This window comes from Ambystoma mexicanum, chromosome 3p (genome assembly GCF_040938575.1).
Source record: "Ambystoma mexicanum isolate Mex_15411 chromosome 3p, UKY_AmexF1_1, whole genome shotgun sequence".
Classification (NCBI taxonomy): domain Eukaryota; kingdom Metazoa; phylum Chordata; class Amphibia; order Caudata; family Ambystomatidae; genus Ambystoma; species Ambystoma mexicanum.
This window is the reverse complement of record NC_090925.1, coordinates 856,080,071-856,152,159: the sequence shown is the minus strand read 5'-3', so window position 1 is coordinate 856,152,159 and position 72,089 is coordinate 856,080,071.

Here is a 72,089-nt window from a genome sequence, read left to right as displayed (position 1 = left end):
GAGGGAGAAAGTGGAGTTGGTATTAGTAGTACCTTTATGGAAGTCACAGGTGTGGTTTCCAATGTAAATGGAACGGGTAACAGACATACCCAGAGTCCTTCCCGAAGAAGAGCGACTGCTCACGGGCTCAGCTGGGTCGTATCATCCTCTGAGAGTGAGAGGGACACTCCTGCTAGCCACGTGCAGGATATCAGGAGACGTTGGGCACTGCCAGGAATTTCGGCGCATGCTGCACAGCTCATCGCTGAATCCTGGGCTCCATCCACTAGGAGGAGCTATGACGCAGCTTGGGCAAAATGGACAGGCTGGTGCAAGAACAGAAGTGTTCATCCCGTTTCAACACCTGTGGTGGAAATACTGAATTTCCTAGCAAGCTTATTACAGAATGGGAGAGCTTTCCATACAATAGGTGTGTATAGGTCAGCGATATCAGCTGGACACTTGCCAATAGAAGGAGTTCCGGCAGGAGAACACCCCGCAGTAGTGAGACTCATCAGAGGTGCGAGATTCAGAGTTCCTCCAGAGCCCAGATATAATACAACGTGGGACGTGTCAGCAGTACTAAAATTATTGGCGGATTGGCCAACAGATAAGTACCTTTCCCTTAAACAGTTATCAGGGAAGCTGGCCATGTTGCTGTGTTTAATCTCATGCAAACGAGTGTCCGATGTTAGAGCCCTGGAGATTAACAGAAGATCCTTTGGGCCGGACGGAGTGACTTTCTCTATAGTCAAAAGGACCAAGACAGGGACTACTACAGTCAATTACCCGTACTTTCCGAGCAATACAAAATGGTGCGTAGCACGATGTATTAAAGAGTACGAGAGAAGGACGGCGGCGAATAGGGCAGTAAGTACTACACAGCTATTAATAGCACGCAGGAAGCCCTACAATGCGGTTACTACAGCTACCATCGCAAGATGGGTCAAAGAGATTATGCATGCAGCAGGTGTGAATGTGGACATGTATGGAGCGCATTCAGTGAGAGGAGCAATGGCTTCGACTGCTGCGAGAGCGGGTGTACCATTAAGTGAAATTATGCTAGCAGCAGACTGGACAAGTGATCGCACATTTAAAGAGTTTTATTTTAAGCCAGCTGAGAGTCTAGCTGGAACAGTGCTGGGGAAGCTTTGAACAAGCATAATGCTCGCCTCCAGTCTTGTCATAGAATGAAGATTACCCCTGCTAGCTGCGCAGGGAGTATTAATTCTATTAAAGACTAGGAGGCGAGCATTAAATTCCAACCCGAGTATTGTACTGACTATAATTGCATTGTGTTATGTTAGTAAGTACACTACATAGACTCCACCCTAATATTCTTCTATTGTATTGCCTCTTAGGGGAAGATCAGAAGAATAACTGAAGACAGAGCAATAGCAGAGTGATTCAGGAAGCCGGAAGTTCGCCAGCAGTTGAGTTCTCAAGTTAAAGAAATCTGTGCAGCGTTAGCGGAGATCAGTTATAGAAGTTATGCAAGTTATGGAAGTATGAAGTTTTCAGAGCAAGTAAAAGGAGAGGAGGCGTCCAAGCACAGGAAGTGGGTTGTGACTGGCTGAGAGGGCAGGGACTACAGAGTCTCATGGATTTTGTAGTTTTGAAAAGGAGAAACGTTTATGGGACACTTTTCAAAGGTTTTATATATGTTTTGTTGAACATCTGAAGAGTAGAAATAAAGGAAGTTGAAGCATAATGCTCGCCTCCTAGTCTTTAACAGAATTAATACTCCCTGCGCAGCTAGCAGGGGTAATCTTCATTGAAGAAGAAAACTACAGGCAGAAAGGACTGTGTCGGTCTAGTGCTCCCCTACGAGATGGTGTCCGCTTTGGCGTTGTGTTAAACAAGGAAGAGGTGTGAACCCGATGGGCGAGTCCAATGATCAGGGGAGAGCACAAGAATCCCAAACCTAGGGAGCCAGCTTGCACAAATGGCGGGATTCCCGATAAGCAAGAAGGGGTGCACAGGCAGCAAGAGCCTTGACAGTAATGCCTAGATCACTTAAAGGTAATCACCAGTAATCCTAGTCCTAGCCCTACTTGTCAACGTCCTTACAAGTTTAGATGAATCTAACTTCTTACAGGAGATCCTTTTAGGAAATGTTCTCCCACCCCCCACCCCCGCCCCTGCAGTGTCCGCTCCTAGACCCGGTTACTTGATAAAGGGAGCCCCCTTCCAGCTTTCCTCCTTTTATTTACAAACTGTATCCCCATTCCTAAATCCCTATGACCGCAGAGGGTAGACAGGTTGTAAGGACTGTGACAAGAAGATGTAGGACTTGGGATGATGGCGAGTGCCGGAAAGTTATCTTGGCATTTCCCGCGCGTCCATCCCACTCATCCTGCCCTTACTAGTTGAGGTACACTCAAGCTGATGGGCTTTGGGAGAAGACAGAGTTTTAGAGTGAGAGGACAGTGCAGAAGGTCAATGGCAATGGGAATTCCAGAAGGAAATCGTTACCACTTGCGACATAGGCAGGGCCACTGTATTTGCTGCTGCATTCATGTGTAAGCCCCTTGGGGTTGGAGCAGCAGCTGTGGAGAGTCGGAGGCAAAGGCAGAAGGTCATTGAAGCCGAGCTGGAGGAAGGAGGAGGCTGGAGAGAGGTGGCCAGAGAGAAGGAGTATTAGAGGGCAGAAAAGAGGTGCTGAGAGGCACCATCAGGAAAAGTTTTGGGGGCTGGAGGGAGGTTTGGTGAAATATAGGAAGGAGGGAGGAGTTCACAGGGGCTTAGAGGGTGACATCTAGAGAGCGAATGAGTGTTGTACTCAGACAGAGGTTGGAGGTGACATCAAGAGAGAAGAGATGTGGTGTATGCAGGAGGAGTTTAGAGGTGACATGAAGCGAGAGGAGCTCGAGGTTCTTTAGAAGAATGATGGAAGTGACATCAAGGGAGCAGAGCAGAACTGTGTTGAGGAGGAGCTCAGAAGAAGAGTTGAGGACAGCTCGCATGCAGTGGCATCGCTAGGGTGGGCCCCTCCTCTGAAATCCTGAGCCATCCTTTTAGCGCCCCTACCTGGGCTGCTCTCTCTGCAGTGCTACCTGCAGTGTTGCCAAGTGCGCTTATTATAAGCCACGTTGGGCTTGTTTTTTCCCAAAGTCTCTTATAATATGTTGAGCTCCCTTGTCGCCGTTTTTGTCCGCTTGTGTGATCAAAAGTGGGCTTGTGATTGGGCTTGTTGACAAAGCAGCCAAGCCCATTACACACGGCCACAGAGCATCCTGGAAAGGGCTGCTGGCAGCCCTGAACCGTCTGCAATTATTGAAGGTCGTTAAAGAGCTGCCTGCAGCGCAATTACTCCTTTGTTCCCAGTCCCAATCTGAGGGCTCTCTTCTTTTTGCAGATGTTTAGGCATTTAGCGCTGATGGGACCTTTACATAAGAAATACCCGTCACAGATGTGTACCTGTCCAAAAGGGACTCACATCGGTGTCAAATGCCCAAACATAAGCAAAAGAAGAGCAAGCCCCCTTTTAAAGTTGTCATGTCTGCGATTGACATGCAAACAAGGGACGCGCTTGCATAGATAGCAAATGTTCCTAACACGAACAGCAAGCTGGGAGTTTGTCACAAAGGTGATCTGTATCCACATTACATTACCACTCCTTTTCTTGGAGTGATTCTCAAAGGATTTAAAGAATAGCAGTGGTGTTTAAAAACAATTATTCCAGGTTACATTATTTTGCATGTGGATACCAAACCTAAAATGACATTATTTTGGCTGAACATGTTTCTCTAAGAATGTAAACATTGTAAGTTTTCTTTGTGTGTTTTGCAAGTAAACGATCAGAGCTGTCAAGTTTCCTGTTGCCATGCGTGAGATCACCCAGTCCTGTTTTTTCCCTTTGCATTCTGGAACTTGTAGTTTTCCTAAATTTCAAATGGGTAAGAAAAAACGGCAAGTATAAGAATTCCAAGCAAACACAGGACTGGATTCATGCATGGCCATGAGAAACTTTAGAGCGCTTTTCTACAAGATCTTATTGCAGGCCTTGATATCCAAAAGGTCAATATTTGGATCTGGTGCAGTTTTGAAGGTATGTGGTCAAGTGCCTAAACTGCAGAATGTGTTAAAATTCTGCATTCACTGTTTACCCAAAGTTTGGGATCTCAGTAAAATAATGTAATCTCTTCTAATACAGAAGACTTGCCTCAGCAGAGCCAATATTAATGTTCTTCCCATTTTGCTGCCATTTACCAAAGAGACCTGGACTGTCCAGAATACTGCCACACTGGAGAATTAGTGAAGCTCCTTCCCATGCCCCGTTATGCTATGTTATTCAGTCTGGCATAGCATAACGTCTACAATTTTCACACTTTGGAGTTTTAGGATCTGAAAGAGATGGGGAATGGGGCTAACTTAGGAGCAGGATAAGGTTATTTTGTTGCAAAGTTGATATGTGCATATCTCTGTATCTAGTTTTATATATTTTGTGAGTTGTCTGGAGCAGTGGTTAGTATGCACTCTACGTACATTGTTTCTGTGATTTTGGTGGCTGCCGGAGTGGTGTTTATGGACTGTGGAGAGTTATGTTGATGCATCTTTCATGGGCAATTTGGTATGGGCATTTGTGTTCAGGGTGGTGTGCATTTAATTTTGTAACCTTTGTTGTTCTGGGGTTGGAGGGGCTGTGAGTGTAGACCAGTGTGTTTATTTAAGGTTGAATGTAGAATGATTTCAGGCGGTATTACCAGATATTGCTCAACAGGCCACCTAATAACTGCGGACAACCTTTCTCCACTTGGAAACATCCGAGTTGGTATTTGCTTACATCACTGCAAAACTGCCTTTCTCCAGCTTTTATGCCTTGTATTGCCATTATATGTAATGTTAGAAACACTGTTAATCTAAGCGTTTCTAAATCACCGGCTGCCGATTGTTGACATTCAAATTGGGGTCTTGGCGGGTAGCTCGTCCCTGAAAAGGGTTTCCCGGACGAGCTCTCAGCTTTGCTGAGGGAAGCAGGGGCTCGGTGAGCTAATCAGCTGTCCTCTTTTCCCCAGCCGTCACTCGCGCGTTTTCAGGATCTTTGCTCAGCCTGTTTCTTTCTTCTGGCCTGAAAGTGACACAATGTCGTCTAGACATCAGAGTGGCTCCATCTCTGCAGAAGACACTGCTTTAAAGGGGATCCATGTGTTAATATCCCAGCAAAAAAATTGCAATACAAAAATATCACCATATTATTGCAGCGATGGACCCTGCGGGGGACACTCCTGCAACCCCCGCATTATTTTTAAATGTGCGGGGGACGCCCCCGCTCCCACAAATTTTCCCCCAAAAAATATCGCTTATGGCGAGACAAACAACCATATGTATGCCGATATTTTTAGTGGGGATAATATGTAGGGATACCTTTAAAAGATCATATCTTGTCGCTGGTTGACTGCTGTTATAGCGCGCACACTGACACACACTGTGCTCCTCTAGTTCACATTCCCGCTCTGAATATTCTAGGTCCTCTTGCTACATTTGCACACAAAGACACTGCTGAGAAATGAACACACAGCTCCAATTGCGATCTGCACAGATCTTCCAGAATAGCACTCGCAGCCAGATGCGAGATGCACAAAAAGGCATTGCGAACCGTGGGTATTAATCGCACACTTGTGAAAAGCCACCTACAGCAGATGCAATCGGGACATTATATGGACACTGTGTATAATTTCAAAGAGCATAAAACGGCAGGTGTGTATTACCAGCCAATGACAGCAGGCAGTACCTGAACAAATTGCCCATGAAGGCAGGGACGTCATTTAGGGTTTGCCAAGGGTCACAACTGCGACCCGTGAGGTCTCCCTTGCTACCCCAAAAGAAAAGACATTTTTTTATTTTTTTTATTTGAATGCAAGCTCCTGGGCAGTGATCCGAAATATGAAAGACTAGGAATACCAAATAATTTGTCTTTCTTGAATTCTATACAATAATTGCTAGACTCATTAAAGATTTATTTCAGGCACACTTCAGGGGGTGAGTCACTGATTTAGTCTGTTAATAAACACCTCAACTCAGCCTTTCATCCTTCTGAGGTTGATAAATGAGTACCAACACAAGTTGGGTGATAATGTATGTAGATTTGTTTTATATAAAGCGCTTAAGGGTGAGTGCTTTATAATAACACATAATTATCATTCGGCCATGGACGTCTGCTTGCATTCACAGTAATTTGGTAATATGGGCCTATACACACTGATCTTAAAGATGCATATGGGATCCATTCTTGTATGAAATATATATCACATTATAATGATATCATAACCATATTTTTCGTAGTGTACTTCGGAACAATGCTATGTGATGCAACTTCCTGTTTTGTTAAGAGGTGAAAGGTCGTGTTTCATCGCTTCCTGTGATATCACTTCGGGGTGGGGTCAAATGACATCACTTCCTGTGATGCCATGAGAGGTCAAGGGCTGTGCAATGTCACTTCCTGCACCCCCGGCATTTTGGTGAAATGACGTCCCTGCATGAAGGCCCGAAACCACAAGTGAACTTAACTGGTGCTGTGTGTGTGCTTTTAGAATAAAAATGTCCCTTTGCTTTTCTTAAAACAGAAACATTAAGAACGTCTTGTCCAAAAGAATAGTCTCTAAAAATGGGCCATCACTGGTAAATTGCCCCCACTTTAAATGTTCTGCCAGAAGAAAGAAAGTGATAAGCAGTCATTAAGGGCTCCCTCCCATTCCCCCAGCGCTGTCTGCCGCTGGGCGGGTTATTTGTCTTTAGAGTGTATGGGGTAGGGCAGGGCGCTATATGGAGTTTTGGAGATATATCTATATATATGTTTTCAATAACGATATAGGATGAGACAATATCGTTAACATCAAGATACATACATATATACAACAGAATTGCTTGCTGTATAAATGCATGATTTTTACCTCCCCAGGGCCGCTTTGGACTACTTTGCCCGCGTCAATTTGGGAAAAGCATACACATTGCCCTTTCATAGGCGGCCCCCCTATTTTTGTCTGTGGCCCCCACTGTGCCCCCTAAATTTGATTACTGGAGATGCCATGAAGGTGGTTGGAAGCCACTTTCATGGAGAGAGAGAGAGAGAGAGAGAGAGAGAGAGGAGTGTTATTAGGAGGAAGGCAAGAGAAGTAGTATAGACGAGGAGGGGAGGTCTAACAGAGAAGAGGGTGAAGGAGAAAGCTAAAAAAGAGGTGAGAGGGAGGTCTACTTCACTTTTCCCGAATGGCAACTTTGCTGAATTTGGTTGCGCCACATTTATTTCTGGATTGATTTTACCACAAACTGGCATGTGGTAAATTGGGGTAAAGTATATAATGGGGACAGGGGGGTGGAAAGTATGGTGCGGGGGTCCCCACACTGTTTGTGTTAAAATAAATCAGCAAAAGCTGTGAAAAAAAAGTGTGCGACGTTGCCATTCAGGAAAAAGAAAGCAGCAGTCATTCATAGAACCGAGAGGGAAGCACATACATCTTAGGACTGAAGGGTGTGACAGGAAGACGGTTGGGGTTGGTGGTATGAGCATGTGGCGAAACGAGGAGGTGGAAGTGAGAGTGAGAGAGAAGGGGAGAGTAGTAGACGCAGGAGAGGCTCACTAGACCATTGTGACTCACCAAGGTGGCATGGCAGACAAGATTGACCAGTTGGGAGCTGAAGCTAACATCCTCCCAGATCAGGCAATTGAAGAAGGCCCTCAGAACCAACCTGTAGAGAAGTTCACATGGCCAGCCTCTTGGTGGGGGCGCTGGGGCTCGTTTTGCCAAATGCTAGTCCACACTCACAGACCTAAGGTGGATGCCTGTGTAGGGCCCCAAGACCGAGTCAAGGGGTCTTGCCAAGAGATGAGGACGAGAAGCGACGCACCTGAACATTCAGGCCAAAGAGCCAAGAATGAAGTCTGGGCACACTCAAACACTGGGGAGTATGAGGGAATGAGATTTGCCAATGCTCCCAAAGGAAGGGGCGCTGGATTGAGAATTCCTAAAACTCCTAGGGTTGCTATTTCACCCCAAGCAGAAGTTGCCCTGCTGTAGTTTTGCATTTTCCTTAATTGCCCCACTTGTGTAACTATCCATAATAAACCAGTATCTTTTGAAATGCAAACGCATGCATCTTTCACAAAGTGGTCCTACTCGGCAACATGACAGAAAGTACACAGTCTAGGCGCATATATTGTGCTTCAACGCGGCCATTATAGTTTTCGCTCCCTGTGGGCTTTTAGCACAAAATAGATTAGATTTGTGGAATTTGTCATTCAACAGACAAGGCACACTGGATGTCATTGGGGGGATGGATGGGCAGGCATGATAGGTGGCTGTGACTGGGGCACTGGAGAGGCGCTCTACACCTCTCAGCTCTTAGTACTCATCCGGCATTCATGCCGTCTTCACAGTCTTTCTGTGCAGGGCTTGGGAGGTCTGCCTGTCCAAAGGAGGCCCCTTCTCAAGGGTAAAACTGCTGGCCTTATCAGTGCTTGTTTGGGGAGTAGATATAATGGGCACCATGGTTTCCTTTAAAAGAGGTAATAACTGTTATTGAAACATTTTCTGAAACCCTGAGATGTGTACCGAGCCCTCACCTGTCTCCTGTAACGGACATTGTGCAATTGAATAGTTTTTTTGTTTTTTTTGTCTCTTTTCTGTATCTTTCTCCTTGTCGCTGTCTTTTCACCTCCCCCTGATATAGGTACTGGTCCATGTTAATGAATTTTTTGATTTGATTGTTATATATTTGGGGTAGGCAATGAATTATGACCATCTATTATGTGGAAAACTACACAAGAATTCATTGTTTGTTACCGGCAGAGTATATTTAGATTTTCCTTATATGATGGTTACGTGTTCTCAAATTGGACTATTAACTGAGATGATCAAATTACTTGGAGGGGGCAGGTGGACTGTTGCTTAATGAACTTACAAAGTGCCTATTGGAGTGTTCCATTGCTGTCTGTTCTTTTTTAATACACAGAAAATTCAATAACATATTTAAAAGAAAAAAGAGGTAATAACGCCTCAGGGAGCAGTGAGAGATGACTGTCATTACAATCGTTATTATGTCTCCACAGTAGTTTTTCTAGCCATGGACAGGAACCAATTCCACCTTGTATTAGATGCTACAGGGACCTGCACAGGGTGCAGTAGCTCACCCAGCGGGAGGTAAAAGAGTTTGGATGCAATACTTTATTCTGCCCATCAGTCACCAGTACTATGCTCTGCAGAGACAAAGCTCTCTGCTGCTGGGAGCAAAACAGACGTCGGAATCATGCTCGCAGTTGCCCCTTGCAAATGAAATTCTGCAAACGTTTTGAGTTTTTCCGAGAGGATAGCTCACGAGTTAAGCACTAGCCTGAGACATGGGGTCCGCCTGCACTTCTCAAGGTCGAACCCCAGCATGACCTACTCATCCCTTTATTTTTCTCTGGGCAATTAAAAAAAGGACTTTTAGAACTGTATAATAAGAACAGCTATACTTACAGTGCTTAGAATGCGGTCAAACTCAGCATTAAGCTCTATATGAAATCAGAATGGTGGTTCAATTTACATTTAACAGGCAAACAAATGTTGATGGGATCACTCCCTATGTATCCCCCAAAAGTTATGCCTATGCTATTCACTGTGATAGGCATTGAGGTTCTACCCCACACCTAGCCTAAGAGGAGCACAATATTTCCAACCAACCCTTGCCCTCCCCACTCAGTACATTTACCCCCAATGCCTTAATGAAGGCGCATGGAGCGCTTGATCCTACAGCTGACGGGTGTGAACCTCACCAGGACCCTCCAGCCTCTGACTCTTTTATGGTAATTTGATTGTTATGGATTTGTTTTCTTTGCCTCCATCTTCGTCACAGCAAACACACGCATGGCATCCCTGCCTACACCATTTTGTTTTAACTAGCTGTTCCCGGTGTAACATACGCCGTTCTAGCATATCTTAAAGATCAATATTGGTTGGTAATTTATAGGGTCACTTCTGTCCCCCTTCTTAAATATCAGAATTACCACTGATCGCTTCCAGGAAGGGGGCGTAGGACTCCTGTGACTTATTAATGGTCATTGAAAAGGCAAAACGTATCAGATGGAAGGGGAGGTATGCGCCGTATAAGAACAGAATCTAAGATGACGGAACTTTCTGCCAAGCTCGAGAGTACAGACAAAAGGGTCTCGGAGGCGGAACAGAGATTGGGGGAGGTTGAGGATCGCTCCCAGGATCATTCCTCCACCTTAGCCGAGGTCCAACGTTCAATCATATTCCTGCAGGACAAATGCGACATTCTGGAATACAAACAGGAGGACCTGGAAAATAGGGCCCGGCACAACAACCTCTGTATCCAAGGGGTTCCTGCCTCGATTCCTGACAAGGGGTTGGCGGAATATGTGGGCCCCTTCTTTCAAACCCTCCTCCCCGACCTTGATGACTCGCAGCTGCTCCTTGACCGTACTCACAGGCTGAACCCTCGTCGCGTAGCGGAATCGGATGGCCCACCTGACGTTATCACCACGGTGCACTTCTTCACCACGAAGGAAGCCATCTCGGCGATCAGCCGTTCCAAGGATGACATCACCTTCCAGGGCACCCCCCCTCCAGATTTTTCAAGATCTATCCCCTCTCACGCTCCAGAGGAGGCGAGCCCTCCACCTGTTAACTACCTTTCTTCAAGCCCAAAAAGTCTGCTACAGATGGCTTCATCCCACTGCTTTGCAATTCTCCTACAAAGGCTCTGTAAGGAGAATTAGCCACTTGGAAGAAGCTAAAAACATCTTGAACCCGGACGCTTCCAGCCCCCCACCTTCACCCCCCATAGAGGCGTCAGCCGGCTCGGGCCCTGTGGCGGCTCCTAATCCCACACAAAACTCCTGGTCGAAGGTCCCGAGATTCCGGGAGAGGAAATAGGCTAGCGGGGTCCCGTGATGAGGACACCGGCCCTTACACTCCCAGTTCGCCAGTCCCGCATTCTGGACCCGAGCAGCACCCACAGGAACACAGATGAGCGCAATTCCTAACGCAGCGGGCACCACTCCACGGCTCATGCCCAGCTCCAAGGTACTTTCCACCAATGAGTCCTTGGAACGATCCACTAAGACTAATGATGATCTTGGCCACGTTGGCCTTTCAGTATTCGTTGGCCCTGTTGGCCAGGGGGGGCTTCCGACCCACAACCGGTCTGCCTCCCCTAGGTTAAACCACGGTCCTCCCGTTGGCGGTCCGAGCAAAATACCCCGAAGGCAAGGGAACCTATGGCTGCACACTCCATAACATGATGGCTAATTCCTCTACATCCCCCCCCTCAGAACTTGTCGGAGCCCCCAGAACTGGTCCCGGAATACCAGACTCTGCATTTTGTCTCCTTTAATGTTAGGGGACTGAACTCACCTCCAAAATGCAAGTCCATCCTGCAGAAACTCCAGAATGACAACGCAGCAGTGGCGATGCTACAGGAGACTCACCTACTGCCGGCAGATCACGGTCGCTTACGCTCCCGGAACTTTTCAAAGCAACTCTTCGCATGCGGGAATTCTAAGAGAAGCGGCACAGCAATCCTGTTTGGGAAGGGGCTGAACCCTCAGATTCTAGATTCCATGAGCTGCCCAGAGGGGCGATACATAGCGGTAAAATGTCTGATGCGGGGACAATTGTACTCCATGGTTTCAGTATATGCGCCCAACTCAGTCCAGGCGCTTTTCTATAAGTCGCTAAGTACAGCTCTCTCTCCCTTCCTGGAAGGCCAGATTTTGATTGGGGGTGATTTCAATGGGGTCCCTGACCCCATCAAAGACAAGTCGCACCCGCCCTCTTCCGGGGACTTCGCTACAGCTTTGGCTCTCCTGCAATTGTTCAGAACTTTAGGGGTGGTGGACTCGTGGAGGGTACTCCATCCGTCTGAAACAGACTTCTCTTTCTACTCTTATGTCCACAGAGCGTTCTCCAGGATAGACCTTCTCTTGGTATCCCCGCAAATCTTTACATTCACCGACGATGTGACAATTGGCTCCAGAATCCTGTCTGATCACTCCCTGGTGGCTCAGGAGATCCGAGTGCAGGAACCACTTAATACCCAACAGCGTGGATGGACGTTACATGACCCGATTCTGAACGAAATGCCTCTCAGAGACACAATCGCAACCACGATCACCAATTTCTTCAAGGAGAACCCCAGCGAAGACACCTCCCCCGCCAACAACTGGGACGCAATGAAGGCAGTGGTGAGGGGGGAATTGATTGCGCAAGGAGTGGCCTACCACAGACATCAACGACAAACTTGTCAGAGTCTCGAGGAAGAACTGGATAAAGCTGAAAGGTTCCATAAGGAGAAGGGCTGGACCCCTAAAACACAGCGGGCTATCCGGATAGCGCAGAAGAAGATCGAGGCCCACTACGCTGAACATACTGCCCACCAAATGGCAAAGGCTAAGCAGTTTTACTATGCCAAGAACAACAAGACAAATAGACTACTGGTGGCCAAACTAGCCAAGACAAGAAGGAACAACACAATTGTGGGTCTACGGGATCAACATGGCAAAATTCAATATGCCGACCAGGACAAACTTTGGCTTGCAACGGCCCACCTGACCCTGGTGATGACCGCTCCTGTGCGAGACTTGGGAGAACAAAAGGAATATCTCTGGGAAGCAGCGCTACCCTGATTAAAGAAGACAGCCTATGACTCTTTGGAGGCGCCGATCACTGACAAGGAAGTGGACGTGGTGATAAAAGCCCTTAAATCCCGGGCCCCCGGCCCGGATGGATTTACGGCTAGGTTCTACAAGATTTTCAAACCTCAACTGTTAGCGCCTCTGGTGCAGATTTTTAACTTATTCAGAACCACAGGCACGATAACCCCATCCATGCAAGAGTCAATCACTGTCTTGCTGCCAAAACCTGGAAGCGATCCGAGGAATCCTGCGTCATATAGACCTATCGCTCTACTTAATATTGACGCTAACATATATTCCAAAATCCTAGCAACACGCCTCTCACAGGTCTTGCCGGAGATAATCAGCGCCGACCAAACTGGCTTCCTCAAACATCGTTCCACCGCCGACAACATCAGCAGGACCTTAGATCTGGTGGAGCTTGCCTCCCGAGACTCCCGGGAGTTGGTGTGCTGGCCCTGGATGCAATTAAGGCATTTGATAAAGTAGACTGAACCTTCATGAGGCTCACCCTCGAAGCATTTGGTTTCGGCCCAGAATTCTGCACCATGACACTGGCTAACTATAAAGCACCCAAAACCCTTCTCAAAGTCAATGGCACCCTCTCCTCCCCTATCGTCTTAACCTGCGGAACCAGACAGGGATGTCCGCTGTCGCCGCTCCTTTTCGCACTAATTATGGAGCCGTTCGCCCAGCGGATCAGGCTGAACCCTGCAATCAAAGGCTTGCAATCAGACTCAGCGCATCATAAACTGGCCCTCTACGCGGATGATGTCCTTCTGACCATTATGGAGCCCCGCTCTTCCCTCCCTCATGCCCTGGCAGAGATAGCAAGATATGGAAGGGTCACAGGCTTTGCCATCAATTTTCGGAGGTCAGCTGCCCTGGCGGTGGGCCTATCCTCGACAGACCGAGAAGCCCTAATCTCGCTGTGCCCAGTACAATGGACGACCAGCGAAATCAGTAACCTGGGGGTCCAGATTCCAGCTAACCCAAGCGAGGTTTACCGGGCTAATTTCCCTCCATTATTTACGGGCTTGGAGGCGGACCTCAAACGGTGGGCAGCACAGGAGATCTCGCTGATGGGCCTTATCACGGCATGTAAAATGAACTTGCTACCGAGGTTCCTTTACACTTGCTCCTCTCTCCCGGTCCCGATTCCGGCCCCAGCCCTCCAAAACCTACAGAAGAAAATGTTGCAGTTTATTTGGAGGGGGGAAAAAAGCCATGATCCCTAAATCCACGATGTTGTGCAACGCAAGGCTCGGTGGTCTCGGGGTTCCAGATCTACAAAAGTACCAGATGGCGGCCCAGCTGGCCTGTATTCAATCATGGCAAATACTTACTAACCGCCCTAGATGGGTGGACCTCGAACAGGCACAGCTACCCCTGCCTCTACGCTTTCTCCCACATGTCCCTCCTCCGGTACGGCGGCGATGGCGGGAACTCTTGGCGTCCACTAAACATACCATCTCGGTATGGGACAAAGCGCTGAGACTAAAGAAGATTCCAGTGGGACTTAGCCCCCTCGCCCCAGTGTTCATGAACTCGACTTTCTCTCCTGGCCTGTCAATTCGAAAATTTGGGCCCTGGATCGCAGGAGGCCTGGAGACTGTGGGACAACTCTTCGAGGGGGTCAACCCTGCACCTTCGAGCAGTGCAAAGAACTCTTCAAGATTCAGGAACAGGATAGGTTCATGTACATCCAGTTACGCCACTGGTGCACTCATCCACAGACTCGCCAGGCAGCCACATGCCCCCCAACGGCCATTGAACGGACCCTTACCGAGCTGCCACCCCGAGGGAGAATCTCTACTCTGTACAAACGCCTCCAACCGGACTTCCTAATTTACAAGCCCCAATACATGGCCCAATGGGAAGCGGACCTGGGCCACCCTATTGAGGACCAACTTTGGGTTGATATCTGGTCCCGGGCCCACACCTCTTCATCATGTATCACAAATAGGGAATGCGCCTATAAGATCCTTGTTCGGTGGTATTTGCCGCCCTTAAGACTCCATTACATGCATCCCACTCTTGACTCACATTGCTGGAGACAATGTGGCCAAGTAGGCTCCTTCTTCCATATGTGGTGGTCCTGCCCCAAGGCCCAAGCCTTTTTGAAACATTGCCTGGCGACGATTGCGGACATCACTCAGGTGCAACTGCCCCTAGAGCCTGAACCTATTCTCCTTGGAGCCCCAATTCCTGGAATCTACCCAAGGTCAGGGCCCAAGGCTGAACTATTATCCCAATGCTTATTGGCGGGCAGGAACGTGATAGCCCGCACCTGGAAGACGGCGGAAGGTCCCCTCATGCCGTTCTGGTGGGTGAAGGTCTGGGATATATTGATAGCTGAGAGGTTGACGGCCGCCGGGGCAGGCCTTCTACATCGATTCCATAACATCTGAGGTCCGGTCCTCGACTATGACCAAAATTTCCCGGCTTTGACATTTAAGCCCCAATTGGCCAGGAGAACAATACAAGCTGGGGATCCCCAGTGGGAGCGGGGGGAAGGAACTTGAGACTGGGGTAAGGGAATGGGAAAGGAATCGTATTGTATCGTACTGTGCATCACGTCGCAAATGTTTAAGTTATGTATTGTGATAACCTGCCTTCTTAAAATAAACACGTTCCAAAAAAAAAAAACAGAATCTAAGTTCCATCGATCACACATGCCTCTATGATTGTTCTTTGTAGATGCATAATTGTCAAACTTGTTCCATTGCAGAGTCCCTGTGATGGCATAAGATTGCGTAGTAGCATAATTACAGCACCTACTTTCAGTTTTAGCTTGTGAGGAGGCATTTGTCCTACAGCATTTCGCTTTTTAGAGACTGAAATGCTGAGCTGGTAATTAACTGTTCATTCACACTGGAACCGCCGTGCCCTGTGGCGGTAGAAAGAAGTAACTTCCGAATGTTTGCGATAGTTAAAGGTGAAGGTGACCGCGTAGAACCACGCTCATTCTGTTTGTTGAAATGGTAGCTGTTGTTGAAGTGGGTGCACTTTGCCATTTGGATAGCTGAGGACAACCTAACACTGATAAATTGCATCTGCATGTTGAAATGATAGCTGTTGTTGAAGTTGAAGTGGGTGCACTTTGCCATTTGGACAGCAGAGAGCAACCTAACACTGATGAATTGCACCAGTTGATTATGAAAACATACCAGACAGGTTTATATATATGTTAGATGTTAAATGTTAAAGGTATTTGTACCGTGCACCGTCACCAACGGAATTGGTCCCCAGGCGCTCAGGCGGATCTGTAAACGATAAATGTTGGATGGGTTAGTAAGGTGAAGAAGGGAGTAGGATAGTGAGAGGAGTGGTGTTCTGTTGGCAGCTTCAACTCAGTATACAACGGGTGCTGAGCTTTGGTGCGGGTATCGGATCGGAGTCAGTCCGCGTGTGCTGTTGTTCTGGCTTATGTGTTGTTGCAGTGTTGTGAAGTGCGTGCAGCTTGTTGTGCGAGAGATGGTTGTGTGAGTTTTTGAGTTAGAAAAGTATGCAGAGTTTGAGCTTATATTGGTTAGTGGGTTACCTGACCTTTACCATGCTAACATTCGTAGTTCTGTCTGAGTGTGACACCTGTTGGCCCTTCATATTCCCATCTAGATGCGGCACCGGCCAATGATTAGGACTCCATCCAGGTGTGGTCATGCCAACCCTCACAACCCCATCCAAATGCGGCGCAGGCTAGTGTCTAGAGACCGATCCAGGTGTGGACATGCTAACATTCACAACTCCATCTGAGCGCCACGCAGGCCGGTGTTCTCAATTCTAGGTGTGGCACATGTTAGCATTCACGTTTTCTGGGCGTGGGCATGTTGTCCTTCAATCGATCCTATCCAGATGCGACGCAGGCCAACATCTATCCAGATGGATATGTTCGTCCGGTACGTACGAGTGGGAGAGTTACTTGGGGCTTTCGTCTGGGTCTAGGTATGTGGTCAGTCTCCGCAGCCTTCCTTTGTGGCTATTTTCCATGATGTCTTATGCTCTGTCGAGTGGTTGGTTATTTGGTTTGAGTGTTTGTCCAATTTGAGAGTGGTCGAGGTTGGAGTTATTTTCGTCATTGTTTTAATGTCTGAGCATTCTGGTGCATCTCCGCTGTGGTTACGCTTTGAAGAGCCATGATTTGAGGAGTTTCCTGAATGCTAGGTGGTTTGTTGTATTCCGTATATTCTTAGGTAGGCCATTCCAGGTTTTGGGTGCCTGTTGAGAGGACGATCCTCCAAGTTTTTTTCTGTTGTAGGGTTTTGGTTCCAGGCATATGTCGGTGCTTGATCTTAGTGTTCTTGTCGGTTGGTGTAGGCGTAGTTTGTCGCTTAGGAATTCTGCGCCTTGTTTGTGTATTGCTCTGTGTGTGATGCACATGGCCTTGAACTTTATTTGTTGTTTCAGTGGTAGCCAGTGTAGTATTTTTAGCGCGGGTGTGATGTGTTCTCTTCTGGGTAGCTTGAGGAGGAGTCTGGCTGCTGCATTTTGTATATGTTGCAGTTTTTTTAGAAGTCGTTCGGGCATGCCCAGGTATAGGCTATTGGCATGGTCTACTCTGGACATGATCAGAGCGTTGATGGTAAGTGTTTTGTTGGCTAATGACAGGAACGGTAGGATCCTTTTTGCTGCTCGCAGGAGGAAGAAACATTTCTTGATTACCGAGTTTACTTGTGTCTCCAGAGTGAGGTTGTTATCCATCAGGACCCCTAGGTTTTTTACAGTTGAAGATGGTTCTGGTGTGGTGCCAAGCTCTCTTGGCCAGGGGATGTAGTTGATGTCTCTTCCCTTTTTTGAAACAATCATTATCTCTGTTTTGCCCGGGTTGATTTTGAGATGGTTGAGGTTCATCCAGTTGAATATGTCACGAAGGCAATTCTCTAGTGTGGTGTTTTCTTCTCGGGTGTCTTGTATGTTGAAGATTATTTGAGTATCGTTGGCGTAGTTGTAGCATGTGAGGCCGTGTTAATTGATGAGTTTGATTAATAGGTACATGTAGATGTTGAATAGAAGCGGGGAGAAGGATGATCCTTGTGGTACTCCTCACGTGGAGACTCTGGGTTTGGATTTACAAGGTTTCATCCATATTGTTTCTGTTCTGTTTGTTAGGAAGGATTTGATCCATAGTAGGGCAGTGTCTGTTATCCCTAGTCCTTCTAATCTCTTTATGAGGATGGCGTGGTTGACAGTGTCGAAGGCTGCAGACAGATCAAGGAAAATCAGGGCGGTGCTGTTGTCTGAGTCTGCGTTTGTTTTTAGGTTGTCCCATATTGAGAGGAGAGCCGATTCTGTTCCTCTCTTAGGTCTGAAGCAAACTTGTGCCTGGTCTAGTAGGCAATGCTCTTCTATGAATTCTTGGGTTATTTGGTAGATGTATGTTTCTAGTAGTTTGGCTATGTAGGGTATGTTGGAGATGGGTCTGTAGTTAGATAAATCCTCTACGTCTCCTGTTGTGTCTTTGAGTAGCGGCTTGATGTAAGCCGATTTGAAGGCCTGCGGTACTTTACCTGTTGAGATTGAGAGGTTGAGGAGGTTTCTGTGGTATTCCATGGGGGTTCCTTGTTTGAGAATTTTTTTGTATATGTCCGGGGGGCGGGGGGTCTTCAGGAGAGCCTAATTTGTTGCTTTGGTTTACCAGTTTGACGAAAGCCTCAACTGATATTTCTGGGAAGTTTCGTAGCTCGTTTGCGTGTTCCTCTTCTGTGTCAGTGGGGTTTGAGAGTTGAATACTTTTTCTGTTTTGTATGGCGTGTTGGATGGAGGTTATTTTGTTTTTGAAGTGGTCTCCAAGGTCCTCTCAAAGTTTCGTCGATGGTATTGGTGTGTTATTGCAGGCCGGTGGGTTTTTTATTTCGTTTATGATTTTGAATAGTTCTTTTTGAGCGTTTGGTGCTCTGAAGAATCGGTTGTTGTAATGTTTCCTCTTCACTTTTTGTATTTCCTTTTTATATGCGTGGATCTGTTGTAGGAATTTCAATTTGTTTGCGGTGGTGTTGTTGTTCCTCCATTCAGATTCTAGTTTTCGGTTTTTCCTTTTCATGGTTTTGAGTAGTGGGGTGAACCATTTTGCTGTAGTTTTCTTGCGTGATGGGGTGAAGGGCTTTTCTTTGGCGATGTCGTCCAGGGTTGTTGCGATCCAGGTATGAAGTAGGGTAACTTTTTTGTCTAGGTCTGCTTCTTCCACGGTTGATGCTTGTGGTTTGCTGAGTTCTAGGAGCTCAGTTAGGTTGGAGTTTTTAATGGTTCTCCAATTTCTTTTCATCATGATGGGTTGCTTTTCTTGTTGCTTTTTTTGTCGTAGCGGCCGTTGTGATTATGAATGGAATAATGAGGTGGTCGCTCCAAAGTATTTGAATTGGGGGTGCCGTGGTGATGAGATCCTTGTTGGCGAAGATTGCATCAAGTGTGTGCCCTGCTGAGTGGGTTGCTCCTTTGACTTGTTGTTGTAGGTTCATGGCTGCTAGTTGGGCGGTTAAGGATTTTTGTGTGGTTGTGGTTTCTTCGTCGAACCAGATGTTGAAATCTCCGAGGATGATCAGATGATTGTACTTGATGGCTAGGGTGGTGATTGCTTCCGTGAAAGCATCTACGAAAGTCGCATCATAGGTTGGTGGTCTGTATATCAGTATGAATTTCAGGTGGGTTTTGGGGTTTGCTGAAAGTCGTAGTATTAAGGATTCACATTTATCGATGTTTAGTGGATCTTCCATTTCGATGGCCAGTTGTTCCTTGTAGATGATCGCTAGTCCCCCCCCTCTTTTGGATTTTCTGTTTGTTTGGATGCATTTGAAGTCTTCAGGCAGGCAGTTGTTGAGGGTGATCTTGTAGTTGTCGTCTAGCCATGTTTCGGTTACAAATAGGATGTCTATGCCTCCTTCTGACAGGAGGTCGTATATTTCCGTTGAGTGTTTGGACATTGACCTTGCGTTTATTAAATTACAGTGGATTCTCTGGGTGAGATTTTGTTTTGAGGTTATTTGTTGCTCGAGTTTGTAATTGTCTGTTCGTGGAGTTTCCGCATTGATGTCGGCAGGATGAAGAACGGCGACAGCTGCTTCTTCATTGAAGCGGTCTAGTAGGTTGATAACAGGGCTGATTAGTCTAGGTGTTTCTGCTGTGATGCTCCTCGGATGATGATCAGCGGTGGTTTCTTTAATGGGTCCGATTGTTGGGTGGGAGGTGGCTTTTCTGGTTGTTGGTACTTCGCCGTATTGTGCGGGATGTAGTGGAAATCGATGTTGCCCCTCTGTTCTTGTAATGTAAGGGGTAATGGGGTCGGAGCCCTCCCACTCTCTTGTTGAGTGCCCCCATCTTTTTTCCGCATGTATCAGGAAATTCCTGCATGTTTTGAGGTTTCCGTGTTGGGGTGTCAGTGTACCGTGGTTGTTGCGAGGTAAGGTGTGAGGTATAAAGATTTTTCTCTTGTGGTTTCTGTTCCGGTTGTGGCTGTTTTAGTCGTGTTTTCTTCCAATGTGGCTGTTTCTTGTGGGTTCTGTCGGTGTTGTGTGTTCGCGTCTCTTGTTGCACGATCTTGTTCTCTTTCTCGGCGTCCTTTTCTGGTACGGGCCATTTTCCAGTCTGGGTGCAGGTGTGGTATGGTAGTTGGTCCTCTATGCTGTGCTGTGCGGTTGCAGTGATCTCGGTTTTCCTTCTCTGGATGCTGGGGTGTTCTCTGGCTCAGTGTTGTTTCCGTTGGTGGGTAGGGTATGTTTCCTAAGGGTGCACTGTCGGTGGGGGGTGGGGTTAGGGTGTTAACGGTCTGCTGGTATGGGATTTAGTTGGGTCAGGTAGTGGTGGGTTTCCGGGCTTGGTAGAGTGCTGAACTAAGCGCAGTCAGTTTATTTGAGAGATCTGTATAGTGGGTGAGAGTCCCGTCAGTGCAATCTAAACATCACACAGTGCCGTTCAGGGACAAGGCCCCTGCTATGTTTGAGAGAACTGCACAGTGGGGAGAGACGTCCACCAGCGCAATCCAAGCACCACATTGTGCAGTTTGGAGACAGAGCCCCCGTTGAGCTTTGAGGGACCCGCGCAGTGGGAGAGAGGCCTATCAGTGCAGTCTGAACATCCTACACGGTAATTTGGGGAGAGAGCCCCCGCTAAACTTGAGAGACCCGCACAGTGGGAGAGAGGCCCATCAGTGCAACCCAAACATCACACAATGCAATTAGGAGACAGAACCCCTGCTAGATTTGAGAGACCTGTATAGTGGGAGAGAGGCCTATCAGAGCAATCTGAACCTCATATAATGCAGTTTGGGGACAGAGTCCCTGCTAGATTTGAGAGACCTGTATAGTGGGAGAGAGGCCTATCAGTGCAACCTAAACATCATACAATGCAATTAGGAGACAGAACCCCTGTTAAATTTGAGAGACCTGTATAGTGGGAGAGAGGCCTATCAGTGCAATCTGAACCTCATATAATGCAGTTTGGGAGACCTGTATAGTGGGAGAGCTGCCTATCAGTGCAACCTAAACATCCTACAATGCAATTAGGAGACAGAACCCCCTTCTAAATTTGAGAGACCTGTATAGTGGGTGAGAGGCCTATCAGTGCAATCTAAATCTCGTTTTTTTGCTTTGGGGTTGGTAAGTTGCTCGGAGTCTGGGGTAGAGTAGTTGCTCTAATCCTGACCCAGGCCACTCCTACCTTACAGATTATATATAGATTGTGTTTTGGATTAAAAAGAATAAACCTTTCACAAATAGATATAAATATGAAACAATTATTAAAATGCATCAATGTACAGGTTAAACATACATGACATCACATTTTTAAAAGAATCAAGAAGACTATAAACTGAAAAATAAAATGTATTCCCAGCATTATATTTTTAATATTTCCAATTCAACAATGGGCTACCATTCAATAAAATCCAAACATTTAAAAAATCGTAATATTTGTATGGTTAGTTGGACCAAGTAACATTGTTGCCAGTGTAAATCATCTTCAATTTCATAATTACCGAAGTATTCCCCCAGACGAAGGGTCCGAAACACTGAAAGTCTCACACACCGATCAATCGGTGTCTCAATGTCTTTTTCATTGTATCATTTTTACAAAAACGACAACATGGTTTGGGATAGTCAGTTACATTGCAGATGTTACAGATTTCACCCGTCAAAACGAGGTTGAAACAAAATCTCATCAACAACACTTTTTAAAAACGTTTTTTTATCTCTTTATGTATTTCAAATAACAAAACAGGCGTCATAACTGTGATAGAATACACAAAAAGGTTCTGCAAAGCCAACTTGTCATCATATACATATACAGTTTCCTAATAAACATCTTAAGCATATCTCAATAGCATAACATATTGAATAACAAACATAAGCAAACATCCCTAGAAAGAATAACACAGCAATCAATAAAAACAAAACACACAGCTGATAGAACAACTTAGTACAACACAGACATTCATCACTAACAATATAAATCATGAAAAGGCACCCACAACTTAATTTAAAAATCCACTCGGTCGTGTTTCAAAAGCACAACCTTTACAAAGCTGGACAGAACCTGCACTTCCTTCAATCACTCCTCCATCGTGGCTTTTTCCTAGTCTTGCAAACCTTCAATATCTGTTTTGCCGCCATGACTAAACCTCGGTCAATCCACTGTTTATGTCTTCAAGCAATCTCACATCTCTCTTTTTCCGACAACAAAATAACTTGAATGGGCATCTGAGGGAAGGTTATATTTAATATTGCATCTAATCTATCTAGTACATCCCCCAGAAGTTTCGAACCCTGGAACAATCCCAAATTATGTGCAACATCGTGCCCCTATCCTTATCCCAATCCCAACACATATCATTGTCCAACAATCCCAATCCATTCATCCATACAGGTGTCCAGTATAATCGTCCCAAAATCTTCTGTTGGATAAGCCACAAGTTCAATTCTAATTTAGCCTAAAACCCTACCCTTAGTAAATAGTCCCAGTCTTTGAATGAGATATCACAGTTCACTTCACTTGCTCAAGTCTGCCGCAGTTTATCCCAGGATTCAATATGCACAGGCTCCATAGGCATCATATTCATGAATGTGGATACTAATTAGGGTGATGAATCAAACATTTTACAAATCTCTGGCTTAACTTCCAATGAGGTATTCAACATACTCAAGTATGTGAAAGAAGCAACTTTAATTCCGTATATTGTAATGATATATCAAGAGACCACAACCTGGGGAGTCCCCCCACCCAATCAAGGTGCCCCACAATAACTTAGGTTATTTAGCGCTAGCCCTATTGCCAACACATACAGAGCCACGTAAATCTGCCCCCTGTGCCATTTACAAGCTCAACGAATAATGACTTTGCTAATAGCACACAGAACCTTCTCTGTGGCAGACAACAAATCTTCAATTACAAAACACACTTTTTTTAGGATGTTGCTTTTAAACGTGCATGTTCTGCATTTTACTTTTGTCACACAACATGGAACACAGGCTCAATAACCAGACCACCGGACCACCCCTTGTGTCCCACAAACCCCTTTTTGTCAAATTAAATAACAATTTGTAACCTGACTAGAGGATAAACATCAGCACTTCTTGATAAGGGTTTATTTTTAATCACATACACATTTTGATTTTCAAATCAATCTAACAGCAGCATTTGTTAGGTTACTTTTCCTGCCCTCTGGAAAATGTTTGCAGTTTTGGAAACACACATTTGGACAAATACATGTGGCAAACAGCACCCTGTTCCCTTTTCAACCAAAAACAATCTAAAATCGTTCTGCTAGCAGGGTCACTTACGCACTCTCAGGAGAGAATGTATGTTATTCAATGGAAATTGCACTAGTTTCACTCTGCAAAGCGCCTCTCCACCCAGCACCAAAAACTCAGGCATCAGTGATATGCAGCACCCATCTGTTTAAAGGCCAGGTCTAGGAATTGGGGACAGTTTAGGAATTTCGTTTGGGGCCAAAGGAAACCCTTTTGTTTATGTACAATGTTTAAGGAGTGGTGACAATTGGGATTTTTGTTTTAGAATAAGTATACCTTTTATTTAAAAGCAGGTTTTGGGAAGGGGTATCGGTTGGGAATTTCGTTTTAGGGTCAAGGACCTTTTTTGTTTTAAAGGCAAGGTTTGGGAATGAAACAAACACCTTTTTGTTTAAAGGCTCAGGCAAGGTTTGGCAATGGTGACAATTGTAAATTTAATTTTTGTGGCCAAAACACACCAATTATACGTGACTATAACATTATTCCCTCTAGGAGAGAGGGTGAAAGTTTCGAACTCTTCCAAGCCCACTCCCTGCGTCATTCTATTTGGGAGTTGATTAAATTAACATACAGTCGAATATGCTAAGGTTCTATACAATTTGCCCAACTGCCCACTATGAAGGGAAGATATTAAGGCAGGCAGGTTCCCCACACACTTGGTTTCAAATGAATCACTTCTACTTACATGGGACCTCTGTTTTAGGGCACTCAGGGTAGACAGGCAAGCTCCTCTTTGGACAGCTTGAGGTCTGGCCACTTCAGTCAGAGATTGCCACCAGTTTTCTACGCTGATCAGGCTCTCCTTAAAGATTAGGGCCTAGTCAGCTGTTGGCTTCCCCCGGTTTCTCTCTACTAGGCAAAGTTTAAGGCCTGTCAATGTTAAGACCTCTCCACCCAATATATCAGGCAGTTGTCTCAGGCTACCTCCAGGTGGATTAAGGGCAGGTCCTGGAAGATGTTTGGCGGCTCTCCCTCAGGGTTGGGGTTTTTAGGCAACTTTTCTCCTTGTCTGAGCCCTTCTTGCATAGAGCAAGTGCTTTTTAATGTATAAGCCACACCTCCAATTATTACAATTAGAAGGTGCCAGATAATTCTCTCTTCCTCCTCCCAAGACCTAACCCCTCCATGCGGATAGACCTGGGGAGTTCTGTGATTGAAGAGAGTGAACCCTTTCTGTCATTTACACATTTTTTTAGCTGTCAGTTTTTTACCCAAAAAGTCACAAGTTGGCAACTATTTTTATGTTCCATTTACTTGCAACAATATATATATTTCTAAACTCAGCAAATCATGGCAGACCCAATGTGATGACTCCTGTGTTCGCACCATGTTGCACTGGCACACTTTAATTATTTGCCCATAACACAAAAAGTATGGTAGTTATGAATATGAAATGTAATATCCAGGTACCTAGTTTAATAAGCTATCAGCCTGCCAATAGATTCAGGACATTTTCAGGGAAGCTAAAAAAACATTTAGGTGGTAATCGAAATTCCCAAAATCGCACCTGAATGTCAATTATATCAATACCAATGCCTTGAAATCAACTTTAAAATGACATCTGTCCCAAGTCTGTAAGTCTTTTGGTCATCAAATTATTACATAAAATAACATTTGCAATGAAAGTCAATGACCACATAATTAACATATATAATATTTATTTTCACATCACAGTTCCCATTTCTTGGTTTCATTTCCTTGAAACTACGTGGCTCAGAGCCTGTGGGCTGCAATGTTGACATAGTCTGAAAATAATCCATTAGCTCTCCTCTGTCTTGGGCTAATGGTCATTTTATTGCTCCTGCCAGTGATCAAGCCTGTGTAAAGTCCTTTAATCATGGTCTAAACATTCTGCCCGGCAACTGGCTCACCTCCAGAATCGAAACATACAGTGTTGTATTGTCCTGAACTCAGAATACATTTACATGTGGGACATGAAAGAAAAAGCCTCCTCAATGGTCACATTTGTTTTTCCTATGCAGCCTTTATTCCTTGAAATAACGATGTATTTTACTATAATGGTTCAATGCGCTCTTGAATTAGTGGATTTCTTTTTCTTTTTATACAATATTAGCTTTTTTCAATGGGGCATTGTGAAAGTGAGGGGCTGCTATAGCTCATTTTGGTCACTCAGAATGTGCATTTCCATTTAACACAATATCAGCTTCTTTGTTGGGCACATTTAGCAGTATTGAATTTTTCAGTTGGGCTTTTCATTCACCAGTGGGCCTAACAATAAGAGCAATGTATTTCGCAGTAAAGCCTAACCTGCCCAAAACATGTGTACCATCCCTGCATCCACCGCCCTGCACCTAGGACACACTTGCGCCTCTGAGCCCGGAAACATAGAGATCCTCTGCGGTGTCATGTATGCCCTGTGTGTTATCACCAGTTGTATAAGCTGCATTCTAGAATTCCGAGACAACCTCTTATGGTATCTCATCACTTCTTTCCAATTTGCCGCTGTAAAGGATTCCCCCAAATCTTCTTCCCATTTGCCCCTTATTGGCAAAGGGGAGGGGGGCTGATTTGGTAGTAGGAATTCATATATCTGTGATGTGGTGTGCCCTCCCTCTGATATGTCATACAGAGTTTCCACTATGGAATGCTTCTCTTGTAGCTCCCTGTACACAAGCCACTGATGTAAAATCTCCCTTTTGATTGTACAATGCATTAAATATTGGCCTATATGCAATCCTGAATGCCCCGGTAGCTCGACAAATGCTATGAAGGAGGACTTGTCTAATAGATCCCCTACTGTAGCCACGCCATGGGACTCCCAATTTGCATGTATTCCCAGTCTCGTCTGAGCTGTAGATGCCATTAGTGACACTAGAGGGACTTATACTGAGAATGGGTCAGTTAGCCCTATCGTTGCGATTGCCCTCTCGCACATGCACACCCCGAGGGACACCAGGTGCGACCCTTGGCCTCCGTAGGGCTTCTTCATCCACACTAGTTCCTTTAGGTAGTAATGTGCCTCAATAGGTTGCAACATTAACGTATCTGGAGTCGGATCTTCTGCTAGCCAGTCTATCACAAATTGCAACTGTCCAGCTATGTAGTATAATTCAAAGTGTGGGGGTCCTGATGCCTCCCTCCTCGTGCGGCCTATGCACTCTGGACAACGCTATCCTATTCCTCCCGTTTGACCACAGGAAAATTCTACAAACGCTGTCCAGTGTCTTAAAAAAAGATTTAGGTATGTTGAACGGGACAATCACAAAGAAATGCAGCAAATTAGGCAATACAACCATCTTCGGCAGGGCTGCCCTCGCCATCAATGAAAGGTGCAACTTGGTGCAGAACTTCATTGAGCCTTTAATGCCCTCTAGGGCCGTCAATGTATTCTGCATATGTTCTTTCGCTGGATCCTGATACACACTGACCCCCAAATATCTAAATGTGGAAATTTTCCATTGCAGGGCAAGGATCGGCAAGGTCCTATGTTCTGTCTTGTGCATTCCAGCTATCGGGAACATGGCTGACTTGTCTGTGCTGATTGTGATCCCTGATAGTTTGTCGAATAACGCTATGGCCTCTAGTAGCAGCTTTAAATTGTCTTCAGGATTCTGAATGTAGAATAACACACCAACGGCATACATTGATATCAAATGCCTTCTGCCATCTATCTCTATGCCCCCCTCCATATATTCCGCTTTGAGGTATTGTGCTATTGGTTCAATGGCATGAGCACTTATTTTCATAACAGTTTAAAAATACATATTTGCAATTCCAGAAGCACTGTCTGTGTCTTTTATGTGAAAGAAAAGAAAAACACATTTAAAACATTTCTACAGCATGTTTAAATGACAGATCCTGTGTGAAAGTTCAATATATTGACACTACATGCACACTAGCCAACATGAGCCATTGTAATATACCAAGTGTTATTTTTTCTTTAATTCTGTCACTAACAAAGTTGCACTAAAACTCTCACAATCCAAAATCAAAATGAAAACTGGATGTATGTTACTAAAGCATGGCATCTACATGGAATGAAAAATGGCAAAATGCAATGCATTTAAAAATATTTATATCAGCACCATTTCAAGTACAACTAATAAATGCATGTATACATTTACAACAGTACATGTGCAGTACTTGTGTGTAATTTTGGAAATGGAAACGATTTGTACAACATTTTGAAATAACACTCAGTGTGTGCAATTTTATTAACTTTGACGCACATGCATACTTGCTAACATTCCTCGTTCTAATCTGTATTAGCTTATTGGCTCCTACATTTTTGTGTGCATTCTGGGACTTCTAGTGCACCTTTTCTAATGCAAAATGTACAACCTTTTCTAATGCAGAAATTGCAACCACAACTGCCACAATACAAACAAAAGAACCATCATTTAATAAAAATTTACACATTGGAATGCATCACATCATCATATTGGCATGTATGCATGTACTGACAACATAATAAACTTTCACACAAGTGCCACTTAAAAGTGTTCTACAAATAATGTCCATCTCCATTCCTGTTTTAATGAAAAGGTTACGCACAATGTACTGCTATAAATCCACAAAACCATTTTTTTTACTTTCATGTACAGCCTCCCAAAATGGACAGCTTTTAAAACGCTTAGCATTTTCCATTTTCCATTGCATAAAAATGTCACAATTTCTTGCTGCACCCCTGTTAGGCATTCTTATCACGGAACCAATGGCTCCATTAGCAACAGAGCCAGTGCTCCCGTGTCCCCATTCCATGGGAATAGGGACTAACATTTTCTGGCACCTGACTTTCCAGGCCAACAGGACTTGTAATGTCCTGGGGGCACTGGGAAGCTAGGTGCCGAAAAAAATTATTAGGAATCTGGTGGCAACCCATCTGCAGCAGTGGCAGGGTTACCACCATACTCATAATGAGGCCCAATGCTATTAACTCTTCTTACCAACAACTCCTCCTACATTCATAAATAATGTCTTCTTGTACTAAAATTACTTCACCATTACCATATATAACCACTAATTTCCTTCTTTGGCAATTGCAGGAACACCAACCTGAAGGAAGACAACAACCTGAAGACAACCACTCTTCACATCCTACAAAGTGCATTACTGTAGTAGTATTCTTTCTGTTACTCGTACAGCATAGTTTAACCGCATAGTATCCTACAATATTCCTTTCAAATCAACAACATTTATTTCGCTCTTGCTCACTGCACCTCAACGTGTACACTCTTTCTATTCTCACCTAAACACCATAATTATAACACCCACTATTATCCGGAAATCATTATAATGTCCTTACTTATTCATTCACACTACCACTCTCGTACGCACTAACCCAAACCCTTCACACAGCTACACACACAGCTAATCTTACAACCTTCCCAACCACAACTATCAACCCATAACACAATCACACATCCCTCTATTTATATCTCCATCATATTCACACACTCATTCACAATACACGCATATCTATTTCACAACTTTCAAACCCACACTTTCCTTTTTTTCCTACAGGCAGAACCGAAGGCCTACTAAATAGCAACTCCATGGAAAACAAAGAAATAATAGAGCAAATAAAAATGAAGCATGCCAAATACTCAACCACCTCTAGCAGAATGTGTTACAAATATTCAAACAAAACTGCTAATACAATCAGTCAACAAAACTAAACCAGCAACCACTAAAAAAAAACTAGGGCGCCCTCTTCCAAAAAATAAAAAAATAATAAAATGTATAACGGGGAAGAGAACTGCTAACCCTACCACTATTTCTAACAATGTTAACCTAGCCAGAGTTAAAGATTCCCCAAAACTTATTTTACAAAACTTTTTCCACCGTAGAGTACTTCACAATCTTATGAAAACAGCTGAGAAGTCACGCTCTACCCTTAAATATTACAGCAGAAGACTAATTCTGGAACCTCTAATTGACAGTGCAATTCAAAAGAAAATTGCTTATATTAATTTTAAACAGTATGAAACCACTAAGAATATTAATCAGTAAATTACAAAAAGTACATCTAAACACGCACAATGTCAACATAGATACCTTTTCAAACTTATGTGAAGGGGAATAGATTCACATAAGCAGCACAGAATCATGTTTCAATGAAGAGGCTTATAAACAAAAACAGAGAAGCCCAAATGCCATACATAGTAATGGCCAAGGGTATGAAATGGTGGAAAACACCATTATGGCAGAAGAAACCCTTATCGAAAAAACATCCCCAACAAACTTTCAATCAACTGTTCCTTTCACCCAACCAATCTGTCCAGTCTACAAATGGCCATGCAACTCAATGTGTAACATATGCCAGCAATGCTTCAAATCTTTACGACAATGCTTCAATCACTATGTGAACGTAAAAGACACAATTAGAACAAAAACTTTAAAAAAAATGGACTCATGTCCAGTGCACAACTAGACTGGACTGTGAGGACATTCATTCGCCTGCATTTTGGGAACTGCTTGCAAAAGCACCTTCCAACACATCAAAATGTTAGGAACACACCATTCCACTAAACAGAATCTTCTGCAGAGACGGTACTATGCAAAATGTCAAGCTTTACAACTGCAACATTTTAATAACATTCTCCTTCATGGAAGAGCTAAAGAACTCCTTCAACAAATAGAACATATTCAAAGCTAATATTTTCGAACTGAAGATGACTTCAACAATTGTTTGGGAAGTGTTTGATAAATCGTGGTGCGTGAACAAATTCACTGGGTTCCCAGGTACGGTCTTGAGGTCCATAACGTGTCCAGTCTCTAAGATAGTACAATTTGGATCAGATTATTTTAGAGTCTAGAATAGTTTTAACCTTGTACTTAGGCTCCCCTACTATGATTTCGGGCTCTGGCGGAGTATTGATTTGTGTACCTGGTTTCATCGGTTTCAAAAGTGAGACATGAAATACCAGGTGGATTCGCACATGGGATGGTTGTTCCAATTTCATGGCAGCGGAGTTGATCATGGCTTTGATGGGATAGGGTCCTAGGTATCTGGGATGGAAGGGCCATGGTCCCTTCAGAGAAATGTTTTTGGATGCTAACCAAACCTTGTCTCCGATCTGATAATTTGGAGCCTCTTTTCGGTGTCGATCTGCACACTGCTTCTGCTTTTCTTTGGCTTTAGTCAGATGTTTGGCTGCCTCCTTAAGAACCCGGGTGATGGTGCTAGTGTGGATAGAATTATTGTATGCATATTTGGCTAACCAAAGTATGTTCTTCCAGGTATCTTCGGTTTGTTGCAACATGCACCTTAAGTACTGCTCTAGAGTCTGGTTAGTCCGTTCGGTCTGATCATCCGTTTGGGGGTGATGACTTGTGGACAACCGAAAGTCGATTTTGGCGATTTTCCATATCTTCTCCAGAGTGCTGAGACAAACTGAGTTCCGCAGTCCGATATTATTAATGATGGGACCCATGTAGCAGAACAATCTGTTCCAGAAATACGATAGCCAGGGTATAGGCTGTTGGGATCCCTTTTAGAGGGATGAAATTAGCCATTTTAGAAAACGGATCCACAATAACCAGGATGGTGTTGTATCCATTGCATGGGGAAAATCAGTAATACAGTCCATTGACAGCATATGCCAAGGCGCCGGAGGCACCATCAAAGGATGTAGGAGACCTGCGGGACTTTGTTTTAGAGACTTGTGCTGGGCGCAAATACCACAGGTCGTGATAAACTGGGCAATATCCTTTCTCCAAGTCGGCCACCAATAATTCCTTTTTATCTTGGCTTGAGTTTTAGTGATTCCAAGATGTCCATTAATTACAGAGTCATGATAGTTTGCTATGATTTGGTTTTGCAGGTCTTTGTCCGGAACATATCATCTCCCTTGAAAGTATGGTAGATTGTTTACGATAGTGTATTGATCTCTTCTTGACAGCCAATCCTGTTGTTCTGATTGGTTCATCAGGGGTTGCAGGTTAGTTTTTAAGACTTCTAAAGAGGCAGTGACTGCAATCGCATTTAGGATTCTCTCTTCGGGGATGATTGCCACGGGGTCTGGTGTGGTGAATGCCCGTTCCTCTTCACTCATTCTTGATTGTGCGTCCGCTTTCCAATTGCGTACTCCCGGTCTGTAGGTAATAATAAAATCATATTCCACAAAAAAGAGAGCCCAGCGGAGTTGACGTGTGATTGTGCTTTCACAGTTTTTAGGTATTGTAGGTTACGATGATCCGTGATGATGGTAACTGTGTGCCTGGCTCTAAGAAGATAATGGGCCTCATTATGGGAATTGCAGTAAAAACATCATTACCGGCATGGTGGTAGTAGTGCCTGCGTGTACCCTCGACGCCGCTAATAGCGGCTGATTACGAGAGCGTGAGCACGTGTGAACCCCCTTGCTGGTAATGGCTGCACTGCCATGCCGCTAAAGACCCCTCAAACCCCCGATGGTGGAATCACAGAACCCGCTGATACCGCCTCCACCCAGGAGCAACACCTTAATAATGGACCTGGCAATACCATCATGCAAATACCATGTCTGTAATACCAGACCCGGAAGTAACGTCATTGCGCCGGAACGGGAAATGCGGCGGTGGCCATCTTAAAAAACACAATCCATCGCAATCCTCCGAACACAGCACTGGCACTGAGTTGGGAGTAGGCCAAATCACCAGACAATGTCCAAGGCAACTAGGAAATCCACCCCCTGCCTGCACAAGAAGAGGTTCTTGGACGAAGAGCTAAATATGTTAGCTGACATTCTGGTTGCAGAAGCAGACGAAGTCTTTGCAACAGATCTGAAGCGCCTAGCACAACTCCGGAAAAAAGAAATCTGGGAGGAGGTGGCGAGGAAAGTCACTGCGGTTGGCACCCCCACCCTCACAGTGAAGGATGTAAAAAAAAAGGTGGGACGATCTATGTCTCCGCATTCGCAACATCCTGTCTGCCAACTGCAGGGAGGCCATGGCAACAGGCGGCAGGGACCACTCTCCCACCAAACTGACAAGGTGGGAGGAGACTTGCAGAACCACCATCAGCATGGAGTTGATAGAGAGATTCGGAGACATGGAGGCGGGGTGCTGTCAACGGCAGATGGAGGTGAGTGTCCCCACAAACCACAGAGAACCAAAGCATGACGTAGCACAACAGATGTGAAAGTGATCCAAGTCAATGCCTGGCCCATCATACACACATTAGCAGATCCATGTCCATATGGTGGCCCAAACACTGGCACATTGATATGCATGCTGCGTGCCAATCCCATTACCAACAGACACCCAACACACAGCAAAACATCACATGTCATACATCACGCAAACCGCAATACAACGGTATATCACATAGCACATCAGTTCAAAAAGGAGAGTCCATGACGTATGCCAATATGCCCCCCCCTATTGCAAGTACTCTGTGCGTCACACTTACAAGTATGCAATGCATGAAATGTGAACTACTGAATAACACCAATGTATGCATCTTGTATGTGCCACCATCACCGATGCCCTGCATCTCTTGGTCCCCCACAGATGCTGACAGTGAAGGCCAGGAGCCTGCCGCACAGGCCACAACATCCCCCAGGGGATCCAGGGCCAGCCAAGAAAGCACAGGACCATCAACCTCCAGGGCAACACCAACACCCAGACTGCCACACAGGCCAGCACCAGCAGTACAGGGCAGGCCACCAGAGAAGGAAACAACAAGTGAGATACCACCCGACGATACAGCCACACCGGAGTTGTCCACTGTTGTAGAGGCTGAGGTTGATGCCACACAGCCTGCTGCCACCAGTTCAATTGGGGAGGTAGCTGCCTCAGCCACCCTTAGCAATGTAGAGCGCCATGTCGATGAACAATCCGACATGGACGGCAACCTCCATGTGGAATGTCCACATGCCTCGAGCCCCCAGCATACCCCCCTGCACTCCACACAAGGCACACCAGACAGCCCCATGCGACAACAGGCCGGAGTACTGAGGAGTCCACATCTGTGGTCCCCATCAGAGGGCAGTCCAGCATTGGCTCGCCCTGCCACTGCCCAGTCCACCTTCACAGCCACCACTAACATGGAGGCCCGCATGACGAGGTTTGAGGCCCGCTAGGATCGTATGATAGAGCTGGTCTGGCAGTACATGGCGGAGGGGGAACTGACCCGCTGGGAAATACGTGATGCCAATGCAGCAAACATCGTAGCCATGAACAATAACACTATGGTGATCCGTGACAGCCCAGCAGCAGTGATCCAGGTCCTCGGCAGGATTGTTGAACAACTGCAGCACCAACAACCTACATCGACGGTTGCACAGGCAGCCACCTCAACCCCATCCAGCACACCTGCCAGCTCGGCTCCAACCAGCCCTGTGCGCCAGACCAGACATACAGCCCCCAGAACCAAAGAGAGGCCGCCACTAGCAGGGACACCCTGCATGTGCTGACTGCATCCTGAGGGAAACCATTGGCACATCATGTGTGGCATGTCAATGGGGGAGGAGGTATGGGGTGTTGGGGGTGTTGGGGGAGGGGGAGGTGGTGTTGGGGGTGTTGGGAGGAGGGGGAGGCAGGAGGTGGTGTTTGGAGTGTTGGGGGGAGTGGGGAGGTGGTGTTGGGGTATTGGGGGGAGTTGGTGTTGGGGGGAGGCGGGAGGGGAGGGTGTGTGTGAGGTGGAGGGTTCAACCACAATAATGTTTACTTTCCAATACACCCGTTCTGTTCAAAATCATATCATGACTGGACATTGTTCATTTCATGTGTGTTTATTCAATTCATGACAGCGCAAAGTGCCTAACTCCCCACACACCCTGTGTTCATATGCACACGATCCCAGTGCCCAGTGTAGTACTAACACAGAACCATCAGCATCCCAGTGGTTCAGAAGAAATCATCAATCACTGATTGGCGCACAGCACGGCCGCAATCTTGTGCGTCGCAAACTGGCAGGGGTGCTGCTTCTCCTCCATCATCATCTTCATCCTCACCCGGTACATGCAGGTCAATGTCAGGTGGCAGTGGTACGTTTCTCGGGATGCACATGTTGTGCAGCATGGCATAGACCATGGTGAGCTTTCCCACCTTCTCAGGCCCATAAAGGAGTGCTCCACCAGACCTGCTGAGGCAGCGGACCGTGCCTTCAACAGGCCAAAGGTCTGCTTGATCACAACACGGGTACAGGTATGAACCCGATTGTACTCCTCTTCGTGCCTGTTCTGAGGGTTCCGTACAGGGGTAAGTAGCCACGGCTGGAAGGGATAGCCACCATCACCTGCATGGGAGCACAATGAGGTATGTGTGAGTCACTATCTGACATGACACCTGTAGAAATCACTGTCATGGCTGCAGCTATTTGGTGTTGACATGCACATGTCCCTGGATGTATGCACACAGGTTCATTTGTCGCAATGTGTGCTGTACTATGGTCTGCAGGTGTGGATTGCATTGTCCAGATGATGCAAGGTGTTCACTTGCATGCTGTTGCAGATGTACTGTGTATGTGGAACAATGTATTTGCACCTATATTGGTGATCTATAGTACTCTGTATGTATTCCCACAAGCAGCATTGGCACAGGTGTAATTATTATCTGTCATCCATAGGTTGCCACTCCCATGGTGGCTTGCAGTATGACTGTGGTGGTGGGCCAGTGACAATCAGTCTACTCCCTCGGTGGGATTTCTTTGTTACCACTCATGGGTGCATGTCCTGTGTTGTGCTTTGCTGCAGTCATGTCCATTACGCATACTCACTGCATGTTGCTGCATTGTGTCGCAGAGGGTATGCTCAGTTGATGTGCAGTCGACGCGTTGAGGGATGTGGCCTGCTTGTACGTCTGGCATATTGTCATTGGTGTGCAGCATTGGTCTTATGTATGGCTTTGATGTGTCATGTTCAGGTTGGGATGTTTAGGGCCACATTGTTTTGCTGTATGTGCATTGTCCACTCACCACCCACTCCCACAGTGGAGTATGCATCCCCCCCAATCTCACCCAGGTGGAGTATGCACCCCCCCCCAATCTCACCTAGGTGGAGTATGCATCCCCCGCCACTGCACTGCCATGGGCCCATCAGGCAACTTACTGAGCAGCCAGGCATGTCGTCCAGCATGTCGCTCCATGTAGCGGGGTAGCGAGGAGTTCCGCAGCACCATGGCATCGTGTGGATCCGGGAAATCGGGCACAACAATGTGTGATCACCTTGCTGGAGTCACATACCATCTGCACATTGATGGAGTGGTATTGCTTACGATTGCGGTACACCACCTCCATGGCATGAGGGACCACCAATTCAACCTAGGTGCAGTCCAGGGCACCGATGCAATTGGGCATGGAAGCCAACTTTAGTGTCAGCGAGCTCCTGGGCAGTCCGTGGTAGGGATATGTGGTTTCTTGCGTGCTTCAGGAGGGCATCCAGCACTTTGGTCAGCATGCATGAAAAGAGAGGTTGTGATATGCCATGCAGCTGGCCCACTGTGTGCTGGTAGGTGCCTGTGGCCAGTAAGTGGAGCACAGACACTACCTTCAGTAGAGGGGGGATGGCAGTGCGGATTTCAATCAGGCTGGCAATGTTGTTGTTTATCATGTCCACTATGGTGGTGATGGTGTCCCGGTCCAACTGGTACAGAGTATGCATCTGCACAGGAGTTAGGTTGAATGGACTGGCTCTGATGCGAGGGATTGGTGGCTGCCTATGTGGCTGCCTATGTGGTACCACTGCCTGCACTGGTGGGACTTGCTGGCCCTGTCTCACCCTCCTTCTCCTCCTGCGTCTCCTCTGTGCTGCCTGTTGTTGTTGTTGCTGGTGTAGCAGTACAGGCATGTCCTCCAGCCCCAGGATTGCAACAGCAAGTGGGATCATTTTGGTGTAGGAAGGGGTGTGGTGTGTGGGTGTGCTCCTTTTGTGCTGGGACAGGCTCCATTGCCTCCACCTGTGGTGATTGTGTGCACCTGTGGCAGTTGGGTACACAGCAGGTTGCTATTTATGGGTGATCCGCTATGCCTGTAATACCACCAACGTCCAGGCCCTATTCACCACCTTCAGGATGCCGTTAGGTGCATGCCCGCGTGACTTGTGATGTCCTCCTGTTAGCGGCATCCTGGTATTGCCTCCACGAAGGGCGCGTGTATGCGCGCATGCTGGTAAGAAGGGGCACGGTACAGGCGGTGGTGGTAATGCCGGGTTCATGGCTCGTAATGGCGCAGACCGGTACTCGATGCCGGTATTACCATTCCGCCTTCCTTTTTTCCTTACCTCCATGCTCGTCATGAGGCCCAATGTCTCCATGCCTTGAATGCTGCTTTTACTGCTAACAGTTCTTTATCTGTGATCGCATAGTTCAATTCGGGAGCTGAGAATTTACGAGACCAGAATGCCACGGGATGTAATTGACCTGTTTCGGTATTTCGTTGAGATAAAACTGCTCCCATTGCTACATTGGAAGCATCGGTTTCGACTACATATGGCAAGTCGGGTCTGTGATGCCATAGAATGGGTGCTGATATGAAGGCTCATTTTAGGGTCTGCAAGGCTTCCTCCACTTCTGTGGTCCACTGGAATCGTTTGTTCTTCCGTAGCAGGGATGTGATTGGGAGCACGATCTGGGAATACCCAGGGATGAACCGACGATAGAAGTTGGCGAACCCGAGCACACTTTGCACACCTTTTGTGGAAGTAGGTCAAGGCCATTGGAGGATGCTATCTACTTTATGTGTGTCCATGTGTACTCCTCGCGGTGTGAGTATTAACCTGAGGAATTCAACTTCTGTTACATGAAAGAAGCATTTCTCCAACTTGGCATATAGCCTGTGTTGCCGAAGTCTTTCCAGAACGGCCCGGATATGTCTGATATGAACCTCCTTAGTGGTTGAGTAAATGAGGATGTCGTTGATATAGACGAGCATGCACACGTCCAATAGTTCACGGAGCACGTCATTCATAAAGTTTTGGAATGCCACGGGGGCATTACATAGCCCGAATGGCATAACCTGATATTCAAAAAGGCCATATTTGGTGGGAAATGCTGTCTTCCACTCTTCCCCCTTTTTGACTCTTACCAAATGGTAGGCCCCTCGTAAATCCAATTTGGTATAGATTTGCGCATTTTTTACCTGATCCAGAAGTTCGGGAGTGGCAACGAGTAGCGATTTTTTTTACCGTCATCTGATTGAGGGCTCTATAGTCAATGCAAGTCCTCAAGTCTCCCTCCTTTTTAGGCACAAAGAAGAGGGACGAGGAACCCTCCAACTTGGACAGGCGAATGAAGCCGTTGGCTAAATACCGGTCCAAGTAGGTCTTTAAATGTTGGTTATCTTGCTCCGTTAATGCATAAATCTGACTGCACGGAAGCTGGTAAAAGATCAATTTAGCAGTCGTATGTTCTGTACGGAGGTAAGGTGTTCACTTGTTCTTTCTGAAACACATCTTGGTAATCTAGGTATTCAGAAAGTAATGAACCTGTAAGGCCTAGCACGATTTCTTTCTCCAAACTTGACTTAGTGTGATCTTTTCCTAAGTATTCTTTGTTGTAACAGGTGTCCTTGCAATCTTGGGGAAAAGTCAGAACTCTTCTACGCCAGTAAATCCTTGGGTTATGGGTTTCCAGCCAGGGCATCCCTAATATCATCTGAAACTGGCGAGCAGCGATGAGATCGAAGGTGATGTCCTCTTGATGACCGTCCAGACACAAAAGCTTGACCTTTTTGGTATAATGCATCACCGGGCCAGATGATAACTGAGATCCATCAATCGCTGTGATGTTTTCTGATCTTTGATTCTGTCGAAGAGGAAGGCCTATCGGGATAGCCAAATCTTGGTGTATGTAATTCCCCACAGCTCCAGTGTCAATATATGCTTCCAAAGCATGCATTTTGATGGACATTTGTGGTTTACCAAGAGCACCGGGATGACAAGGTGTGAGGTCTGTATTGGTTCCTTTTCACTGCTCGACAAGTGGACCCCTACGCATGCTGGGCGTTGGAGTTTTCCGAGGCCTCTTCTCTATCTTCACTCTTGTCAGTTGCTCTGACCGTTTTTCTGTGTGATTTCACCGGACATTCTCTGAGAAAGTGTCCAGCTTTGCCACAATATAAGCAGAGTTGCTGCTGTCTCCTTTTTTCTCTTTCAGCATTGGTGAGAGGGCTCCGCAAGCCCCTGATCTGCATTGGTTCTGACTGGTCATGTGGTTTGGTCTGACTCGGTCCATCTTCCGTTTCTGAAGCCTATGATCAAGTTGCACTGTCAGGTCAATGAAATTCGGCACACCCCTATGGGGGATTAACTACTTGAGCTAGCACATCCTTCAGATCTCCTCACAATCCACGGTAAAAGAGCGTAGTCCTTTTTTCCTCAAATCAATTAGTTTGGGCTACAAGACGGTTGAAAGAAGTGATGTAGGTTAGCAAACCTTGGTTACCCTGTCGGAGTGACAATAGTTTGTTGACCAGAGCCTGTCCTTGGGCATGTTGTGCAAATAGTTTCTCCATTTCGCACTGAAAACCCCCAAAGTCCCGAAGCAAGGGATTGTCTTGATTTACCAAGGGTATAGACCAGTCTGCTGCACTTCCTCCCAGATATGAAAGTACAAAGACCATGCTGGACTGATCATTGGGGAAGGCCCCAGATCTGCACAGGAAATGAAGGTGGCATTGGTTTATGAATACTGCGTATTTGTTTGGATCCCCAGTGAAGCATTCGGCGGGGCTACGGGCCTACGGGAACCGCCTTGGAAGAACCACCTGTACTGGCATTGGCATTTATGGTATTGGTTGGGACAACCCCGGTAATGGGATCTGGCCAGGCTGTGCTTGGAGCATTTGTCTTGCTAAATCGTCCTTTCATTCTTGGTTCATAATGAGGTCCCTCCTTAAAGCGTTGGTTTCCTGTCTTGAGGCATGAACTTTAGCCTGTAACTCTCCCAGTTAATGGGCCAACTGGTCCATTTCTGAAGTGTCCATATCGCCCAGGCAGAGATTCCTAGGAGGCTTCGCGTTCTGTTACGCTCCCCTGGTCTGTTTGGAGGCGCTGGGGCAGGGTCGCAGCCCTCCCAGGGATGAAACTTCTCCTCTGCGCCTAAATGGGAACTGCAGTGATGAGCAGCGCAGTTCCTGCATGAATATAAAGTGGGATTGTGAGGATATGCAGGCTGTGATTCTAATCCCTTCTCCCAACCTCTTCTCCCTTGATGTGGCTCCCTTGGGGTTGTGCTATTCCGAAGGCTCACCTGCTGAATGATAATGATGAGCTCTCCAACCTGCTGCTTCTGGCAGGGGCGCTTGCCGAAGGGGACAGAGTTTCTTCACTGGTCCCGTGCTGTGGAAGTCCAGGACAGCTGCAACTCATCCACTTCTCTAGCTGGTGTTTTCCTTGTTTCCACTTGCCTGCTTGTCCTTCGACGTTCACAATTGAATTGGTAAAGTTTGTTCTTAACTTAAAGTCTGTTTTACATGTAATGTCTCTTTCTCTGCTCTCTCTTCCTTTGCAGGGTTGTAGCGGTTCAAGCGGTAGCTGCGGTGCTCTTTCTCTGCTCTCTATTCCTTTGCAGGGTTGTAGCGGTTCAAGCGGTAGCTGCGGTGATGGAAATGCAGCCAGCGGTACAGAGGAGCGGAGCAGCGAAGGTCCGGCAGCTGGTAAGGAATCTTTACGGGTGCGCGTATGATTTTGAGCGAGGCACGACCCTGGGTCTGGTGTTCTTAATTATTCTAACCTTGTCTTATCTTCTTTCTCGTTTCAGGTCTTTGGTTTCGGGAGTAGGAGTGCGGATGCTGCGGCGTTGGATTCAGAATCCGCCAAGAAGATGGGATGCTGCCAGGCTGATGAAAACCAGAGTCTAGGTAAGGTTGCAGCCGCTGCAGGTTCCCGTGAGGTCAGTTAGCTGGGTCAGGCGGCGGTGAGCGTCACTTTGCGCGGATGTGCAAAGTAACGCGAAGTGCTTTTCCGAGGAATTGGTGGGTTTATATAGTCTAGTTCTTGGCCACGCCCATTGGTTCTGGCCTGCCTGCCACACCCTGCCCCACCTAGATACTACACATGCTTTTCAGTCGCCACGCCCTGCCTCTCTTGGATTCTACATGTGCCTTCTAGTTTGTAAATAGACACGCCCAAACAGTGTACAAGCGGAGAATTCCAGTGAATATAAATAAAGCATTCCTGCATTAAATAAACGTTTCAGCTAGTATTCATTCATGAGCCTGGCGTCAAAGGCACCAGGACATAGTCCAGCTGGGCCCCCTGTGTCTAAATGTCCCAAAGGGACAAGAAGGAGATATGTTACCCCTTGCCCCCATCACCAGATGGCAAGGGATCGAACTGCTTAAAAACATACCCTTCAGAACTATAAAACTATCAACAGTTAGAATATGCCAGCTGTTATCTAACTGCAGCCATAATACTGCAATGCTACTTTTGAATGGCAAATTAGTTTGAATACGCCAACAGGTATCTAGCTGCTTCAAAAATACCCTTCAGAATTATAAAACTATCAACAGTTAGAATACACCAACTGGTATCTAACTACATATATAATATTGCACTGCTGTTTTTGAAATGCAAAACAGTTTTAATACGCCAACAGATATCTAAGCACTTCGTAAAGATACCTTTAAAAAAAAGAGTACAACAGAACTTTTGAATAGCGAAACAGTTAGAATACACCAACAGGTATCTAACTACTGCAAAAATACCCTTCATTACACTTCATTACACCATCACAATTCTTCCTACTCCAACACTGCTTGTAACAACAAATGCACTTATTTGTGCACTTGAAACATTCCCTTAAGTACTGCACACTTCAAACAAACATAATGTGAAACATTAGCTCACATAAATTAAGTTTTTTTAAATCCTATATGGATTTTTTTCCCCAATGACCCAATGATTATGCAAACAGAAACAGCAACTGTGCAGAACACAAGGTAATGTTGTTTGAAACATAGTACTTAGATTGTACCGATTATGAGTGTCTAAAATGTTTAGCCACTGACCTGTAGAACTATCAACAGTTAGGATACACCAACTGGCATCTAATTGCATCCAACCCTCTTTCAGTCACCAAAGAACCCCAAATGTGTTTCTAAAGCTGTCTGCCCAAGACCACGGACTGCCACGCCATCCCTATGCTCTTTTTCCACCTATACAAAGAGCCCCATATCATCTTTTTTCCACTCCCCCACCCTTCTCAGCCCCTCTTTCCAACACCAAATGACCCAAAATGTATTTTCTGGACTTTTTCCCCACCGATCCGTCCGTGGTCAGTTGCGGCTGTCCACGGATCCAACATGGCAGGTGTTTTGGAAAATATGATGCACCTCACACTTTTCACCATCCAATCGGTGAGCATGTCGGTGCCGCAGACATCACAGTGTCCCTGGGCCAATCAGGGGCCCGTCCACAGAGCGAACAGGGAAGTGGGTCTGCGGGCCAAACCCAGATATCACTAATTCTTTTTGACCTACTTTTGAGCCATTTAAAAAATAATACTTGACGGATTTACACCAAATTTACAAAAGCACGCTTTCGGCACCAAGCCACCTTCCCTGGTGCAAATTTGGTGAAAATCCGTCCTGCGATTTGGACTGCAGACATGAGCAACATTTTGTTTCCGTTGCGTCTAAGGAAGAAACCGACATTTTGGGATCCCCAATAACTTTGCCCCTCGTTGCACAAAACCTGCCAAACCTCGCAGGATCGATCTGACGGAGCCATATACTCTTTTCACAAAGTTTAGTGAGGATTCATCCGGGGGGGGGGGGCAAAGTTAAAAGTCACCCAAAAACGTACTCTTCCTATGCATTGAGCAACTTAACAAAAACTACAGGACCGCTACCACAGGCCCCGGGGAGATTCCCTACAGTCAACCCTCCATAAACCGCCCGAGCGGATCCATATGCTATCCATGCTGCCATTCATACCCATTTTCATTTCAATAACAAAGACTGGTAATAATAGCTTTATATTCATTTTAATAACAAAGACTGGTATTAATAGCTTTATATATATACGTAGCCATTCTGCAGTTTATGTCTCTCACACTTTGTTAAAGGTGCAAGCACTTTAACTCAGTCTTTCCACCCTGAACTCCTTGTTGCGGGTGTAAAAAGCTATGTTGCAACCCAGGTTCCTGGCCAGGGTAAGCAATACAATAGGACGAGAATCGCTTTTGGCTGATTGCCGGCATCTGTGACCTGGCTCATTCAATCATCAAATATACTAGGGCTTTAAGTGGGCTAGGTCTAGATGGAATCCCCATAAACTGCTCCTGAGCCAGTACTACCTCTGTCCCTCCTCCCCCCACTTACAAGCAGACCATTAGATTTTACCTGTACATTTGCCAGGAATCTGAACGTGCACTTGTAGACCAAGTGATTGACATATAGGAGTTGGGAAATCATGCATTTTGGGAAATGAGAAGGTGCCCTCTGATCTGCAGGACAGCCGAAGCATCACACAAGAGCTGAGGTTGTCCAAGTGAGGATATATAGTTTGGGGTTTGCAAACATTGTATTTTTAGGGTGAGTGTTGTGACAAACTAAATGAGCAACCAGTGTGCATTACAAGCTCAGAAATATTCCATGCTCGATTTACTAGCAGACATATTTGTCAAAAATAAAAATCTGTGCTAATTCTTTTGTTCACAAAATGCTCTTTTGACTTTTTGCAACGCAGCCAGGAACCCACATTGATGGTATTTGTCCCTGGCCTCTTTCTCAAAGGTCATTCCTTTACAGAGAATGGGTAATGGGTATGGGTCATTTGCTCTCTGGTTGAATTGTTTATATACTGCGTGACAGTGTTTTATTTACAGGTAGTGATAGCATTATACATTGAGCCAGTGAGATGTATCTTCAACATGCCCATTGGATGCAAACGAGACCACTTGAGCCCATGCTGAGTGACTCACAATACATGATAGCAGGGGCTCACGATGTATTATTTGTGGCACGCCACGCCGCTGCCCCTTCAGTCCACGATCAGCACGTTTTAGGCCATGCCCGTCACATAGGCACCCCCCTTTGTTAGACCCACCCTCAATATCGCATCTCACTTAATACACTGCGACATGGTGCTTGACGAGGGTCATATGACTGATGGCATGCCTCCCTCTTTGGTCCTGTGCTCTAGGCAAATCGTTAGCTTGCCCAATGGTGGCGCAGGCCAAGTACTCTATGGTTTCGGTGCTAACTGCACTCGGGGTGGTGGGGAGGATTCTCCTGATCCTTGCCAATCACCTTCCAACTTGAAATGCTGATGCCCCACCGCCTTCCTGCTGCTATCTTTCCGACAGCCGGGAGGATCTGTGGCCCTAGTCACATGACACTCATCATGGAACACAGACTACGGAATTCCTCTGCACAGTTCCTCAAAAATAGGTGAATCACCACAGTACATTATTGCAAATGTTTACTCACCAACCTTTCTTGTAGTCATTACTGTCTCTATTGTAAGGTTCCTCCTTTCTCAAATACTCAGGTTGTCTTTACAACAGGACCCCAGCCAATATTAATCACCCTTTCGTGGCAATGCTTTGTTCCGTACACTCTGACTGTAAAGTGTTTTGGTGGAAGCACTGTTCCCTGATCTCTAATAAACACAAAACCAAATACATTCAGCATGGCATAGCACAGCATACCAAACATGGCATCATGTAATATGGCACATAACAGCACTGCAAAGGCAGCACAGCCACAAAACGATTTTGAAATGTGTGGATAGGGCGGGGTATAGGCACCGAGGATATTCCCTGGATGACAGCGGAATCTGAAACAAGGCTAGGAAACTCCAGGAACATTTGTGAACGGCCTGTTAGCTTAGCATAACCTAACAAACACCCTTAAACTGTTTCATTTACCCACCACTAGCTCAACATACGAACCCCCGCACCTGTTTCCCAACCCCACACGCAATACTTCTCAAGACACACCCCTTCCATTTTCAATGTTTGAGCCCCTGAAAGTTGGCTATAACCGAAAAAATGTGGTTGGTGGAAGATTTAGAGTTAGGCTTAACAACGCCCATTGCTCTGGGCAACCTTTCACAGCATTCATTTTTAAACCAACTGTCCTATTGGAGAAGAGGACCAGCCATATGCAAATCATTCTGGTAGTGCCACCAATGGGAGCAGTCCAGCCCGAAAGTCCAGGCCAGTCCCTCCCCTGCATGGAAACACAAGCAATCCCAGATATATTCTGCTCTTGTTGGGCCTCATGTGTGAGGTGCAGTTTGGCCTTGTAAAGCGCATTAAGCAAGGGACCCACATCTGGAAATACATTTTCTCACATCGGGAGACAAGTTATAAACCAAAAATGTGATGGTGACATGTCACAAATAAGATTTTGAAGTGGGTGCTGGGAGGATGGGATATCTGCACCAGAGAAAAGTCCTGGATGACAGGGCACCTAAAACAAAGCTAGAAACACCCAGGAGCCGGGAACATTTTGTGAAAAGCCTGTTGACATAATAAAAAACATGTGACACTTTTATTCATCTACCCCCTGTCGCTCAAAACACCCTGACGTCACTTGAACACTGAAAGTCCCAAGTGAGCTAGGGAACCCTCTGTCGTGTCTTGAACACTGAAGGTCCCAGGTAGGCTAAAGAACTCTTTATCGTGTCTTGAACATTGAAGGTTCTGAGTAGGCTAGGGAACTCTCTATCGAGTCTTGAACATTGAGGTCCCGAGTAGGCTAGGGAACTCTCTATCGAGTCTTGAACATTGAGGTCCCGAGTAGGCTAGGGAACTCTCTATCGTGTCTTGAACATTGAAGGTACCGAGTAGGCTAGGGAACTATCTATCGTGTCTTGAACATTGAAGGTACCGAGTAGGCTAGGAAACTCTCTATTGTGTCTTGAACATTGAAGGTCCTGAGTAGGTTAAGGGACTCTCTATCGTGTCTTCAACATTGAGGTCCCGAGTAGGCTAAAGAACTCTCTATAGTGTCTTGAACATTGAGGTCCCGAGTAGGCTAGGGAACTCTCTATCGTGTCTTGAACATTGAGGTCCCGAGTAGGCTAGGGAACTCTCTATCGTGTCTTGCACATTGAGGTACCGAGTAGGCTAGGGAACTCTCTATCGAGTCTTGAACATTGAGGTCCCAAGTAGGCTAATGAACTATCTATCGTGTCTTGAACATTGAAGGTACCGAGTAGGCTAGGAAACTCTCTATTGTGTCTTGAACATTGAAGGTCCTGAGTAGGTTAAGGGACTCTCTATCGTGTCTTCAACATTGAGGTCCCGAGTAGGCTAAAGAACTCTCTATAGTGTCTTGAACATTGAGGTCCCGAGTAGGCTAGGGAACTCTCTATCGTGTCTTGAACATTGAGGTCCCGAGTAGGCTAGGGAACTATCTATCGTGTCTTGAACATTGAAGGTACCGAGTAGGCTAGGAAACTCTCTATTGTGTCTTGAACATTGAAGGTCCTGAGTAGGTTAAGGGACTCTCTATCGTGTCTTCAACATTGAGGTCCCGAGTAGGCTAAAGAACTCTCTATAGTGTCTTGAACATTGAGGTCCCGAGTAGGCTAGGGAACTCTCTATCGTGTCTTGAACATTGAAGGTACCGAGTCGGCTAGGAAACTCTCTATCGTGCCTTTAACACTGAAGGTCCTGAGTAGGCTAGGAGACTCTCTATCATGCCCTGAACACTGAAGGTCCCAAGTATGCTAAGGAACTCTCTAGCGAGCCTCGAACACTAAAAGCCCCAGGTAGGCCATGGAACTGCTTTCTCCCAAATAGGCCAGCCATGGGTGTGGTAATAACCCCTGTTGCTGACCTAATAGGCACAACGTTGGAGGAATTCTGCCAGGGCTCTCTGCCAGAGCTAAAAGAGAATGGCACTAGCTAGAACTTTCACATTTGAGGAAGAAACTATACCAACTCCCCCATCCCGCTTCTTCCCTGCTATACCTGAGATGAAAAATGGGAAAACTGGCACCACTAGTATTCCTCCTAGAAGCAGGATCGGACTGGGGCATAAAATGGTCCCTGGCACCAATGAAAAAGTGTCCCACCGTCGCAAAAGGCAATCCATTCCTTTTGTTACAGACTGTTTGAGTAGTACCCAAGGGGGAGGTTTTTGGTAAAAATGTGATGCAAATTGTGCATTTTAAAGAATATTTATTCGGTAACACTGGTCAAAACTAATAGCCGCATGGTGAAGTAACTTATCAAACTGGCCCATATGGGCCAAAAAAGTGGCCCACTTTGACCCAAAGAACTGGCCCACTAGAATGTTGTGTGTTTGGTTCGGGCATTGCCCTGTAGGCCTGCCCGAGCCTGTCTACAAGCCCATAGACCAGAACAAGATCAACCAGAAGCAGAGAAGGTCTTCCCGAACGGAAAAGGGTTCAACTTTCTCCTGGCAGAAGTCTAACATTTGCCAGAAAAATACACTATATCCACAGAAAACAAGTTCCAGAGTTCCTGTCCAGGAATCTACAGACGAGGAGAAGGATACGCCAGAGAAAGACAAATTCACAAGATGCGGGAGTGATTGGGAAATCCAAAACACAGTCATTACACAAACCAAAAATCTAGAGCCAGATGAGGAAGAGTCTAAGTAAAACTAAAACACAATCACAATCTCGGCCCACAAAATAATCCACAAGAGCCAAAGTCCAGAAAACCAATACAAGTGCCAAGATACCAGTACAGCAACTGGCAGACAAATATACAGCTGAGCAGCAGCATAGTAAGACTTAGCATTCCTCGTATAATTGTTGTCTCTGAGGGTAAACCCAGCATCCAGCAGACAGTGGAGGCCAGCGTGCATCACGCGACTCCTCAGTGGTCGTCTCTGCCACCACGTGGCCACCTCCACTCATTCCAGGAAAACAGGAATCATAGTCCAGACTGCCCTCAGGCCAATCCCAAGTGCCAAGTGAGATGCCAACCCAACTGTGGCACACTGCGAACCTCTGTGAGTTAGCTGGAAAAATGAGAATGCCTGCCATCCATGTTCATGTGGACCGATAAGATCCTAGCCTGGATGTGGCTAAATAGCCAAGAATGGCTAAGAATAAGAGTAATAACATAAGGCCAGCCAGCCATTCTGGGCCGAGCTGGGAGACATTCTGTGTGGGGCTGTAGACATCAACCAAGGGAAACTGCAGTGAGCCCTACGTGCGTGTTTAGTGCACTCTGACAGCATTTGTCTAACCCCCTCGCTTCCCAACCTATGAGACCCCGTATAAGAGCCTATTTGGGTGCTCAAAGGCCCATATGAAGAAGAGTCCACCCACCCACATTGAAACAACCTTACTAGTGCGTACTGTACCTTTCAACAGGCAAAATGAAGCTATGGCCTGGCAGGGAACCTAGGGGACAAAAAGAACCCCGAGATTCACACACGCTCTCCCCTGTCATGAATAAAACCTTAATAAAATGCTGCCTTGCCACAACGGTAACACTGAGGTATCACCTGCCGACTTGAGTAAAACATGCGAATGACTTGTATACATGCAGCTAGGGTCTGTAAACAAGCCCACGATGCCCCATCCCTCCATGCCCGACCAGCACATTCGATATGCGATGGAGACGAAGCTCCAGCTGCCTGAGGCCTTTCACGACAAAGTAGCTGTTGCGCACACGGAATATTCTAGAACTTTGAGGGATAAAGCAAGGGATGAATAAACTCGCGCTGGCTGGCTAGCTGGCTGGCCGTTAACGGCTGTTACCGCAGAAAGGGCCATTTTAAGCACTTTTGGGGCCCTGGGCACATACTTCTTTGGAGCCCCCCTCCACCAAACCAAAGGAATTAAGTGATGAAGAATATCTGAGATGCCCCCTCTCCCCACCGCAATCACAACCCATAAATTGATATGCTGCCTTAGAGCATTAAAATAAGGATCTTTACTCCCTTTAAGTCTCCTTACCCTCTTCTTTCTTGCTCTAATCAGACTGATAATGTTGGCCTTCAAATGCTACTTGTTTATCAGTCTAGGAAGAGGTTACTTCTGTTCTAGCTTAGATACAGGAGACTTTATATCAATAGAATCCAGGAAAGTATGCAGCCTCTAGTATTAATGTAGGACTGTATGTAAAAGGTACATGTAACCCAGAATAGACAGAGATCTCACATTTGCTGCCTCACAGAATGCAAACGAGCTCAAGCATGGATAGAGCAGACCAATTGGTAGGAAGGAGAAAGCTACACGTACCATGGCATGGATAGTGGACGCAGATTAGAAGCTACCAGGAAGGTGTCTGTATCCAGACAGAACGAGATTATAAGTGGGACATAGTTTTCAAATAGTGTTGCCATTAGAGATCAAAGGAACAAGTTCCTGTGGTGTGCAATATATCAATGCTCAGTATTATAGTGGATGCAACACTATATCCAGTGAAACCATGATTGAGGCTGTTTTGAAGGTCATGCCCTGAGAAGGAAACCCCTTCTGCCTACCACCGCTTCCACTCAAATAGCCTACATAAGAAGAAAGATCAAGTAATGAGCTAAACGATGCCACCAGCATGCAGGGAGGCAAACTTCACAGAAGACAGTACAATAATGTACGAGATATAAGATGATTGATAGGATCACTGCATTGTCTGCAGGCAAAGCCAGGATACAAGCATGAATGCTTTGGTTTCAAATTCTGATACTTATTCATCTCTTGGACTAACAGTTTATGCTCATCGTTGGAGGCGATTGCCTAGGTTTTACAACACCCCATCTGAGCACATCAATTTCTAGACCTTCACCATAAGAATGACATGTTTGTTTTTATAGCAACCCCTATCTGGCGCAGGTATATTGCTGATTATAGCACCTGTTGTGCTGTAAGACCCAGTACATATGCAGGCAGGTTTATAAACTTCAGATATAGGAAGGGCTCAGCCAGCCTTACAGGAATGTGCTATTCTAATCTTGCATAGTAACACATATCACTGCAATGAGTGCTTAACACATTGAGCTAACTTCTGAACCATTGTGGCACTCAATTTACCAGTATGCATTTCAAATGTGACTATTGCACATGATCAACATAATTCCCACAGAAAGGAAGGAATGCTACAGGAGGTGTGCCGCGAGGAACACACAAACTACATATACCACAGTGAACACAGAAAGCATTACATGATGAATTGATTGAGGTAAAATGTACTTTCCACAACAGACAGGCAATAGGTTTAGAGCCTCAGCACCATGCAATACAATATCCTTGAGTGTGCTATTTAAGTCTGGTGAACAAAGGAATCTTACTTCTTTAGATCAGGCAGCCTTGTGGGGCCCCCTCCAAGGTGGGGGCCCTGGGCAAGTGCCCCTTTTGCCCTCCCATAAAAACGTCCCTGACCGCAGAACAGGCAGGACATGAAAAACATTCGCACCCAAGGGTTTGTCGGGGGTGCTAATGGCTTTCACAATTTTGCACCTGGAGATCCACGGTCTGTAAAATGAAAAAGAAAAAGAAAAAGGATGGACGTCGCCATGTGAAAAAGGGAGTAATGCTCCCTGTTGCCTCTGCACAATTGGAAAAAAGGAAAAACAATAAAGGCCTCGGGTGGCTGGGACAGCGATGGTGATTGTCTAATCTCGCCTGCTGTTCCAGTCAGATGATTGGCTGAGCGGCTTCCCTGTGTCGAATACTTGTTCGTGTGCTACGTAATAAAGCTTTCATTTTTTCCTCCTTTCTCCACTGTAGCATAGAACATTTTGGGATTAGAAGCGAGAAAGTGTTTTTGTTCATGCAGGGATTTTGCTTTAGAAACTTGCATAAGAATAAAAAAGGTCTAGCTTTGGTATTTAGGTCAGAATGCCGGCTTCTGGCATATTCCAAGTGAAGCAAGATGACGCTTTGCACTGTTGTTTTCTGAAGTATATACTAGTGTTTTTCTGCACACGCTTGAGTGTACTCCGTACCGAAGCACCAAAGCAACAGCGTGTTTGCGTTTCGCAAATGCCTGTGCAGCGCTCCGCCTCCAAGTTGTTTGTTGGAGAGACAGGGTATCTCCTAGAGACTGATTGGAAGTTGTTGGGAAGTAGAATTCTATACTTATATGTTTAATGTATGTTATGTTGACTTATACCGCACACTGCTACCACCCAGGGGCAGTCTCCAGGTGCTCACGTGGCTCTGCAAGAAAGAGGACAGGTTTGGCTAGTGACGGTAGAGGGATAGGATAGGTCCAGAACCAGTTGTTAGTTGTGTGTGAATGTCTGTTATGTTGGGTGTGTGTTTGTGTATTTTATGTGTAAACTGGCTGGTATTTAACAATATCTCCTAAGAAATACTGTAACAACTTTCATGAGTCAGTAGGAGTAGGAGAAGACAGGGTAAGGACATGCACAGGCTACAGAAAAGAAAGATCGGAAAGGAGATAAATCGAGTTCTCAGTCTCTCAACTCAATCACAAACGTGATACCGAGGTACTTGACAAAGGACCTTCCTTTGCACCTACTGTTGCCGACTGCGTAGCTATCCAGATTGATATTTTTAAATTCATTTGAAAATTAAAACTCAAAAAGGTTTTTCATAACTTAGAGCCTCAAATTACGGAACCAACACAGGGTCCTGAGATCAGTACACTGGCCATTAAAGATATTCAGGGCGCACACCTGCTTCTATCCTTAGAGGATAACTAAACTGGTACTGAATTGAATGAGGATTTGGGCATACAAAGCACCACACTTTTGGATAGTACTCTAAAAGAAAAATCTACATTTACACCACCAGCTCACCCAGCAAACTTATTGATGTGTTCCATCAGGCAGTGATCAAAGATATTCACAAACTAATAGAGATTAAATCAGAACACTGCCATAGAACCACTAATAACCTTTCACATGAATAATATCATGCATTGAAAAGATGACACTCTTATAATGACATTGCTAGTAAGTGCCAATGACAAGTATGCTCATCCTTTTTGCATAGACTTGCATAATAGCATGGCACTTAAGAGGTGGATAAGGGCGGCAACATTGTTGTGATGGACAAGGTAGATTATATTAAAATGACTAACGACCATCTGTCTACCACAGGCTGCTACCAGATGGTAAGAAAAGAGTTTATCTCAGAAAACATTAAGGCCATGACGGATTTGGTTGTAAAATGGCATTAGAAAGAAATGATCACTGATGATGTAGAAGTTGAGGGGAGGTGATTTTCCAAAAGTCACACTTATGTATGTATCCCAGAATCTATTGTGTCAACCTGGAGCACAGACAGAAGTCTGACGAGCGTGGGATATTCTGCCTCCTGGTCCATTCAGAGTTTCAAAGGGCACAATTGGCACATGGGTGTCCCATAAATCCCTTGTGGCTTCCTTTGGGGGTAAGCAACTCCTGTTGTCAACACGCACATGTCCCTTGAGCCATGGCAGAAAACCTGTTTGGGCTGATTTCGCAGTATAGCCAATACATTTATTTATTTTATTTTATTTTGTTCTGAATTAAAAGCAAGTATTTTGAAATAAAACATCCCACATATGTTTTCCAGCAAACCCCCCTTTACATTGCTAGGCAAGGACAGGGCCGTATTCAACATTACACTTTTAAAACAAGTATTGTTCCTTATTTGCAAAAGCACATTTTAACACGTGGTGAAGTCTGCTGGGATGTCCCTTTTAAAAGGTTTTCTCTTCCATCTGAATTCCCAACATTATTTTAAAGCCCTAGTCAGTTTCTCTTACACAGCAGTCTACAGGTCCACTGAAATTGACATATGCCTATATTGGTAGGATTTCTTTTGAAGCATTGATTTTTGACATTTTGTAGCCCAAAAGTCAAGAGTTTTCTGTCCAGCTGAAATCAAAGTTTCTGTAGATTTCCCGTATCTGGTCTGAGACAGCCTGTAATTCAGGGATAATGCTCTCTTCTGCTGGAGCACACTTTGAATATGGATGGGCAGGGCAGGGTCTCACTGATAAAAGCAGTGTGATGTTGGACAGATGAAAAGAGTGTCAGAGCAGCATCCTTTTCAATGTAAAATATTCCCTTTTCAATGGGAACTTTTTAGCAAGCAGCAGAGCAGCTTAGTTTAGCTTCTTTGGTGCACACAAGAACACACATTGGCAGCCTTCCTCGGTGTGCTCCCTGTTCCAACTTGCCTCAAAAGGTGCTTGGCAAGACAGTGCAGCCATTTTGATGCGAGGAAATGGTGCTCAAAGGAGCCAGCACAGCCATTTTGCTGTTAACTGCTGAAGTGCAGCTTGGTTATGAATGGGATTTCTGCTGTGTGGGTCAATGTATCCCACAATAGTCAGCGGCAATGGATGGACAACAAAGAATTTAGGTAAATATATTGATCTTATTTTGAGGCCGGCGGTATATAAACTTGATGCATATATTAAAGACACCATGAATGTACCAGAGAACCTAGAGAAAGTAAAGTGGCAGGATAATGTTATCTACATGTGTTGATGGTAAAGGAATTTCTTGAATTTGCATTAAAACACAATGTTTTTCTATTTAATGATAAGCTGTATCAACAAACTCAGGGAATAGCCATGAGTTCATGTTTTTCCCATTTCTGTGCCAATTTATTTGTGGTTGAATTTGAACATAAGCACGCCGAGAAATAACTGAACAATTTCGATACATGATTTCATCAACTGCAGAACAAAATTTGTAATTTGCATAATTGTTTGCATTTGCAATAAATTGTATGTAAGAAGCACTATTAGAGAGTTGAGAGTGAGAATTAGGGAGCATCCCTATGGTCTAACAGCAGCTGATCAGAAAATACCTTTGACAACTTGACATTCTTTGGTAACAAACATATTCTGGCAGATCCACGTCTGGGAGATGGGGAAGCTATCCTATGCCAAGAAACAGCCAAAATAACCTGTGCACTCAGAACTACAAGTGATGGTTTAAATAGTGATCATGAAAGGCACGTTTTTCTTTAAGTAGTGTCTGTTATGATTATCATTATAGCCAAATTATGTTGGTGTTGTCATGATAGATTAACTGTGTTTAACTGATACAATTGTGGATAATGGTTATGTCTATCTAAGAATGATTTACTGTTGAGTCCCATCAGGTAAAATCTGAGCTATAGAACGTACATTGTTCAATGCTATATGTGTGGATGTTTTTGCCAAGTTCTATATGTTATCAGAATTGAGTTGAATGCCTTATGTTTGGATGTTTTCCAGATTCGCGTAGTTCTATATGAAGATATACAAAACCATGTATATCTATATGAAATTAAATGTATCAGAAGTACCTACAAGGCACTAACCATAAGGATCATTATTTCTACTGGTGCTACTCAAAGTGTGAGGCAGACACAAGTTGTGTTGGCACATGGCCTTTACTTAATGTAACATCAATATTAATATATATAATGTTTACAACTAAGAAAATTAGCAGTATTTATTCAAGTTAGAGATTATCAAAAAAATATCCAATATTGAGACTGTTTATAGAAATGTGTGCTATCTTTCCTATTTATGAGACTGAGACAAATATGTTTAATTTAAATAAATAATTTCAATTTTCCTGACTTACATGTAAACCAGAAATGGTTAGCAAAGATTACTAAACATTTAGGGACAGCTTCTACAGGATAGTATACAGAATGTACCCACGCGCACACCTGTGCATCCTTTTTTGTAAACAAATATCGAGATCGCACACATGCGGCAATGTCGTTTTGACAACACATGTCATTACGGTGTGATACGCATGACAACATCACGTCAGTAAGTGACATCCCAGAAATAAATATTGCCATAAGATGGCGCCCGCACTTGTATGCACGGAACGCCGCTAGTTTCAAAGAATCCTTAAGATGCTGCTTCTTTACTAATTCAAAGGTTAGTGAGAAACTAACTTTGGGACATATTTGACCCAATTTGGAATTTAGAATGTGGGATATAATAGCCTAATAGTTCTTATTAGACTCCCACCATTTACTTAGTTTACATTTTCATTTGTCTGCAGACATGAACTACTAGTAGATAATTCTTGAATACAATATTGACTGATACCGGAATCTTCACTTAGGAGTAAACATTTTGGCTGCAGGTACATTTTATAAGACTCTAGTCAATTTTAGGAATTAATGTTAGAATTCTTAAATTAAAACATATGCTTCTGTTCATGATTTCTGAATTATAGAACAAGTTAAATATGCACTGAAAACTACAAACACTGATCCATTTAAGGATTGAAATGAATTAGGACGATCTTAAGATAGAAATATCTAGAATTAGATAAGGCAAGCTCAACACTTAGTGGATTATTAAATATGTGAATATGTTTCGATTTTTTGTATCTTATTATCCTCCTCTGTCCTTCCCTCTTTTTTTATTTCTCCCATGCAAACATCTAGTATCTAATGGATATCTAGTAAAAAGTGCTTGTGTTATTCCTTGTATCAGATATAGGCATTAGAGCTAGGATATAGCAGTCTTGATAAAACCCCGGGGGGGGGGGGTGAAACACAATGCACATGCACCAATAGGCTTGTGTCAGCATTTGGTCTGTGTTTAGGTATATGGACTAGTTTATGCGCAGTAGGGCATATGACTATGGCTCATGGTATTTGACCTATGTATAACTGAATTTTCATGATTTAGGGATGCAATAAATCTCATTTTGAAATTCAACTTTGAATTTGGTTCTGATATTAAGGTTTAAAGAACCCAGCCCAACAAGCCTATTGTTTTCTTTTCTAATTAACAGCATTTTGGGTTACTTTCTAGTAGATCCGGCCAGCTGGAGGAGGGTTAAGGAGATGGAAGTCATGAGTAGGCTGAAGTACTACCAGCACCCCATGATTCTCACTTTGGCTTTATTTTGGGCGTGGTCTGAGCATGGAGAAGTTCATGGTGGTGTTTATGCAACAACAACTTTTAGAGAGTCTGAGGTCTGTTCAGTTAAGAGCATGACATGCTAGATGGGGGTTCCCCCATATATATAGAAACTATCTTCAGAACAGAGGGTGCCACTGTCACCAGCAGGTTTTACCTCTGACTTCTTGCTTCTGGATGGGTGATAGATGAAGGGCCTGTCAGTCCCTGAAGTCACCCTGACAGGAGGTGGAAGAGAAACACGCTCCTGCCCTGATAGCCCCCTGGATTGCCCGGAATACTTGGAGGAAAAAGCAGGTTTGTTGACGTCCCAGCGAGCAGCAGCGATGGAGCACAGGAAGGAAGCAGCAATCCAAGTAAACTGGATTAAGGACTAAGCAGCAAGGACAATGAAGGAGAAGGAGCAGAAGAATACAAGAGGGGGGACCAGAAAGGAAGATTGAATGCACAAGCGAGGCACAAAGAGGCAGAAACAAGGAAGAGTGATGAAAACAGAGCTTTTGAAAGCGAGGAAGCAGAGATCTGTGCTTGCATATATTTCTGGGTTACCAGAGAAGACGATGAGGTCATCGCACATGCAGTGCGCGTCCCAAGAATCATCCGAACGTAGCACCCATTTTGGAATGGGCCGAAATGCTTCCAATGAGCGTACCACGTCCAGTGCAAAGGCACTGGGGACCTAACAATATGCCCCCCTCCTGATGCCAAAGGTCCAGGGTTACGAGGGTAGTGAAGATGGAAGCCATGCAGAAGACTGGGAGCTCGTAGATTCGAAGCAGGTTCCCAGGACCTGTTGGATGGACCACAAACATGCCAATCAATGAGATACTGTAGCTTCCCACAATGTATCCTGGAATCACAAATGGCACGTACTTCATATTATGGCTGATCAGCTATGGAAACAGGTGGGCGTGGATGATGTCGCTGAATAGGAAAGGAAGTAGGAACAAAAGGTTTCAATAATGAAACATGAAAAAAAAAATTGTGAATCCGGTGTCAAGAAGAAGGCAGTTTGTGATGATAAGTCACTGGGTTGAGTTTCTTTGTGACAAAAAATGGGCTGAAGTATTTAGGAGCTAGTTTGGTGGGTGTCAAGTGTTTAGGTCAGTATTTGGCCGACAACCATACCTGATCGCCAATCTAATACTGAGGTTCTTGACTCTTACGGGAATCAGTAGCAGTCTTAGAAGTCAATCTGGCATGGTCCAGTCCAGACAGCAAAGAGCGAGACCGTGACCTTCTTGGATGTCTTGAACGTATTGGTCACCAGTTGGAACCGTAGTTGGCAAACTGAAGGTGGAAAACATCGAAAGATGATAGCCATAAGTACAATGGAAAGGGGTAGTCCAAATAGCAGAATGCTATTGATTATTGTAGGCAAATTCTGCCAAGGGAAGGAGACAGTACCAATTGTCCTGAGTAGCAGAGGCAAAGCAACACATGTATTGTTTGATGTGTTGATTAAGGTACTCCGTTGATCCATTAGTTTGAGGTTTATAAGAAGAGAATAAGAGATGCCGAACAACCAGGAATTTACAAAGAGGTGACCAGAAACAAGAGGTATACTGAGAACCACGGTCAGAAATTATATTGTCAGGAAGTCCATGCAATTGGAAGATATCCCTGATGAAGGCAAGAGCCATAGCTCTACCTCTAATACCAAGAAAACGTGTGAAATGCACCAGCTTAGCATAACGGTCCAGAAAAAACATTTTCACGGTATACCCCTCCGAAGTGGGGAGAGCCATGATGAAATCGGTAGACAACTGAGCCGTAAGAAGGGACGGACGGCACAGTTTGCCCACAGGAAGACAACGAGGAACCTTGTGTTGGGAGCAAACAGGACAAGAAGAAACATTCCGCTGAACATCTAAACGCCATTAAACCACCTCCTCTGATCTGTTTTTCCTGTAGAGAAACAGGACATCTAGCTAGACACTGTCCAAAGATTATATAAAAGACAAGCCCATGAAAATAGGCTGTATGAAGGGTGAAGAGTGGGAAGAAACAGAGGAAGCATCTGTTTATGTGAAACCCCTACCGAGTTCACATATGAAAAGGCTTGGGTAAATGGGAAACAGGTAAAAGCCTTAGTCGACTCAAGCAGTAAGCAGACCAGCATACGTGCGATTTAGTTACAACACAAGACCTAGACAACGCAGCCCTGCTCTGAGTAACTTGTGTACACGGAGAGACAACGAAATATATCCTAAGGTACCAGTACACATAGAAATCCGGGGTAAGTGTTGTGAAATACTTTCAGCCATAATTCCAGTGCTCCCTGAAGAAGTTATTCTGGGGCGAGACTTTCCCATCTTCTCTACTCTCCTACAGGAATCTCCACATCCCTTCAGAGATTTTCTGCCCCAGAGGTCCTGACAGGAAAGTTAAGACTCTCCAACATGGGATTGGGAAAACCCAGAACCAATAAAATGCAAGACAACTTTTGAAACCCAATTCATAGGTTATTATAGAGAGCCAGATAAGACCACTTCACCTCTACCTATTAAAACCAATCAGTAGAATATGCGAGAGTTCCTGGACATCTAAATACAAATAGAATTTAATGCCCCAAGAAAGCCTATGGGACATAGCCCTGGTCACTCTACTCGAGAAAAATCTCTTCTTCTTGTTAGAACAAAGTAAACAATATTTCTACATTTTCCATCAAAATTTTTAGAAAAAAGGAAAATACACAATATATATCTTTTTTTTAAAAAACTTAATTGTATTCTTAACTCATAGAATTTTTTTCCTCAAAGGAAACTTGAATTACACCATTCATTCGCAAACATATTTCTTTTACTTTTTCTTTTTGAAAAATAACAGACCAGATAGTTCTACTAGCACAATAATGACTTTCAGAAAAACATCCCATAAAGATGTCTGTGTTCATAAATATTGATATCTACTCAACCATAGGATTAAAGTATTTAAACACAATCACATGCTCTTAGTTCATTACACGTTTCGGGGTTATCCTGACCCCTTCTTCAGGTGCTCATGTAGATTGTGTTCTTGTTTTAATTTCCTACAACAAATTTCAAAGAAAATGTTTTTATTTACTAAGGTTATATCTCTACGTGAAGGTGAACACCAATGTGTCAACGACAAATTTGAAGAAAAATATTAATGATAATTTAACTGACCTTGGACATATCCAGGGTCTATGAAGTCTTCAAAGACTGTTTTGTAACTCCTATTAATTGCCAATGATTAAAGTCCTCCAGTTTTTATATTTCAGAAGTCTCCTGATGTCTTCAGCAGAATATATGATCCTGTCCCAATGGCCAAACAGAATGCTGTGCCCTTTCTAAAAGAACAAAAAAGGAAATCCCAGATAATCAAAATTAGTATCTCATACTACATCCCTATTTACAATCCTTGCACATCCAAGAATGTGCCAGATTCTTAAGAAGCTCACCTTATATTGGAAATCTTCCTAAACGCAATGCAGGAACGGCGAAATGGCTGCATGCACAGCCTTCCATCCCACAGTGCGTTTATAGTCCTTACTGGGTATGACACCTGATCACAATCGGATCACGTGACATCTAACAAAAATTTCGTAACTGTCTCCTGAATTTAAAAATCAAAGAACTCACATAGAAATCTTCTTAAGCGCAATGCGGGAACGGAAAAATGGCTGCAAACACAGCCCCCCGTCCCGCAGAGCGTTTATGTTTATTACACTGTAGGTCATGTGATCGCGATCAGATCACGTGACAACCTTCGGCCATTACGCAACTATCTCGCAGATTTATACATTTACAAACTCAACCAGAAACATTTATGATGATTATAAAGGTAACCATTACATACTGCTGTAATATAAGTAACTCGCTACACAAAGCTATCACGCTTTAACTGTTTTGCTGCCTCACATGATCACTGAAAGGATCACATGTTCAAGTGTCCATCCCGATATCCCGTTTCAAGATTTCCCACGCTTCTGTTTAAAGCGTACAGGGCATGTTTCCTAATAATATTTGCTGTGCCGATTTCCCACGCTTCAATTTAAAGCGTACAGAACATGCTTCCTGATATTGATCTCTGTGAGTATATACTGTTAAATTAGGACATGTACGTCTTTATCAAAAGTTAGTTACCTGCTTGTCTTAAGAAAGATAATAGGCAAGGTCTGCACATTTGATATCCCAGTATATTCGTAATACTTTCACTATAAGTAATGTGCCTGTATGTTAAAGCAAGCATTCTTATTATTTATAACGGTTATGCTACTAATGGTTAAACGGGATATTGTCTGATTAAATCAGTGCTAAAATAATATGTGTCAAAAAAAATAAATAATATATTTTAATGACTGCCTAGAAATCATTCCTCCAAATAATAACTACTAACACCTCTCAGTATTGTGTTAATGTGTATCCATCCATTTTTTGAAGAAGCCACATCAATAAAAGTGTAACTAAAACCAAATACCATTGTACACCTTAGGTGTTCACTCTGATGTAAGAGACAATTGCATCATAATTGTAACATAATTCTTCATAATATACATAACAAAACAGTCCATCATTCCTGTACATCACATATCCTCATCTGAGCCATAGAAAATTTCAAATTACCAGAATTTTTTGTACACTTTATACTGCCAAAAACAGTTCAGAGGAAAACAAACACAACACTGTTCAAAAGCAACTATTTAACTCAAAATCACATAAAATAAAACAAGTCAAATCAAAATCATTATTCACGCCTTTTGGCTCAAGAGCATCTAGTCGTTCAATCCACTCTACTTCTTTCTGCCTTAATAGCTTTTGAATGTCACCAACTCGTTTCGGACATTTTACATGCTCAAGGATCACAACTTTCATTTGGGCTACCGTATGCATACATCCTTTCAAGTGTTGTGCCACCGGTGAGTGGACTGAGCACAATCGGATGTTAGATTTGTGCTCAGTCCACCTCAATTTTGCCTTTCTTGTGGTCAGGCCTACATAAAATAACCCACATGGGCATTTAATTCCACAGATCACGTTGCTTGTATTACATGTGCTGGTATGTTTCAAAAAAACATTTTTACCAGTATAAGGGCAGCTAATATTAGAGCCTTTAATGACATTGTGACAATGCTGACAATTGTTACAGGGCAAAGTGCCTCTAAATGTATTTGAATTAACACTAGATGTTTGATAGTCAGCTCGAACTACAAAATCTCTGATAGATTTGCTCTTTCTATATGCAAATATGGGTTCCCTTTCAAATAGATGTGTTAGCAAAGGATACATTTTTAGCATTTGCCAATTTCTTTTGATTATTTTCTTTATTTTGTAGCTCTGCTGAGAGTATGTTGTAACATACACCATAGCGTCCGATTCAACTTTAGATGATCGCTCCACTGTATGAGCTCTCACAACTGTTGAGGCCTTAGTTAAGGCAGTCTCTAATATGTTTGCAGTGTAGCCTCTTTTAGTAAATTTGTCTTTCAAATTGTTACATTGGGTCTCAAATTCTGGTGGTTCTGAGATTATTCTACGATACCTTAAAAATTGACTGTAAGGTATACTTTGAATCGTGGTGAATGGATGAAAGCTAGATGCCATCAATGTACTGTTTCTGTCCATGGGTTTGTTATAGATGGTCATGTGAAGATGATTGTATTTAGCATAGATTTCCATATCTAGAAACTGAATTCGATTTTTATTAGTCTGAGTCGTGAATTGAATCCTTGGTGCCATCTGGTTCATGTACTCAAAAAATTGAAGAAGACTTTGGTGACAACCTCTCCAAATACCAAAAATATCGCTATGAATCTCATAAAACTCCTCAAATGGGTCTGATATTCTAATTTATTGAGAACCATTGTTTGTTCCAAATAGGCCATATAGGTATTGGCATACCCCGGGTGCCATAGCGGCCCCCATGGATGTGCCAGCAATTTGGACAAAATATCTATTGTCAAAGCGAAAGAAGTTATTATTTAGAACCAATTTCAATACATTCAATATGCATAAACTATTTGCCCTGCATTCATTTGATGACAGTAATAACCACTCCATTGCTTCAATTCCTGCTTTATGTGTGATGTTAGTATATAAACTACAGACATCCATAGTAAAAAGAATATCAGTAGTGTCCTCAAATTCAAGATCTTTAATCTTCAACAGAAAGTCCGTAGAATCTTTAATATACGTTGTGGTTTGTTGAACAAGTGGCTGTATTGCTGGGTCAATATATTGTGCCAACGGTTCTAAGAGACTGTACGTTGCTGCTATGATTGGTCTGCCTGGTGGATCCTGAAGATTTTTATGCACTTTCAGTAAGATGTAAAGAACTGGCATTATCGGACAATTTTTAGTTAAAAATTATTTTGTTTTGTCCGTAATCCACTCTTGTGTTTCAGCCTCATCTAGAAATTCATTGATGAGACTTCTCACTCGATTCGTAGGGTCAAAAGTGACCTCTAGATATATATCATGGTCACTCAGTTGGCGTTCCACTTCAGATTTATATTTTGTTTGATCCATTATCATTAAAGCACCACCTTTGTCAGCTGGCTTCAAAATAATCTCCTCATTCTGCCACAATTTTTCTAAAGCTAATCTCTCTTGTTTTGAAAAACTGTTCAACATACTTTTGCTTTTAAAGGAAATGGATTTAAAGTCTCTTAAGGATTGCTTATAAAAAACGTCCAAAATATAATTCTGGGTATGCAGTGTAAACACACTTTTAGGTGTGATTTCCAAATATTTAGAAGTTTCCAATGGTTGTACACCTTCTGTGATGGCAAAAAACAGTTTCAGTTTCATTTTTCTAATCAGCCTGAACAGGTCAATTTTTTCTTTCAAAAGATTACTTGAATAAGTTGGCACAAATGATAGACCCTTTTGGATGGTCAGACCCTTTTGGATGGTCTTCAATTCAAGAGCACTCAATCGATATGCTGATATATTGATAACTAAGTTTTCTTTTGAGGTAAGTTCACTTGACGAGCTGGGTCTTTTCTTTTGGGATCTTCTGGTTTTCTTCTGTCTAAAAAAGACAAACTTGAATTAGTTCCCTGTAGATTTCTTGAGTGTTCTCCTACTTCTGTCAAGTCAGTTTGTTGATGTCTCAGACGAGCTTCTTCTTCAGTTTCTGGACCCGAGGCTTCAGATGATGTTTGTGAAACAGAGGTTCTTCTCGGCCTTCCAGGGAATTGTTGTGGATTTCATTTGTTGTAATACTCTTTCCACGTATACACAATGTCGAGTTTATAGTCTATTGTGTCTCTTCAAAGCTTTCTAATTCATTTGGTCTCTATTTCAACTTTAAATTGATCCAATCTGGTGTTAATATCTTCCAACGTCGAAACAAGTTGTTCTTTTGTCATCAAAGATGACAGACTCAGTTTTAAAGAATCTATTTCCTCATTCAGTAATATTAATGATTTTGATAATTCTTCTATAGTTAGAAGTATAAGGTTTAATGAGCACCTATTAAGTATTTGCCTCCACTTTTTAACAAATCCCAGACTCTCTCTACATAGGGTAGGTTCTAAATCTACCCGTAAACCCCTAGGTATACTTTGGGACTTAAAGTATTGTGCCAAAGTACTTGCATGTAGTTTCTGATTAATTTCTCGTTTGATCACCCACTCCAGCTGCTTTATTAATTCCTCTGGATTTTTTGTAGACTGTGCACTTTCTTTCTCAGTAGTAGCAATCAAATTGAGGATACGTTTGGCTTCTTCTTCAGAGAAGCCCAAGGTTTCTGCTCTGTTACTGGTCAATGATTCTATTTTTGAAAAGGAAATCCTATACTAAACTTGTTAGTAACAAAAGAACAAAGTTATATTTAGAAAATGTATTTTGTAAGGGTTGTGTGCAACCGTAAAAGTGAGTAGCACTAAATGGATTCACCAAAAACAACAAATAACGGTGCACTGCTATGTACTTCGTTCTATAATTCTCATGTATTCAAAGTTAAATTCTTAAATAATTTCACGGTGCTCCAGGTTATACTCTTGCTACCGTCAGAGAGAAAACTAAATACCAATAGAATTTAATGCCCCAAGAAAGCCTATGGGGCATAGCCCTGGTCACTCTACTTGAGAAATATCTCTTCTTCTTGTTAGAACAAAGTAAACAATATTTCTACATTTTCCATCAAAATTTTTAGAAAAAAAGTAAATACACAATATATATCTTTTTTGGAAAAAATTAAGGGGGTAATTCATAGAATTCAGCGCACAAGTGGCGCACGCGGCTGGCGCCCAGTGTGCGCGTACGAATCCCTGCGCCAGCCGCGTGCGCTAAAATCCATTTCCGCGCACAGCGTATTCATGGATTCCAGCTACCAAAACCAGCCGTGGCGCACAGTGGCGCAGCGACCCTGCAGCAGCGCCAGTTACGCCCCCAAAAACGCCTCTCGCGCAGGGAAAAGCCATCAAAATCCCCAATCCAGCACAAATGGCTGCGCTAACCCTGTACCAGCACGGCAAGCGGGCTACGTGTATCACTGGGGTGCGCAGGAAGTACCTCACGTAATTTCAGCTGGGTACGTGTATTTCAGGGGTGCGCGGGAAGTTTCACACGTGAATTCAGCATGGTACGTGTATATCAGAGGTGCGCGGGAAGTTCCACACGCGAATGTCCTGGCTACGTGTATTTCGGGGTGCGCGGGAAGTTTCACACGCGATATCAGCAGGGTACGTGTATTCCAGGGGTGCGCTGGAAGTTCCACACGCGAATGTCCTGGCTATGTGTATCTTGGGGTGCGCGGGAAGTTTCACACACAATATCAGCAGGGTACATGTATATCAGGGGTGCGTGGGAAGTTCCACACGCGAATGTCCTGGCTACGTGTATCTTGGGGTGCGCGGGAAGTATCACACGCAAAAACAGCAGGGTATGTGTATTCCAGGGGTGCACGGGAAGTATCACATGCAAAATCAGCAGGGTTCTTGTATTTCAGGGGTGCGCGGAAAGTATCACACGCGATTCCATCAGGGTACGTGTATTACAGGGGTGCGCGGGGAGCACCACACGTGAATTGCATGTGTGGGTCCTCCCAGGTGTTCCCTCTACACCCTCCACGGCCCCTGCAGGTGGCCCACACCACAGGGGCCTACCCTGCACATGTCCTGCAGGCACCCCATCCATCATGGCCATGCCCCCAGCCAACCCACATGTCACCATGCACTACTGCCCACCAACGCATGTCCCCCTGCACCCCCAGCCACCAGGGGCAGCCTCCACCAGGCCACCACCCATGTCTCCCACCACCCCCACCCCCCAGCAGTGCAGGGGCAGCCTCCACCAGGCCCCCACTCATGTCTCCCATCACCTCCACCCCCCAGCAGTGCAGGGGCAGCCTCCACCAGGCCCCCAACCACGTCTCCCTGCACCCCCACCCCCCATCAGTGCAGGGGCAGCCTCCACCAGGCCCCCACTCATGTCTCCCATCACCCCCACCCCCCAGCAGTGCAGGGGCAGCCTCCACCAGGCCCCCACCCATGTCTCCCATCACCCGACCCCCCAGCAGTGCAGGGGCAGTCTCCACCAGGCCCCCACCCATGTCTCCCATCACCCCCACCCCCCAGCCACCAGGGGCAGCCTCCACCAGGCCCCCACCCATATCTCCCACCACCCCCACCCCCCAGCAGTGCAGGGGCAGCCTCCACCAGGCCCCCACTCATGTCCCCTATCACCCCCACCCCCCAGCCACCAGGGGCAGCCTCCACCAGGCCGCCAACCATGTCTCCCATCACCCCCACCCCCAGCCACCAGGGGCAGCCTCCACCAGGCCCCCACCCATGTCTCCCATCACCCCCACGCCCCAGCCACCAGGGGCAGCCTCCACCAGGCCCCACCCATGTCTCCCATCACCCCCACCCCCCAGCCACCAGGGGCAACCTCCACCAGGCCCCCACCCATGTCTCCCATCACCCCCACCCCCCAGCAGTGCAGGGGGAGCCTCCACCAGGCCCCCACCCATGTCTCCCATCACCCCTACCCCCCAGCAGTGCAGGGGCAGCCTCCACCAGGCCCCCACCCATGTCTCCCATCACCCCCACCCCCAGCAGTGCAGGGGCAGCCTCCACCAGGCCCCCACCCATGTCTCCCATCACCCCCACCCTCCAGCCACCAGGGGCAGCCTCCACCAGGCCCCCACCCATGTCTCCCATCACCCCCACCCCCCAGCCACCAGGGGCATCCTCCACCAGGCCCCCACCCATGTCTCCCATCACGCCCACCCCCCAGCAGTGCAGGGGCAGCCTCCACCAGGCCCCCACCCATGTCTCCCATCGCCCCCACCCCCCAGCCACCAGGGGCAGCCTCCACCAGGCTCCCACCCATGTCTCCCATCACCCCCACCCCCCAGCAGTGCAGGGGCAGCATGTACCAGGCCCCCACCCATGTCTCCCGCCACCCCCACCCCCCAGCAGTGCAGGGGCAGCCTCCACCAGGCCCCCACTCATGTCCCCTATCACCCCCACCCCCAGCAGTGCAGGGGCAGCCTCCACCAGGCCCCCACCCATGTCTCCCATCACCCCCACCCACCAGCCACCAGGGGCAGCCTCCACCAGGCCCCCACCCATGTCTCCCACCACCCCCACCCCCCAGCAGTGCAGGGGCAGCCTCCACCAGGCCCCCACTCATGTCCCCTATCACCCCCACCCCCCAGCAGTGCAGGGGCAGCCTCCACCAGGCCCCCACCCATGTCTCCCATCACCCCCACCCCCCAGCCACCAGGGGCAGCCTCCACCAGGCCCCCACCCATGTCTCCCATCACCCCCACCCCCCAGCCACCAGGAGCAGCCTCCACCAGGCCCCCGCCCATGTCTCCCATCACCCCCACCCCCCAGCAGTGCAGGGGCAGCCTCCACCAGGCCCCCACCCATGTCTCCCATCACCCCCACCCCCCAGCCACCAGGGGCAGCCTCCACCAGGCCCCCACCCATGTCTCCCATCACCCCCACCCCCCAGCAGTGCAGGGGCAGCCTCCGCCAGGCCCCCACCCATGTCTCCCACCACTCCCACCCCCCAGCAGTGCAGGGGCTGCCTCCACCAGGCCCCCACTCATGTCCCCTATCACCCCCACCCACAGCAGTGCAGGGGCAGCCTCCACCAGGCCCCCACCCATGTCTCCCATCACCCCCACCCCCCAGCCACCAGGGGCAGCCTCCACCAGGCCCCAACCCATGTCTCCCACCACCCCCACCCCCCAGCAGTGCAGGGGCAGCCTCCACCAGGCCCCCACTCATGTCCCCTATCACCCCCACCCCCCAGCAGTGCAGGGGCAGCCTCCACCAGGCCCCCACCCATGTCTCCCATCACCCCCACCCCACAGCCACCAGGGGCAGCCTCCACCAGGCCCCCACCCATGTCTCCCATCACCCCCACCCCCAGCAGTGCAGGGGCAGCCTCCACCAGGCCCCCCCTCATGTCCCCTATCACCCCCACCCCCAGCAGTGCAGGGGCAGCCTCCACTAGGCCCCACCCATGTCTCCCATCACCCCCACCCCCAGCCACCAGGGGCAGCCTCCACCAGGCCCCCACCCATGTCTCCTACCACCCCCACCCCCCAGCAGTGCACGGGCAGCCTCCACCAGGCCCCCACTCATGTCCCCTATCACCCCCACCCCCCAGCAGTGCAGGGGAGCCTCCACCAGGCCCCCACCCATGTCTCCCATCACCCCCAGCCCCCAGCAGTGCAGGGGCAGCCTCCACCAGGCCCCCACCCATGTCTCCCACCACCCCCACCCCCCAGCAGTGCAGGGGCAGCCTCCACCAGGTCCCCACCCATGTCTCCCATCACCCCCACCCCCCAGCAGTGCAGGGGCAGCCTCCACCAGGCCCACATCCATGTCTCCCATCACCCCCACCCCCCAGCAGTGCAGGGGCAGCCTCCACCAGGCCCCCACCCATGTCTCCCATCTCCCCATCCCCCAGCAGTGCAGGGGCAGCCTCCACCAGGCCCCCACCCATGTCTCCCACCACCCCCACCCCCCAGCAGTGCAGGGGCAGCCTCCAGCAGGCCCCCACTCATGTCCCCTATCACCCCCACCCCCCAGCAGTGCAGGGGCAGCCTCCACCAGGCCCCCACCCATGTCTCCCATCACCCCCACCCCCAAGCCACCAGGGGCAGCCTCCACCAGGCCCCCACCCATGTCTCCCATCACCCCCACCCCCCAGCCACCAGGGGCAGCCTCCACCAGGCCCCCACCCATGTCTCCCATCACCCCCACCCCAGCAGTGCAGGGGCAGCCTCCACCAGCCCCCCCCCCTCATGTCCCCTATCACCCCCACCCACAGCAGTGCAGGGGCAGCCTCCACCAGGCCCCCACCCATGTCTCCCACCACCCCCACCCCCCAGCAGTGCACGGGCAGCCTCCACCAGGCCCCCACTCATGTCCCCTATCACCCCCACCCCCCAGCAGTGCAGGGGAGCCTCCACCAGGCCCCCACCCATGTCTCCCATCACCCCCACCCCCCAGCAGTGCAGGGGCAGCCTCCACCAGGCCCCCACCCATGTCTCCCACCACCCCCACCCCCCAGCAGTGCAGGGGCAGCCTCCACCAGGTCCCCACCCATGTCTCCCATCACCCCCACCCCCCCAGCAGTGCAGGGGCAGCCTCCACCAGGCCCACACCCATGTCTCCCATCACCCCCATCCCCTAGCAGTGCAGGGGCAGCCTCCACCAGGCCCCCACCCATGTCTCCCATCTCCCCACCCCCCAGCAGTGCAGGGGCAGCCTCCACCAGGCCCCCACCCATGTCTCCCACCACCCCCACCCCCCAGCAGTGCAGGGGCAGCCTCCACCAGGCCCCCACTCATGTCCCCTATCACCCCCACCCCCCAGCAGTGCAGGGGCAGCCTCCACCAGGCCCCCACCCATGTCTCCCATCACCCCCACCCCCCAGCAGTGCAGGGGCAGCCTCCACCAGGCCCCCACTCATGTCCCCTATCACCCCCACCCCCCAGCAGTGCAGGGGCAGCCTCCACCGGGCCCCCACCCATGTCTCCCATTACCCCCACCCCCAGCCACCAGGGGCAGCCTCCACCGGGCCCCCACCCATGTCTCCCATCACGCCCAGCCACCAGGGGCAGCCTCCACCAGGCCCCCACCCATGTCTCCCATCACCCCCACCCCCCAGCAGTGCAGGGGCAGCCTCCACCAGGCCCCCACCCATGTCTCCCATCACCCCCACCCCCCAGCAGTGCAGGGGCAGCCTCCACCAGGCCCCCACCCATGTCTCCCATCACCCCCACCCCCCAGCCACCAGGGGCAGCCTCCACCAGGCCCCCACTCATGTCTCCCATCACCCCCACCCCCCGGCAGTGCAGGGGCATCCTCCACCAGGCCCCCACTCATGTCTCCCATCACCCCCACCCCCCAGCACTGTGGGGCACCTGCCAGCAGGCCCCCACTCATGTCCATCTCATGTGCCCCTGCACCCCCACCACCCAGCACTGTGGGGCACCTTCCAGCAGGCCCCCACTCATGTCCAACTCATGTTCCCCTGCACCCCCACCCCCCAGCACTGTGGGGCACCTGCCAGCAGGCCCCCACTCATGTCCAACTCATGTTCCCCTGCACCCCCACCCCCAGCACTGTGGGGCACCTGTCAGCAGGCCCCCACTCATGTCCAACTCATGTTCCCCTGCACCCCCACCCCCCAGCACTGTGGGGCACCTGCCAGCAGGCCCCAACTCATGTTCCCCAGCCAACATGTCATCACAATCTAGATCCCTGGTCCCTATGGTCAGCCTCCAAATGCAAAACACCCACCCGAGTATTGCATCCACCCACTTAGAAATGGCAATAACATGATAGAACACCAATTGCAAGTTTGGAAACGAACACATGTCCCTCACATACACGCAATGGGTGTCAGTGAATCTCAAAACCCATATCATGATATGCATGAAACCAATGAGATGATACTACACATTGAAGTTTGATCAAAAAATATGTATTAAAGGAAACATAAATTGATTCAAAAATAAACAAACAGAAATGGGAATGTAAAAAAATGAAAAGAAGCATGTCCGTGAAAAAAGCAAAACCAAAAATCATAATCCAAAGGAATGGTGTCCAAAGTCACAGTCCACAAAAGAAAATCCAATGGAAAATTATAATTGAAAGCCATTGCTCCATGGGTAAATTGTAAAATAAAAAGAAAATCCAACAGTGAACTATGTACAGATGAACAAGCCAGGGTCCATTATCCCAACAAAAGAAATGAAACCTATCTAACAACACTAACTAATAAAAAAAAACTATATACAAAAATGTGGCCCATTGTCCAAAAGGTCCAAAAAAAATTCAAAAACAAAGGAAACTTAACCTAACTCCAGAACTATGTACAAGGGCAGCGGGCTAGTCCGACGGCTCACTTTTGGATGTCCCGGGCCAGGGCATCATCGAACTCCTGCTCAATGTCCCGGAGGCGGTCCTCCTCCATGGCCCCGAGGGTCCGCAGGGCCGTCGACGTGTCCACCTCCAAACCCCTGCGGATTGCCTCGAGGCACTCGGCCCGCCTCAGGGCCCTCCGCATGGAGTTCTCCGCCCTGACCACCGTGAGCCGTGCCTCTTCTGCCGGCTGCCGCTCCGCATCTATGGCGTGGCCCAACCGCTGCCACACGGAAGACACTTTCTGTCCTGGGTCCTCCTGCCCTCCGGCCGATGCCTGCCCCTCCGATGTTGAAGGCCCCGAGCCTTCATGGCTCCCACCACGTTGCTGCTGCTGCTGTGCCTCTGCCCGTGCACTGCCTCCTGCTGCCTGCACATCCTCCGCTGGCTGGGGTGCAGTCATTGATGTGGCCACCCCTGCTGGACGTCCGACTCCCGACTGTGGCAGGGATGCCTCCTCCACCAGCCTGGCCGCACCGTCAGAGGCAGCTCCACAGGGCACCCAGGTGACTGATGGGTGGGAAGATGGCACGGATGACGACTGGCGCATAGGGGGTTCAGTTGAGGAGGGGGTCGCAGCAAGCCCCATCAAACGTAAGAATCCGGCCTGGGTGACCTGTCCCAGTAGGCCGACGCGGTCAACGAGCCATTCGAGATGACGTGCAGTCTCCTCATGAAAAGACTGCAGGTCACCTCGCATGGCCTGTTGACACAACGCCACACCAGTCAGGACAGGCTCAACCCGGACCCGGATAGCCACGTCCGCAGGCAGAGGAAGGCCAGTTGTCGTGAGCTCATCCCCTGCCTGAAAACGGGTCTGGACGTAGGCATCCCTGCTGGTGCAAGATGATGCAGGGACAGGATCAGGGACAGGATTGCACACAGGCACCTCCGCGGCGGCCTGTGCTGCCTCCTGTCCCTGGTCCTGCACTGCACCACTAGCACCAGTGGAATCCACACCTCCAGACCCCGTCTCTGTTGCTTGCACGGCCTTCTCCTCCACCAAACCCCCCACCAACCTGGATGACTCCGTGCCATCTTCCCCCGTTGGGCCCTGTGGGGTCCCAGCTGCCCCTTCTGCTGCCGAGGAGTCCAACTCCAACCTCCGCCTCTTGGACCTCCCCCCGGCAGCTGCGGCCTGGGACGCGGCACTGGACTCCTCAATCCCCGACGAGATCACAACATGGGAGTGGAGCCGGGCCTTACGTCTCCGGCTGGCGGTGGGATCCCCGCCGCTGTGCTCCACAGCACCTTCTCCGCCCTCTTCATCAGTTGATGCTGCAGACAGGGAGAAATAAAACACAGGCATCAGGGCACGGTACAATGGACACATACACACATGACAGTTGTACATGAGTGGCATTGGCAAACCTCAGACATGCCATCACAATCCCCAACACACATGTCATTTCAACTCGCACACATGAGCCATACCACAGCCATATCGCAACTGCCAGCACCATCCATACACATGCAACAGCATGAGCAGGCAAAGCTGAGCCAGACATCACATGCAACATAGGAAGTGCACTACACATGTACACACACCACCACACTTGCATGCATGTGTACACCTCTGCCAAGTGTCGCAGTGTTCAGATGGGCATCCATGTCACATCTGCCAATCAGGCTTCCACATCCCGCTGTCACATGCATCCATGTTGCATCACTGTCGTACCCTTGTCAAATACACACAAATGCACATGTACACAGTGCTGATACATGCAGCTGAAAACAACATACATGCGTGACATCACAAACATGTCTACTTACATACACATTCATCCAAACATGTGTGCCCAAACAACTGCATTTGGCATGCAAGCTTACACACACAAGCAACATCCATGTCTCACACATTACAGCCCTCGCATGTGTTAGCCTCACGGCCCTGTACACCCCCACCCATACTCGACCCCATACAAACAGATGTGCAACCTGCACACTACTGAAACATCACCACACGCACAGCTCACAATCATGATGCATGTACACTTACCGCTCGACTCCAGACGGGTCTGCCTCTCAAGGACCTGGACGTGGAGCGCTGGGGATATGCGTTCCAGGACCCTCATCTGATCTTCCGACAAGTGGCCCCGGCGCCCCTTAGCATCCGCTGCCTTCAAGAGGCGCCGGGCCTTGTTCAGGGTCCTGGACCTGAAGTCCTCCCAGCGCTTCTTGACATGTTGTAAGTCACGGACTGCCACCCCCTCCGCGTTGATGGCAGTCACGATGTCAGTCCAGATCCGAGTCCGTCCTTCCTTGTCGGCGCGGGAACTTCCGAAGAGGGCATCATACTGCCCCAGGACTTGCTCCACCAGGACACCAACTTCCCTGGCACTGAAGCTGGTGCCCCTCTGCCTCTCTGGCCAGGGGTTGTCAGTGGTGCCAGATGTTGCAGTGGCCGACATGACAACCCCAGAGGCAGGAGTGGGTGGGCAACTGGCTCCTGGGGCTGGGCTGTGGAGCGATGGAATCCCAGTTGGGAGTCTTCGGTTCCAGCAGGGGTGGTCACAGCAACAGCACCCCTGGCTGATGTGCAGGCAGCAAATGGCAGGGCACGTGGGCAGCAGGCAGTCAGGCAGCAGCAGATGGCAGGTGGGAGCGTGCTCGGGGCTCTGGGGGTCAGTAATTCGGCCTTCTGGGCAGGAGCGTGGTCTTCCGTGTGCTTACGCGTGGCCAGCTTGATACGGAGTGATTT